The 61,736-nt window shown below is 42.7% G+C and overlaps 2 protein-coding genes across 2 annotated transcripts in view; one reads left to right on the top strand and one right to left on the bottom strand.

Annotated features, from left to right (window-relative positions):
* Nucleotides 1-17,252: 17,252 nt before the first annotated feature.
* On the bottom strand, nucleotides 17,253-30,536 carry MIS18A (MIS18 kinetochore protein A). The gene is made up of 5 exons (XM_055313314.1): nucleotides 30,191-30,536; nucleotides 26,285-26,351; nucleotides 21,429-21,551; nucleotides 18,772-18,868; nucleotides 17,253-18,222 (listed from the first exon to the last, which is right to left on the bottom strand). The coding sequence occupies exons 1-5, from the start codon at nucleotides 30,522-30,524 to the stop codon at nucleotides 18,142-18,144; spliced, it is 702 nt and encodes a 233-aa protein (XP_055169289.1). The 5' UTR covers nucleotides 30,525-30,536; the 3' UTR covers nucleotides 17,253-18,141.
* A 19,448-nt stretch (nucleotides 30,537-49,984) lies between these two features.
* Nucleotides 49,985-61,736, top strand: part of MRAP (melanocortin 2 receptor accessory protein) — a 25,823-nt gene continuing 14,071 nt past the window's right edge. The window contains exon 1 of the mRNA XM_055313375.1: nucleotides 49,985-50,139. Coding sequence (XP_055169350.1) covers nucleotides 50,034-50,139 — 106 coding nt within the window. The 5' untranslated portion in view covers nucleotides 49,985-50,033. The remainder of the gene's footprint in view (nucleotides 50,140-61,736) is intronic.

Genomic DNA, 61,736 nt, shown 5'->3' on the forward strand with positions numbered 1-61,736 from the left:
CCATTTTACACCTGAGGAACAGACTCAAAGATGACATCTCTTACCTACTTGGTGAGCCGTGGTACGGCCCAGATTGGGAACCTGAACCCAGAGTCCCAAGTCTCTTCCCATGGCTTGAGATTTCATGGCTCCCCTGGAGGAGGGTGAGCCCCCTGATAATAGAGACCTAGTGTTTTGCCTGGAGAACAGGAGTGGACCACCATCTTTTTAAAAAAATTTATTTTATTTATTGATTCATGAGAGACACAGAGAGAGGCAGACACATAGGCAGAGGCAGGCTTCCTACAGGGAACCCAATGCAGGACACGATCCCCGAACCCCAAGATCATGCCCTGAGTCGAAGGCAGATGCTCAACCACTAAGCCACCCAGGGGCCCCAGAAGTGGACCACTGTTTAAAAAGAGCCTACCATGTTCCCATCACTGGGGTAGGGACATTACTGAGAACATAATTTTAGGCACATCTCCCCAGCCCCCAGCAAGCCCCTTTGTTGTAGGGAACTGCTATGGGCTGAATCGTGCCTGGCAAAAAGTCCACACACTGAAATCCTAACCCCCAGTACCACAGAATGGGACTGTATTTGGACAAAGGGTCTTTAAAGGGGTCATTAAGTCAGAATGAGGTCATTATCATGGGCCCTTATCCAATATGACTGGTGTCCTTATCAGAGGAGATTAGGACACAGACAGGACAGAGAAAAGACCATGTAAAGACACAGGGAGAAGATGGCCAACTACAAGCCAAGTAGCAAGGCCTCAGAAAAAACCACATCTACCAACATCTTAATCTCAGGCCTCCAAAATTGTGCAAAAACATCAAGTCCTGTTGTTTACCCCCCCCAGTCTTTGGTATGCTATCATGACAGCAGTAGCAGACTAATACAGGCATCTGCTTCCTGGCCTGCCCGTGCTTCTAGACTGGGACCCTGCCCCTCTGGCTGTTACTGAGCCACACAGACTCTTTACATCAGAGTGTACACACCAAAGTGTAGGTGAGTTTGTGGCACGCACAAACAATTGGAGCCAAAGGGCAATAAAACCCATGCAAGAGTTGTGTTCATCTTTCTACCCTTCTCTGTTTAGATCGAATGAGGTTGGAGATTGTAAGCTAGGTTTTCAGTGGAGCTCTGGCTCACTCAGGGAGACCAAGACACAGTTTTGGCCCTACTGACCTCACAAGTCCTCCCTAACTCTTCCCCTGCGTGGAGCAGGGCAGCTACTCCAGCAGCAGCAGGACTTCATATTGTCTAGAAGAAATATTTGAACCCTGAGTCTCTCTTCCTTCCTCCCCCTCTCCCATTTGTCTCATAGCAAAAGGACACAAACCACCCTTTGTCCAGGACAGTAAACTTGCCTTTCATGGGGCTCGGGAAGTAAGAGGAATCAAGAAGCCAGGGGGAAAAAAATACATATATATGAAGAAAGGGCTTGGCTGGCAAGGGTTTCTGGGCATTTTTCTCATCTTTATAAAAATAAAATTACTTTCCCCCTCTTGCTTTGGAAAACCCCCAAAACAAACCCAAGATCACTTGTATAGCTGTCATTAAGCTTCCCCGGCTGACCAAGGCTCCAAAGTTTGCTGGCAGAGAGAATGATGGTGGATATGGCCTTGCCATCTTGTATTTCAACAGGGATGCCTGAAGTTTGGGAGGGGGGCCTCCTGGAGCCATGAGGGAGCAGTTCAGGATTCTCTGACATTTTGCAGACCGGGGGAGAAAGGCTGCGTGCGGAGGTCTTTTTTCCACTGCACAGCACTCTATCCCAGGCCCCCCAGACCCACTGCCTGGGCCTCCTGGTTGCCCGCACTCTAACACAGGCTCTCAGGGGGAAGAGGACGCCACAGAAATGCAGTACAATGTTGAGCAGAAGCTCACTGACTGAAATGTTTGTGTTTCCATCATCCAGAAGCCATAATTGAGTGTGTTGAGGTGAAGGCTAAGGGGAGGAACCATGGATAGTCCATTCTCGGCAGGGAAAAAACACACCAACGTGCTGCTCAGAGCTCCGCATTGATGTGGCAATTTGCAAAGCAGTATTTACAGAGAGTCTTCTTAGCCTCTCAAACCCTGTGCAAGGTGCCACATAGGCCTCTCAACAGCCCCGTTTCACAGAGGGGAACACTGAGGCTCAGAAGCCAGCTGCTGCCTGACAGAAAGGAGCAGGGGAGAAACAAACAAACAAAAAACCCCTGTCTTCCGACTTCAGACTCCTCTCTCCCTTGCCTTATGCCCAGGCTGTGAGCTGACCACCAGCATGGATCCCACCAGACCCCAATATCTGAACCTAATTAAGCCTCGATTCTTGCCCACAATTTTTTTTTTCCAAAATGAAAATATCTATACTCAGTTGTTTGGGGGTTTTTTTTGGGTTTTTTGTTTTGTTTTGTTTTGTTTTTTTAAGTAATTATATAATACACCCTTGTAAAAAAGTGTTTTTTGAATAACCAACTAAGCCTCCCCTGTCCTGACAGCAAGTCCATAAATCCACCCACATTAACAGGACCTCATGTCTCTTCTGTCCCCCAGTTACTTCTCGGAGCTCCCCAAAGACACACACAGTGCACACAGGCTACCCCCCAAGGCCTTTGGGGCAGCGCCCGTCCCTCCTTTCCCCTGCTGGTGTCCAGAGGAGACCTCAGAGCTTCCAGAAGGCAGGGTTGAGCTCTCAGAGGCTGACTGGACAGTGTACAGTCTTACCTTTCACTAGCCACTCTGGCACAGACCCTTGGGCAGCCTTCTTCCTTGCCCTTCTCTCTCAGTTGAGGAAGCCCCATAGAATTAAGAGCCCTGGGTGGGGCCAAGAAGGGCAAAGAAGGACTTTAAACAGCTTCCTCCAAGGCTGTCCCTTCAGAGGTGATGAAGAAGTATCAGTGAGCCTATTTCTCACTAGCATGCAAATAGCCTTGAGGGATAATTCTCTAGGAAAATTCTTGTGGCTCCTAAAGATGCTAGATCAATACAGAGTCTCCCTCGTCTCTCCCTCCCTCCCCCCTCCTCCTTTCCTGCCTCTCTCTCCCTACCCCCCTTTCTCCCTCCCTCCCTCCCCTTCCTTCTTTCTCCTTACCCACCTCTCTCCCTCCCCTCCTCTCTCTCTCCCCCTCCTCCTCCTTTCCTTTCTTCCATACTCCCTCTCTTCAAGTTGGCCTAACCCCAAACCCTTAGGTCACTAACCACCACCTCCCCTTGAGAAACCACTTCCCTTAAGCACCTGCTGCCCAGGTGGGAGGAAGCTCCAAACGTGACCTCTATCTAACCCACCTGGGGCTTCTGTATATCTCTTCTGAAACTCATCATTTAAGAGAAGAAACCCAAATAAAGTCTGTCCTTCCCCTTATGATTTGTCAGCAATTGAAAAAATGAAGTCATCAAACAGAAACAGGAACTGGATCTCTGAAGGCAACCCAAAAAAAGTTACCTACTTATTCCAAATGAAGGCTTTTCCCAAGCTCCGCTGAAGGCAAGAGACCATCTCTGTGCAGTGGGAATTAATCACTCCCAGAAGTGCCCGAGTTTTTCTGTTCGTGGTCTGTAGTAGAGACTCGCCTTTTCTATTTATCAGGTACTTCCAGCCTTTCTTTGCACTTAAATAGCAACTAAAATAAAAGTCGGTTGTACCAGTAGGGCTCCCCCTTCTTCCCTGTTCTCATCAGTACAATTTTAAAACCTGGGGAAATGTACTGCTACATTTACTTGGTCAGCGTTATATGTCGTATTTAAAATATCCAGGGGAACTTAAAATAATTGCAGTGGAGGTATCTACAGCCAGGCAAAGAAAGGGCTTCTAGAAGCCTGGCACTTGTCTGTCTCCGCTGGAGCAGAACCGGTGTACTCCCATCCCTCGGCCCCAGTACACCCGCTGGCAGAAATACCCTCCCCTGTCTGCTCCCTCTGTTGATTAAGTTGGCCTCCTACTACAATGAAACTCATGTTTTCGAGTCACCTCCAGGGAAGAAAAATGTTAGCTTTACAAAACACCTTGCAGTGAACTCGAAGATGTTGTCTTTACGGTTTGGGGTTTACCATTTCCTTCCAACGCGAGCCATCTTCCAATGTGGGTGGGAGAGAATGTTCTTTTCTTTAGGGACCCTGAGAATTAACAGTGGAATTCCTGCAAGTTACTTTGATGGCAGGCTGGGTGGGAGGTCCTCAGCCCCCTCTTTGTGGCTCCTACTGTTGGCTCACCCATTCAGGAAGCACAATGAGCATCTACTATCTGCTTCTTGCAAGATGAGAAGGTGCCCCCCCACCACCACCACCGGAGTTGTGCACTCATGGCCTGTGGGTGAGGGTCAGAGGGAGGGGAGTCTTTGGACCCCTTCCTGTGTGCTGAGCAGTATTTCATCCCCGCACCTCCACCCCACCGTGCCTTTCTGTCCCATGGGTGAATGGCGGGTATGTGGGAGGCATGCATGGTTTCCAGCCATGGGACTGTCGTCTTTGGGGTTAATTCAGGCTGCAAATTTCCATTCATGCTCCTGACTTGCCCCCTTGGGGCCCGCTCCAACTGGAGCTGAAATTCCCAGGATTCTTTATTAAAATATTTCCCCCAGACTTGCCTTCCAACAGCCGTTGTTATCTCTGACAGCAGGCTGGCCTCTGTCTCTCTCAGGCTGGACAGGATCAGCCCCAAATTACTCTCCTGTTTCAGAGCAGTGTCCTGGCTGATGGCTGAGGGTGAGGGAGTGAAGAGGGGGAACTACCCATGCCTCCTCCATACCCACCCACTCCCCCTCCCCCAACAATTTTACACCAAGGGTCACTTCCTTTGCAAAGCCTGTGCTCCCTCTGCCTTTGGTTTGTGATCATCATCTGGAATGCAGGCAGGCAGGTGTCTGATTAGCCTGAGTTTCTAGTAGCTTCTCCCTGGAAGCACTCACTCAGGTGCCACGACTTTCAAATTATGCAATGCTTGTTGGTTGGTTCATAAAAAGCAGTTTTCCTAGAGAATGTCAAAAAATTGGAAGAAGTTTTAGTCGATGTAATAGAATTTTTCAAAATAGCATTTGGGGCCTCTCGGTGGCTCAATAGGTTAAGCACCCGCCTTCGGCTCAAGTCACAATTCCAGGGTCCTGGGATGGAGCCCCACCTGCTTCTCCCTACCCCTCAGCACCTTCCCCTGCTCATTCTCTCTCTCTCTCTCTCTCTCTCTCTCTCTCTAATAAATAAATAAAATCTTTAAAAAAAAAAAAGAGGGACACCTGGGTGGCTCAGTGGTTGAGCATCTGCCTTCTGCCCAGGGCATGATCCTCCAGTCCCAGGATCGAGTCCCGCATCGGGCTCCCTGCATGGAGCCTGCTTCTCCCTCTGCCTATGTCTCTGCCTCTGTGTCTCTCATGAACAAATAAATAAAATCTTTTAAAAAAAATTTTTTAAATAAAATGAAATAGCATTTTGCAAAGAAAGTCATAAATCCCTATAAAGGTAAATTGCTTTATGACTTTATTTTTTTATTATTATTTTTTTTGCTTTATGACTTTAAATGGTTTTTCACACACTTGCCTTATTGGATCTTTACAATAATCCAGTTCAAGGAACAGCAGCATTGCTCATGGCTAATTTTTGTTCTGTTACAAATCAGAAAACCTAAACAGAGAGGTTAAGGTATACACTCGGGATTATGTGTCTGGGCCAGACCTAGAACCCATGTCCGGTCCTCCGTTTTTGTCATGTGTACATTCCACAATCAGATCATCAACAGACCCCAGAGTTAACGGGTCAGATGGCCCACTGAAGTCACACATTCCAGAGTCACTCATTATATACGCATAGAGATTCTACTAGATGTTAAATACCCTGTTGTTTGTAATACAGAAAATCTAGAAACAGTCTCGTACCTGATGCCAAGAATTTGGGTAAACGAACTACTCGCTACTGTGAAACATTACATAGTTATTAAAACAATGTTCTACAAGCACATTTGCTGATACGGAAAACTGTTCATAATATGATAATTATTATTACAGCTATCATTTTAATAATTATAGGTATAGGCATAAGTAAAATGCGTAAGAGAGGGTGTGCAAGGATCCATACTAAAATCTGAATAGTGCTTGGATTATAGATGATTTTACTGTCTTCATTTACCTGTATCTTCTCATTTTTCTATAGCAAAAGTACATTTTTTGAGTACTTTGCAATGGACCAAATATTGTGTTGTTCCCCAAATTCATGTTAAATACTACCCACAGGGACATCTGAGTGGCTCAGTGGTTGAGCATCTGCCTTTAGCTCAAGGTGTGATCCTGAGGTCCTGGGATCGAGTCCCACATCGGGCTCCCCTCAGGGAGCCTGCTTCTCCCTCTGCCTGTGTCTCTGCCTCTCTCTGTGTCTCTCATGAATAAATAAATAAAATATTAAGAAAAAAAAAAAGAAATCCTATCCCACAGTGTGGGCCTTCAGGAGGTGATTAGGTCATGAGAGTGGAGCCCTTGTGATTGGGGTCAGTGCCCTCTATAAAAGGAGCCCCAGAGAGGCCCCTTGTCTTCTCTCTACCACTTGGGGATATAGCAAGGAAACAGCCACCCACAGCCAGGAAGGGGGGCCCTCCAGAACCCGGCCATGCCAGCGCCTTGCTCTGGGACTTCACTTCCAGCCTGCAGAACTGAAACAAGTAGATTTCTGGTGTTCATAAGCCACCCAGTCCATGGCATTTTGTTAGAGCAGCCCAAACAGGCTAAAACATACCTTTGATTTTTATTTATTTTATTTATTTTTATTTTTTATTATTATTTTTTAAAGATTTATTTATTCATTCATGAGAGACTCAAAGAGAGCGGCAGAGACACAGGCAGAGGAAGAAGCAGGCTCCCTGCGGGGAGTCCGATGTGGGACTTGATCCCAGGACCCCGGGATCATGACCTGAGCCAAAGGCAGCTGCTCAACCACTGAGCCACCCAGGCACCCCTGTTCACTTCTCTTTGACACCCTGTCACATTTCCCCTAACTGCCATCCAAAGCCTCCCACGTTTCTTGGTTTCCCTCTTCTGTTCCCCCATGACCCCCTGACCGGTCTCATCAGAGGACCAGGAATCTTGATCACAGGAGCCTGGTGATTTTCCATCTCCATGGGCGGTGGGGAGGATCTTTGTTCCAAGGACTCCTTACTGTGCAACACAGAAGGCAGGGAGACGTGTGCTGGCCTGCCTCGGATGGTTTATGTCTGTCAGGCCGGCTTAATTGTTAAATCTTCCCCTCCCCCCCCCCCCCCCCGGCCCCTGTCTAAAGTGCCCTGGTTTAGGGGAGCCTGGGTGGCTCAGTGGTTGAGCATCTGCCTTCGGCTCAGGTCACGACTCCGGGGCCCTGGGATCAAGTCCCACCCACATCAGGCTCCACAGGGGGAGCCTGCTTCTCCCTCTGCCTGTGTCTCTGCCTCTCTCTGTGTGGGTCTCTCATGAATAAATAAATGTAATAAATAGAAGAAAGAGAAAGAAAGAAAGAAAGAAAGAAAGAAAGAAAGAAAGAAAGAAAGAAAGAAAGAAAGAAAGAAAGAAAGAAAGAGTGAGTCCTGGTTTGGACAATAAATTTTACAGTCTCAGCAACAATGAGAAAAACATTGTAAGACCAGAGCTGCCCTGGTTGGGGGCTATCCCTAGCCCCTTAATCCGCATCTTGGCTCCTGCTAATCCTCCCACCCCCACCCCCCATGTCGTGACAGAAATTATTTTTTTCCAGTGAGAATTCTGGCCCTATTACTTCTTCATCCTTGGAGGGTCACCCAGTGATTTCTCAGCCCAGTGATCTTCCGTGCCCACCACCCAACAGTTCCGCTTAAATTCAAATCCTCATCTCAGCACTGGGGCAGATAAACGTAGGACTTATCCTTTCAGAGAAAAATCGGAAACAGGCCTGGAACCAGAATCCTCACTCCCAGATTGTCTCGCTGGGTGCTGGTTCTCTTCAGAGCCACGTCAGGAGAGAGGCTCCCGGGCTCCCCCCTTCAGCCCAGGGAGGGAGATAGCAGGGGTTGCCTTGGAAACCACCGGGTGGGCTGGCATCACGGGGTTCTGCTGGGCCTGCTCTGTGGCTGACATCCAGCCCTAACTGCAGCTCTGGTTGCTCATGGCTTTGCCAAGGGGTTACAGTGACAGGAGCTGGAGGGGAGACCAGGCAAAAGTAAAATGACTACAGCAGGACGTACGTCTTTTTCACTGAACGTGCAGCTCATTGGGACCTGAGCCATAACAAGAGAGATCAACCAAAGTATTTTAATGATTCATATCCTCAGGGGGGCTGGGGGGCTCAGTCGGTTGAGCATCTGACTCTGGGTCTCTCAGCTCAGGTCTTGATCTCAGAGTTGGGAGTTCAAGCCCTGTGTTGAGCTCCACACTGGGTGGGGAGCCTGATAAAAAAGAAAAAAGAAAAAGAAAAAGAAAAGAAGAGAAAAAAGAGAAGAGAAAAGAAAAGAAAAGAAAGAAAAGAAAGAATTGATTAATCTTCTTAATGAAGAAGTGGTGGCCAGAGATGCTGTTAAATCAAGTGTTCACGTGCCCGCGTGTTAATTCTATTCAGAATTCCATGAGCTGATTCAAGAATATCTTCAAGACAGCCACCTGCCAGCCACCTACGTACGACCAAGCAGCAGCAGCAGCAAATGTGGGTGGCACTTCCATTCGAAGGCTCTTTTGTGGTCTTGGTTCTCCAAAAGGGAGAGTATTGTCAACGTCTATCTGATTCCAGATGCTTTGTGGGATCTATCAGCCACGGATCAAGTTTGCCACTTCAAGTCAATGCTTCATTAGAACAGCAAAAGACCTTCCGATTTACTAGGTTAATGAAAGGAGGAACCTTCTCAATCATTCTAGTCCAGCCTCTTCATCACAGAGATGGGAAAACCAAGGCTAAGTGACCAAGACTTGCTCTGCTAGTCCAAGCTTGGCAGGACCCAAACCCCCCGCCCCAGGCTCCGGGCTTCCCAGTCCAGTCTGAGGTCACAGCACCTCTTTGGCTGGCCCACCTTCTGTTGGGTAAAATAACTTAATGCTCGAGTATATACACACATACCTAAAGACTTCCAAGTCTGACTTCAAATGGGATTGTCCAAATTTACCTTAGGGTTTTGGAAAATGGATGAATCTGAATACAATGCTTTTGAGGCCTCATCCCAGAAAAAGATAATAGCATTATAGCATTCCTTCTCATTTCCAGAAGAACGGATGGCGTTAATACATACGCTAGGATTCCTGGGATCGGCCAGATGATCAGATCAGCCAGGTGATCAGAAATGTGTTTTTTCAGGCAGGCTGACACCTCTCACTTGGCAATTCCAAAGGGCTCTGGGAAACACCACACTCAGGACTGGGAAAGCATCAGGGGAGGGGGCTTAGTAAAGAACCTGAGTCATGGAAACTCCAGAAGTGACTGCAAGAGAAAACATGAATAACTTCTCAGTGTAAAACGTTAAGTCTCTTGGGGGAAATGCTCTGCTCCTGGGAGTGTAGGTGTAGAGAATTTCAGGAATGAATACCCAGCAACCCAAGCTGCCGGCAATCTGGTGGGGGGTGGTGGTTAGCAGGTTGGGGGGGTGGGGGGGGGAGGCCTTGAACGTGATTTTAATTAAGGAGCTCAGGTAAGGCTACCAGAGGGATAGATTCCAGGTCGAGATGAAGCACACCCCCCCACCCAGGGGAAGGGGCCTCCTGCTGCCACTGGGCCAGCCAGACACGATGAATATTTATGTGGTAAAATGCGGCCCCTTGTGGTCAGATTAAGGAAAAATATCCACCTAGGAGCAGGATGGTAATACTAAGCTACTTCAATAGGGGGGTTGCAGAGGGGGAGGTGGGTGGGGGGATGGGGTAACAGGTTGACGGGCATTAAAAAGGCATGTGATGGGGGTCCCTGGGTGGCTCAGCGGTTTAGTGCCTGCCTTCAGCCTGGGGCATGGTCCGGGAGTTCCGGGATCGAGTCCCGCATCAGGCTTCCTGCATGGGCCTGCTTCTCCCTCTGCCTCTCCTTCTCTCTCTCTCTCATGAATAAATAAAATCTTTAAAAAAAAAAAAAAGGCACGTGATGAGATGAGCCCTGAGTGTTATACTCTATGTTGGCAAATTGAATTCAAATAAAACTTTTTTAAAAATAGGGTGTCAAATGGAGGAACAGCAAAAATCACCAGGGTGCTCAGAGAACTTCATAATCGTGATAAAAACAGATGAGCATGAGCATGGTGACGAGGTGTCTTTCTCACCGTCCTCTAAACCAGAGCATCTCAGATCCCAGTGCGCGTGCGGACCACCTGGGGGGTCTTGCTGAACTCAGGTCCGGGTCAGAGCAGGCCAGAGAGTTCCCAGGAGATGCCCACCCTGTGAGTGTCCGGCGCCTGGACAGAAGGCCCCTGCCCTCGGGTGGACCCGGGCCGCACCATCAGATTCCTCGCTGCAGGGCCCCTGGAGAGCATCCCCAGAGGTCCCAGTTCCCAGACACCTGCAGGCATGGACAACCACTGTTCTCTTGCCTCCGCAAGCTCAAGGGCCTGTCCACCTCAGTTCCACGGTTTACCTTCTCTACCCTGATCCCACCCCCAGGAAAGAGTGTCCTGAGGCAGAGCCCACTCCCGGACACCTATCTTTCCGGCAAAAGCAACTATTTCGGGTTGCCATAGGGCTGTGCCTACTGGATTCCCAAGGAATTAAAAGCCACGGTTTCCTTTCCTGGCTTTCCTGATCACTGAACATCACTGGCAGGATGTTTCCAGGGCCACCGACTTCCAAACCTCCTTTGAAGGTGGCTAACGACGTCTATGGGCCGGGCTCTTGACCCACAAGCTGGGGCCTGAGGTCCACGCTGATCCATGTCTTGTTTCTAGCAGCAGGGCTGTCTTCACACACACACACACCCCATTCCAAGAATTCACTGCATTAGGTTAGGAAGAAAATGTTTGATACAAAGTATTTTTAACTTCCATGTAGGAGGAGAAAGAGGGACTAGATAAGACCAGAGAATGATCACAGGTGGGTAATTACACATGTAAATGAGTCCAATTTGATCATTTTTCCCTTGAATTCCTGTTTACGTGGTTAATGGTGAATTCTAACCCCACACCGCCACGGCGTTTTGGGGAGATTTCTTTTTATTTTTCTATGTCAATTCTGAAATATTGAAAGCAATTTGGAATGCTCTGGCATCAACACTTTTCTGAGCTCTGTGGGTTTTTTTTCCTTGCAGATTTTTCCATTTACCATCATAACTGTACAAAGTAGACAGGGAATGAAAATTTTTTCTGGGATCCCTGGGTGGCGCAGCAGTTTGGCGCCTGCCTTTGGCCCAGGGCGCGATCCTGGAGACCCGGATCGAATCCCACGTCGGGCTCCCGGTGCATGGAGCCTGCTTCTCCCTCTGCCTGTGTCTCTGCCTCTCTCTCTCTCTCTCTCTGTGACTATAATAAATAAATAAAAATAAAAATAAAAAAAAGATTTAAAAAAAAAGAAAATTTTTTCTTCATTTAACAAGTATTAACTGCCTCCAGCATACGAGGCCTCACAACATGTTGGGCCTCTGGAAAAACAAAACCAAACAAAACCTGTTAGTCTTGCCGGAAAGTTTCCCACATAACCGTAGTATGAAATCAAATGAGGCAAGAAAAACATCCTGAAGTAATTTAGGAACGATGAGGTGGGATAAATTACTTCTGAGAAATCGGCAAGGGCTTCTTGGAGGAAGTGGCATCCCAGCAAGGCCTTGAAGGACAAGTAAAAACTGTAAATATATATACATATATATTAAATATATATACATAGATGTAAATATATATATATATTTTTTTCTAATGGCATATGTGAGACACAGAGTGTTCTGGTTGGCAAAAGCTCAGAATCTCCGATAAGAAAAATGGGAGATAGAGCCAGGAAGCCATCTGGGGCCAGACTCAGAGGCTAGAGTCTCAGTTTAAGAGACTTACACCTGTATTCTGTGCGCCCTGGGGTAATGCCAAGGATGGGAAGACACCTTTGACAGCGGTGTGTTCCTTGGATCAGGGGTAGGGGATTAACAGCTCAAAGACCAACTAAACCGTAGTTCAACCAAGTGATAATGAAGCCTAAGGTGGAAATGGGCTGGTGGGGATGGGGATGGGGGGACAAATGGCTCTGGAAAAGGACAACAGACAGGACAGTGAGGTGGAGGTGGGGCAAGGAAGGAAGAGCTCGTGTGCCCAGGGTTTCAGGTCCAGGGCACAAGAGGGAGATGATGTCACATGGAGAGCACCTGGCGGCGTCTGCAGGTGGCTGGGAATTCAGAACCAGAGCCTGAGGGGTACAGTCAAGCCTGTGGGACTTAGAGACTCAGGATGGTCACTGAAGTCATGGCAGGGTGAGAGGTGTCTGAGACAGAGGAGGGGAGGCAGGAGGAGGGAGGGCAGGAGGGAAGGGGGGTAAGCAGGGAGGGTGGGAGGGGTCAGCTGTAAGGATGGAGCAGGACAGCACACAGGTGCCTGGGTTTGACCAGATACCTGAGCACGCTTGCAGGGCCCGAATGGGGTGTGCAGAGTGGACAGTGGCTGGGGTATGAGAAAAAGGGGACGCGATGCAGCAGTATTCCCTCCCCCCCTCCAAGATGTTCACTGAGCACTCGCTGTGGGGCTGCATCCCTTCGGGCACAGGCACAGGTCAGAGACCCGAGACCCCTGCCCGCCCAGGGTGGGGGGAGGGGGTAAAGGGGGGTGGGGAAGGTGGGGGAGTGGGGGGGTAACCCTACAACAGATGGCACAGGGAGGTGGTGCCAGGAGATCCAAGATGCAGCAAGAGGGAGAGCCTGCACCAGGCCAGGGGGGAATCTCAAGGGAGAGACAAAGGAAGTGGAGGGAAGTCTAGGCAAAGGGGCTCAATCAGCTCTGTTTTATAGAAAAGGGAGAGGTTTGTGGCTTCGAGGCCCTTCTAGACACTAAAGTTGCAAGCACTACAGGCAGTGACTCACCTTCCCTTACGTATTTGACAGCCCTGGGAATTTAGGCCTGAGTTAACGTCTCTGAGCCTCAGTTTCCGCATCTGTAAAATGGGAGGAAGGATTCCAGTGAAAGAGGGTTTTGTGAGAACCAGGTGAGCTCCCAGCTCCCAGCACGGTGCTTGGTACGTAGGGTATGATCACTAGGTGCTTGCTACCAAAGCGCAGAAGTCATCCCCCCGGGGAAGCAGCTGGGGGTAGGAAGCAGCTGTCTGGAAAAACCTTGGAAGGCTTCAGAACATTGCTCTCCAAAATGGTGACCTACTCTTATATTTGGTTTGGAAAACGTTGATCAAACATATACCCCCACTTTTCCAGAATCTCTGTTACTCTCAGGAAGCTTCCAGAATTCTAAGCCCGGGCTCCTGATAACGGTACAGGGGTCAGTGGGAGCCACGTGAAGATGACAGTGTGCATGGGGAAGAGAACTCAAGTCTGCAAAGTCAGCTCAGGGATTCAGGGACTCTCACCTCCCCCCCTTGAGTTATTTCTCATTTCCTTTTTCAGCTCACATAAGTTAAGAGGCTGAAAGGGCCCTTGAGGGGACCTTGTCCATCTCTTCGCCTTAAAGTCAGATGGAGGATATCTAAAACCCTGGTGGTAATTGTTTAGGGGGGGAAAGAGTTAGGGTTAATTTAATTTTGTCAAGCTAGCAGAAGTCGATAGGCTCTGCCTTGAATGAAATGAGGCTGGTTCTATTTCAAATCACATTTGGCCCAATAAAATTTGACGCCGGCACATCACTCCTCTGACCCCTCACTCCATGCTGCCGTCTAGTTATTATCACAATTTAGACAAGTGTACACATTCCGAAGAGACTACAGTTACATAGATTGACCTTGACGCGCATGCCACCGGGATCACCTGCCTAGATAAAACCCCTGCCAGACAGAGGGAACTCAGGTCTTATTAAACAAAATTAATGATCAGTCCCCAAAACAAGTCTGGGTTAGATCAAAGAATAAATTATCTTCCCTCAGTTCAAAGTAATTGCAAATGAGCTTTCTCTGCTGGTTCATAGGCATGCAACCGCCCACCTATTTATCTTATTGAGGAAGAACAAAAAATATATATACAACATTGACTATTGATACAAAATTTTTAGTCGTTAGCTTTCAGGTTATTTTTGCTTTTGCTCCAGAGACCGTGAAGAATGTGGCTGAAGTCTTAAGATGGTGTTTCATTTTAGGTTTATTAAATGAAAAGATGTTAGGATGGAGTCTTTCTGGGTGATGAAAAGAGAAATCCGTTTCTTTCTCTTAAACTTTAAGTCAAACAGTATGGAGATTTAAATAGACACAGTAATGTCCTGGGCAACCATCTGGTGGGGGTGGGGGCTGTTTTTCAGGTTCTTTAGCTCGGGCTGGTTTTTCTGGTGTAAATACTCCTAGCCATGGCCCACTCGAAGCTACCAACAGCTTAATAACCAGCTCACAAAATTCCTGACAATTTAACAGCTGCCTCTCAGCTCCTGCACAGCCTGGAGCTAGACAGAAGTAACCGGTCTAAGATTTCTCTCGCTCCTTACCTCTTATTTGACAAGCAAACTCAGCTGTTAAGCCACTAAAAAGTGTGCATTTCATACCATCTGATTACACTTAAACAGGTTTTAAAATAAACATTTCCTTAAAAATAGGTAGTCACTAAAAATCAGGTTGTAAAAGACTTAATGATGCAGAAACAGTTACAGTTTAAGTGAAAACAGTATGTTTGGTGTGGTTCCAAATTTGCAGATAAAAATGACTACGAAGATATACCCCAAAAAGTGATGAACTTTTTTAGTTGTGAGATTATGTGTCGGTTTTATTTCCTTCTTTGTGCCATTTTTTTTTTTCCTAAGATTTTTAAAATTTATTTGAGAGAGAGCATGAGCAGGGGAGGGAGCAGGAGGGCAGGGGGAGAGAATCCAGAGCAGACTCCTCGCCCCCGCCCCCAAGCAGACTCGGGGCTCGACCCCATGACTGCAAGATCATGACCTGAGCGGAAGCCAAGAGGTGTACATTCAACTGACTGAGCACCCCCCCCAGGCGCTTCATTTGTGCCATTCTATTTTTCAAAATTTCTACAATGTTCGTATGGTATATTTGCAGTTGGAGAAAAAAATAAATTCAATAAATGGTAACATATTTATTATGGTGTTCCAGATTTCTCCCTTTACATCCATAAAACCTTATGAGTATACTAGCTAGGAGAGTCAATCAGATCAACTCTATTTTAAATAAGGCTAAATTGTTGTCACTTGATTTTTGTGATGTGTTACTGTTTCCAAAGTACTCTCATAAGCATTATCTAATTTGATAACCTGTGATTCAAGGGAAGGTTATCATATCCTCATTTTACAGATGAGGAAACAGAGGCTCAAAATGATGAAATAATTTGCTTAAGTTCACATGGCTAAGAAAGCGGTTGAACTGGGATCCTGATCCAGGACTTCTGCTACCGGTAAGACCATCCCTCAAAAACAAGCTGAGGGAAGCCCCACTTGCAACTTCCTTGTTAAGAACTTCCCACTAAATGCCTAGACCCAATTCTGCAAGGAGACATTCTCCTGATTTTGCCCATTTTAAATGTCCAGAGCTTGACTAGAATCATCCAGGTAGAGTGCATTCTGTCCAAGCAGACATGCTACACAGAGCAATGACCTCAGTGGGCTTTCTGGCTTAGAAATCTACAAACACGATGGGACCATTTGCTGAGAACTACAGAACCCACACTCTGGGGTGAAACTCTATAATGTTCTGCACATAGAAGAGTCTAGAAAGGCCACCTACTAAGTTCTGGCAGCAGGTTCCGTAGCTTCTTACTAAAGAACTGGGGAGTGCCCTTTACAGGGAGGGCTTAAGAACAATTTCTGGATCCATCTACCTGAAGGCTCTTTGCCAGGTCTTCCGCAATTTGGACTGGAACATCTGTTTCTTGCTTCCGCACCCTCATTCCTGCTCATAAGCAGTGCTTTACTGGAACTTGGTAACCAGAAACGAAAGCAGTATTTTTCAGGTACAAGGTTCAGAAAGAAGAACCCATTGCCTCAAGTCTTGTAGATTTTAGGATGTGGATATACAGGATGAGTTTTAAAAGTAGCATTCTGATGAACCCTCATGCGAAGCCAGAAAAGCCAGGCTTGCCAAGCTTTGGGGAAACAGGTGGCCCCAGGAAAGGCTGGCCCAGAGTGGGGAGTCACCTCCTTCTCCAAGGTGTCATAGAGCAGCATGCAGGGAGGACAAAGCAGTCCCACTCAGAGTCCTCAGGGTGAACAGTTTGGGAACCTCAACATCTCTCTCCGCGGCAGTGGCAGGCAAACCCCTTGGTGACATCACGGGCAGAGGCCAAAGATGCAGACTCTGCCTTATGAAACCCAACCATCTCCTGGGGATTCCCATCAGATGCTTCTGTGAAGAGCATGTGGTACAAACATGTATGACCTTTTCATCTGTACCAGGAGTGGTCAGTTAACTTCATCTGTAGGATCCTAACAGGAAAGACAACAGTGGGGATGGCTAATCAAAGGCTCACACTAGAGGTAGCCGAAAGCACCTGAGCTAAGTTTATCTCCTGATCCACAAGAGAGGCTTAGTCAGCACTGTGGATATCAGAAATTATTTTTCATTGGTGAAGTGAGTAGTTTTCGAGATGCATGGATTGGCTAGATATCCTGCCCTAGTATGAGCAGGGTAAAAGGAATTAGGGAGCCAAACCACCTGTCCTTTGGAATAGCCCTGAAGTGACTGCTGGTGTATTGTGCCCTGCACAGCCAGGAAGTTACCATACTCTCCCATCTGTTCTGAATGAACTTTCAGGTAAGCTGCCCCTAAAGCACCTAAGGGGACAGACACTTGGGACTGCATCAAGCTTACTGAGGTAAGAGGACTGTCTTGTTCCTGGTAGGTACAAGTATGTGTGTTCTCTCCATCGTTTCCTACCTGGTCGCATGTCTGTGAGAGGAGACCTAGAGGGCTCACTCATTTCTCATTATCAGCTAATCTATCAAAAATAATTCAATAACTGTAAATGAGTCAGCTGATTTGACTTAAGACCTTTAATTAGGATACCTTTAAGAATTATCAGAAATAATTAGGGAGCTTCTGAGCAGAAACTGAGTTGTCACTCACACATACTGAGTACTAATCTGGTACTCAGATTAGTGGCCTCATCTGTACCACAAAACAGAAAGGGGCCTGGAGAAATCTGGGGTTACCTTTACACTCCTGAGCAGGCCTCCCACATCACCACAACCAGTAAATGTGCTGAAGTCATGGCATCAGGATTTCTGAATTCAGTTAAATATCACAACTCAGTTTTGTAAAAATCAATCTTAAAATACTTGGTTTTAATCTTTATTCTCCCACTTTTAAAAATAGCACATGTTGCATAAGTATCACATTATCAAAGATTGAAAATTCCACAGAATCCCACCCTCAGAGATGTATTATTCCAGGTTTTGGGGGCCATATAGTAGGAAACAAACAGACCAAGTGGAATTCTACTACCACTAGAATATATTCTATTCTCCTCTTGTGCAAGTTTTCAAACAGTTCTGACAAATAATTCAACTGACCAGTTTCTTCAGAGAGCTTTATGGATCTGTTTTCAGAGAGTCAATCACACAGTGGATGGAAAAACCTCTAAGATTTTCTTGCCATTTATTAAATACTTCCCAAGGTATTAGAGGTGAATGAAGTTTTTTTTTAAAAGATTTTATTTATTTATTCAAGAGAGACACAGAGAGAGAGGCAGAGACACAGGCAGAGGGAGAAGCAGGCTCCATGCAGGGAGCCCAACGTGGGACTTGATCCTAGGTCTCCAGGATCAGGCCCTTGGCTGAAGGCGGCGCTAAACTGCTGAGCCACCCGGGCTGCCCTGAAATTTTTTTTTAAAAGGAAATGAATTCAATAAAGAGAAATAAACACTTCAGAAAATCAGGGCAGTTTCTTATCAAAGCAAAAACTACTAAATTCCAGTTTCAGCCAGTATCATAAAATGACTTTAAAATTCAGCTTTGGGAAATAGCCATCCTTTTAACCATTTACTATATCCATAAAAGTAATTCTGAGATCCTTCTCACTTAGTCAACACAAGAGAACACCACATATACATACGGCCACTTAGGAATTCCTTCCATTCTAAGTGAAATCAAATGAGAACCAGAATTGCTGCATATGAAAGAAGTGTCCATCAGCAGGGAGTCCAGAGTGGGGGGCTTGGAAGAGATTTCAGTCTTTGCAACTGGTAAAGGACAATTTTGATTCAACCTCCCACAGCTTCATTTGTAACGCTTTCAAAACATCATCCATCTATTGAATTGAAAAAATATTTTCAGATACACATGATTAAAATCGTACATGATTAAATTATTAGCATATGTATTGCTAATGAAATTTATGAATGTTATGCATTACACATGAAATTATTTAGGCATAAACTAAATTTTATGTAAATAAGGCATAATTCTATTATCAGTAGTTCTCAACCTCTAACCTAGAACTCTTATACACTCATGGGTATCCTGCCTATCTGGCTGTGAGAAGATGTTAACATTCAAAACTCAGATTGTTTATACCATGAGAATTGAATCAAATGAAATATAGTTTACTAGTTTTAGAATATATACTGTCTTGATTGAGGCATGAAATGTCTTATAATTTTTTTGATTAAGCTTTAGCTTAGTTTATAGTTTGGCTAACTCCCAAAATCAACTTTTCTAACAACTGAAATAAAATAAGCACTCTCTTACCATGAAAGCACTAAGATCAAAACAGATGCCATTCTGAGGATTATTTGTGGAGGAGCTCACTAAAAGAAGTTGTTCACACAAAGATATAAAAAGTACAGAACGGAATTACCTGCTTCAGAGACTTTTCTATTTCAACTCTGCTTTCAAGATTAAAAAGTTCTTTATCTTCTGACACAATTTGCTTTTCCGAGGATCCTAAGATATAACTGAAGTATAGTGCAGTACAAAGTTAAAATATGAAAATGAGGCAAATATTAAATTCATGTTAATTGAATATTAAAACTCTTAAGTATGTTACACTACATATTTGTACTGAGTAAACACAAAATAACTACTTTTGTTAACAGCAACCTACATAGGAAGTTGTGCCACATAAAATGTTTTTCTCCATAACAGATTTGTCCAGGTATTCCTACATATTTTCCAATATTCTGAGCATTTCATTACTGGAACAAGTTTGCTCTTTTGTTAACTGAGTGGCAAAAGATTAACACTCATAGTTCAAAATTCTATGATTAAAAAGTTTAAAAAGATCCAGAAGAAGCCACTGCATTTCTACTTTCTATAACTTTTTGGGAACATGTGTACTTTCAAATTTGACTTTTAGTAAATAACGGATGGAGTCAACTCTTCGACTTTGATCTGGCAACTTCAACGGTTACCTTTAAACTTATGTTCTGCTCGGGTCCCTGGGTTAGGAGACACTCTGCTGTAGAAAATACGGGATAATAGAAATATGGCCTGCAAACGAGGAAAACAGGCCCACTGTTGCTAACCCAGTAAATCTAAACGGCAAACAAGAAGGTGCTAGATTTCTCCGAAGAAAACTTGATTAACTTGCATTTCTTTCTAAGTCTTTCATCACTTGTAGCAACTTCAATGTCACTTCTTTTGTCAAATAAGAACAAGCTTGCTTTGGACACCTCAGTGATTATATTTCTGAAAAACTGCATGGGAGGTGAAATTGCAGAAGCCAATTAACATCCAGTTTAGGAAGGAAGAATGAGATGAAGAAGGAAATGAAGGGGCAGTGAATCATTTACAAAACTGTAAATTGGGGCGCCTGGCTGGCTCAGTCCATAGAGCATGTGACTCTTGATCTTGGGGTCACGAGTTTGAGCGGAAATTGGGTACAGAGACTACTTAAAGTCTTAAACAAAAAAGTAAATAAACACTTCTAAAACCAGCCAGGTTCCTTGGCATTAAAACTCTGCCCTAAGAGGTAACTTTTACCTTAAACTTCAGCTGTTCAGGAAAAAACAACTTCAATACTATAATCTCGTGTGGCAAACAAAGTCTTCCAATGTTTTCTTTTATACAGAAATGCACCACTTTTGAAAGTTTTGTACTAACCCAACTGAATTTCATGCCTTTCATGAAATATTTTCCCTCACTTAATTTTCACACATCTTAGTAAAATTCCCATGGAGATTAAGGGAGCTTCTGTTTAGGCCTGGGTCTTCTATTTATATATTTAAGCCAAAATAGATCTCTCTTCAGATAGACATACATGCTTACAACAATGAGCAATACCTGTTCTATCATCCTTTTGTGTAAGGACTGTAAGAGGTTTATGAGTTTAAAATTTTGATCTACACCTACTTTCAAACAAGGTAGCATATTACAGTTATCAAAGAATAAGTAGCTGAGAAATCATAATTAGGAAAAAACAACACAGTCATATCTTTTCAGAAGAAAATCTAAGGAATTCAACGGGAGTGACAAAATACCTCAAGTAATGAAAAATATAGGCATTCTTTTCTTCTTAAATTGTTCTTTCCTGATATAGGAGGTTTTTAAGCATCTTTAAAGTCTTGAAGGTCACATCTTTTGTAGGATAAGTGAAAATACATTGGGGTCAAATGAGTTATTCAATTTTGTGTTTCTAACTGAAAAAGGCTAATGAATTTAGAAGGCCTTTAAGATATCTGAAACTCTTTAACTGACATCTGTCATCAGCCTCCTATTTACCTTGTTTCCGAACATGTACTTGTATAGAAATCTTGGAGAATGAAGGCACTTCCTCGCATACCTCAGAAAAAATAGGCGATTCCTTTTACTAGACCCATGAAAATAGCTGGACTTTGTATTTCTACTTTTTCCAGAATACCAAAGGGACTTCTCTCCTAACCAGTTTTTAAATTCTTAATTCTTAATGATATTTTAGGCAGCTAAAAACTGGGGGAGAAAAGAAAATGGACAACACGTATTGATCCACACAACTGCTTAAAAAAAAGTCCTATTGAATTAATTCAATTTTTAGGAAAAATTGAACATATTTTTTACTCTGGAAAATGTTCTCACTGTGCTTGCTCTTTATAATTTAGAATGTATGATTTTCAAATACCAAATACATCAGGTCAAAACAAAACAACAACAAAAAAATCACTGGCTTTATTGTCAGAAATTATTATTTGAAAATATATTTTAACCAAATAGTGTTGATTTAGTTTGGATGTGTTTTCATATTAATTTTTCTGCAAAAAAACTATCTGAGAAATCAGTTATGAGATATCCATTTGTTTATCAAGCTTACCTTTCTTTCTTTTTTTTTTAAGATTTTTATTTATTTATTGATAGAGACACAGAGAGAGAGAGAGAGAGAGAGAGAGAGAGAGAGAGAGAGAGGCAGAGACACAGGCAGAGGGAGAAGCAGGCTCCATGCAGGGAGCCTGACGTGGGACTCGATCCCGGGTCTCCAGGATCACGCCCTGGGCTGCAGGCAGTACTAAACCGCTGCGCCACCGGGGCTGCCCTCAAGCTTACCTTTCAATGGCTTCAACACTGAGGCAAAACAAGTCTCTCTTGTAATCTAGATTCTTGGGTGTGCATCTATATACGTAGCCAAGATTGAGTGAGCACCCTGTGCAGTACAAAGTCTCCAGAAGGCTGCAATGAAGAAGTGCCATTGTTTTAGCAAAGTAGCAACTCGTTGTAACAAAAATCCCATTGTTAAAAATCCATAAACATTTAACATTTAAGTTGCTAAAATATGTCAGTCCAACCTTACTAAGTCATGTATATAAAGAAGCGGGGGCGGGAAATGATAGTAAAATGTTTATATTAGAAATGTAGACAGTTAAGGGCAGCCCGGGTGGCTCAGCAGTTTAGCACTGCCTTCAGCCCAGGGTGTGATCCTGGAGACCCGGGATCAAGTCCCATGTCAGACTCCCTGCATGGAGCCTGCTTCTCCCTCAGCCTGTGTCTCTCTGCATCTCTCTCTCATTCTCTGTGTCTCTCGTGAATAAATAAAATCTTAATTAAAAAAAAAAAAAAGAAATGTAGATAGTCACCTCGAGGCTACAGTGCCTTAAGAAGCACTTAGTGACATACAGAAAAGTGACAAGAAAGAATACTGATGTGGTGTTTTTCTAGGATGTAAATGCCTCAATCTGGTTTTAAGAAGAAGTATCTAAAATTTGAAAATAAGGTAAGGATTCCACATGCCCTTTCAATGTCATATTGTCCAATATGACCATAGATAGATTTGTTCTATAATGATTCAGGGAACAAACATTTCAGGTTTGTAGGCCATGTGATATCTGTTGCAATGATTCGCCTCTACTATTGTAGCACAGAAGCAGCCACAGACAAGACATAACTGAATAGGCACTGTCCATGTTCCAATAAAAGTATATTTACAAAAAAAAGTGCCTGGCCCATGGGCCATACTTTGCTCTCCTGGAAGGTAACACTGGTTGTTCACTAGTTACTATTGATTAGGGCCCAGACTCTCTGAAGTTAGATGATAACTTATAGAAAGATTAGTAAAATTAATAATTTGTAAAATTATAAATAATTTTAGTCTAGTAAAGACACAAATGTTCTCTGCTAGTAGAAAAGGTAACTTCAAAGGCTGAGGCTCTATTGTCCTGTGGGACATTAACTAAATTTGTTCTACAGAGAGTATCCTCCTCTAAACCAGCTTTGCCATGTTGATTGCCTCAGTAAGGAGTTAAATAAATCTCTAACATGTTCATCTACCTGTTAGGGTTGCCTTTCTCTTTTTAATTATACTTTGACCTAACACTTTTCTTCCACTATGGATATGTTCCACATAGGCAACTCAAAAATATTTTACTTAATGATTCAAGTTCTCTACATAATTGTTCCTTCATTCTAGTTATTTCTCAGCTCAGGCTCTGCATATTTGAATATAATCTCCCCTACCAATGTTGATTCATGTCTTCTTTAAATCTTAGAATCCAGTCACCCAAATGCCTTGCCAAGCTGATCTATCCAAATTTGCCATTCTATAAATATCTATAATAAACCACAATCCCAACATATAGAAAATTGATGATAACTGAAGATTGAAATCTAGTGATCAGGGACACCTGGGTGGCTCAGCGGATTGATGCCTGCCTTCGGCTCAGGGCATGATTCTCGAGATCCAGGATCGAGTCCTGCATCGGGCTCCCTGCATGGAGCCTGCTTCTCCCTCTGCCTATGTCCCTGCCTATGTCTCTCATGAATAAATAAATAATATCTTTTAAAAATAAATAAATACATAAATCTAGTGATCATAATATACAACCCAAAAGATAGTTATTATTTCAAAAGAATTATATAATTCCTATTGATATTGAGCCACCTGTTATAACTAAATAGCTATTCCTGTTACCGAAAAAATGGAGCCAACCAAGACTCAAACAACATATTATAGACTGCATTATTGTTTACTTAAATATACCAAGAGACTTAACTACTGCATCTACATATGGAACAAAGAACAAAATGCCCAATAAATTTTAAGTTCTCACTAGTGATAAAATTAGCTAGATAGTATGACACTGATCATATATTAAGCTCCCACATGCTTTTATATTTTATATTTTTATGTATATTCTAAATATTTTAATATTTTATATATGTTTTTTATATTTTATATTTCTTAGTAAATAAAGCCTGGGAGGCAACCCTATCTATACTACGAAGAGTGTACAGGAAAATGTTCATACTACATCTCTAACCTCATAATCTTGAGGCTGCCATACACAATTACCAAGATTGTGAACTAACATATAAGGTAGGTGTAATCAGCCAAGAAAAGCTACTTAAATAAACCCAAAATACAAAACACACTGATCAACGTAGCATTGTTTTATCCCAAATTACCAAAATCAAAGTAAACACCAGTGAAGAATACACACAAACCCATTCATACTTCCAGAGTGATCTAAGGAATGATGACAATTATTGCAGTGTCTTTCTGCTTTCACCACTGGCAAGGGTTTGGCCAGAATTCACCATTAACGCTGAACAACAATACTGAGAAAGTAGTGCCAGAAATCATGGAGGATTTTCCGACAGAAATGAGTAAGGATGTGAGAACCTTAACAAATGACAGAACGAACCCAGGAAACAGCACGGCTACCTTTACAAAACATTTCTGAGCCCCAGAGGGCTCTTGCTGACCAGCTACAGGCAGCTCAGGCAACTATTCCATAGGACAGGCATCCTAAGGCAATATGGTTATCTCCTCAAGTGTAGAATATGGGACCTTAGTCAATGTCCTGAATTTGAATTTGTGTGGCATAAATGATGGGTTCAAGAGACACACATAAACAGGACTAAATAACACTGGCTCACAGAGTAAGAGTCAGTGCCCCCTTACAGTTCTTATCAATCTTAAGAAGTGCTAGGAAGTCTTTAACACAAACCTCACAGCTGCAAATCTTTTAACAGTGAGAAAACAGACCGTAGGCTCAGATCAGCCAGGCAATAGCATCTCTGCTAGAGTTTAATAACATCTGTTTTCATTGTGGTCCACTTCTAGTTAACAGCAAATGATATGGCAGTAATATTAGATTCCTTTTTAAATTTATTAAATAAAAATCCTGAGTCAATGTAATAAAAGCTATGAAGTACAAGATAGCAAATGTGATAGATGGATATGGCAAAAATGGTGAAATTGGCCTCAAAATGGCTAAAATTGGGAAGGAAAGAAGAAAAAACACTTTGCAAGAAGGAAGGAGAGATACAGGCATCATCCTAGCTCTAACTACTAAAAAGTCCTGTGGCTTTAGCAAACTTCTAATCTCCCTAAGGCCTTACTTTCTTCAAATGAAGAATATCTAAGGCTGGTTTTCCAAACTGAGGTCACCTGCAGCACATCTGTCACATCCACATACTACGTGTACTACTATTAATTTAATTCTCCTTAAACAGAGTTTTTTTTTTAAAGATTTTTTATTTATTTATTCATGAGACACAGAAAGAGGCAGAGACATAGGCAGAGGGAGAAACAGGCTCCATGCAGGGAGCCTGATGTGGGACTCGATCCCAGGACTCCCAGATCACGCCCTAGGCCGAAGGCAGGCACCCAACCGCTGAGCCACCTAGAGATCCCAGAGTAATTTTTTCATTGAAATAATACTTTAGGGGGATCCCTGGGTGGCTCAGCGGTTTAGTGCCTCCTTTCAGCTCAGGGCACGATCCTGGAGTCCCAGGATCAAATGTCACATTAGGCTCCCTGCATGGAACCTGCTTCTCCCTCTGCCTATGTCTCTGCCTGTGTGTCTCTCATGAATAAATAAATAAAATCTTAAAAGAAAAGAAAAGAAAAGAAAAGAAAAGAAAGAAAAGAAAGAAAAAAGAAAGAAAGAAAGAAAGAAAGAAAGAAAGAAAGAAAGAAAGAAAGAAAGAAAGAAAGAAAGAAAGAAAAAGAAAGACAGACTTTATTTGGATGGATACTCCAGTATTACTTTAAAATGAAAAACCGGGGGAAGCCCGGTGGCTCAGAGGTTTAGCGCCTTCAGCCTTCAGCCCAGGGTGTGATCTTGGAAACCTGGGGTGGAGTCTCATGTCGGGCTCCCTGCATGGAGCCTGCTTCTCCCTCTGCTTGTTTGTATCTGTGTGTGTGTGTGTGTGTGTGTGTGTGTGTGTATCTCATGAATAAATAAATAAAATCTTTAAAAATAAATAAACAAAATAAAATGAAATGAAAAACCAGTATTTTTAAATACACACTAGAAAAACATACATGATTATTAATTTGTTTGGTTGTTTGTATATCACCTAAAGTTACTTCATATATATTGGTTAAGACCCGTTTTGGGCAACAATTAGATAAGGGAGAGCCTCCCATTCAATTTATTGAGGATGCTACTTGTAGCAGTGGGTGGCAGATAATGCCAAGAGAGTGATCCCTTCGACCCTTGGAATGGCAGCACCGGGCCTGGGATCACTGAGCCCCTGTGCTGGTTGCTTCTGGCCTCATGCAGAGAGGCATGTACATGTGTATAAGTGTGATACTAGCATTTTCTATGGGTTACATGACATTAAAAAAAAATACTATTGATCTAAGGCACCTTTGAGATTTTTATGATACATTTTCTTTTTCTACTTTTATTTTCAGTTTGCTTTAGCACTAAGCCCAAAGACCAAAAAGACTGCAATATGTAACTTTATATATTTAGAAATTCTTCCAACACAATATCTAAAAAAGATGGCCATCACTCAAGAATTGATACATTAAAATGACTGATTCTATACTGATCACCATGAATAAAGTCTTATCCCAATAAATCTTACCGGTAATGATTTTATTAAAGATTTTTAGTTGAAAAGTAAACATTTTCTCTAATACACATATTCACACAGATAAAAGCCTTACTCACCAACCATTTTCGTTTTTACGTTTGGATAGTATCTGTTCTTTATCCACAGAAACATTACAGGAAACATCTGGAGCAAAGTAACAATAATTCATTAATGTGGTTTGCTATAATATACATGCAGATACTTAGAGAACCTCTAATTTTTTACTTTAGAACTCAGAGAACCAGGGGGTCCCTGGGTGGCTCAGCGGTTCTGCGAGTCCCAGGATCGAGTCCCACATCGGGCTCCCTGCATGGAGCCTGCTTCTCCCTCTGCCTGTGTCTCTGTCTCCTCTCTCTCTCTCTCTCTCTCTCTCTCTCTCTGTGTGTGTGTCTCTCATAAATATAAAATAAAATAAAGTAAATAAAAATAAAATAAAATAAAATAAAAAAATAAAATAAAATAACTCAAAGAACCAGAGAAAATAACAGCCCAAAGTCACACATACACAAGGGTGGTTCAAAATTAAATGTACAGAGGTCTTCTGGAAAAACGATGGCAGAATGAAAGTTATTTCCTTCTCTTCCTTGAAAACCACTGACATTAATAAAATGAGTAAAATTAAGCGGAAAAATTCCACTGCCAGTAAAGCTTGGAACAATTGGAACCTCAATCACAGACTACAAAGAATACCTATAAGGTATAATAAAATTGGGATAAAACCAAGAAAGATGCTAAAAGCCAATGTACACATCCCTAGATGTTAAGTGCGGAGATCTCCGGGACCTGTACAGAAATCTCTCCTTTAGACCATGACTTGAGAACAGGAAACATTTCCAGAGGGTCCAGGTCCAAGATACACTAAAGGAAGGGGCATGGAATGGAGGGAAATGAAGAAGGGACATCACTCCTAAAAATGTCCAAAGTGATTGATTTCACCTCCTACAGTCCCCCTGAACTGGGTGAATTCCACCTTCATCAACCCAGCTGCCCAAATCAGAAAGCAAGGCATCATCCTTTATTCTTCATCCCCTCCATCCTGATCCCCCATATTCCCCTCCACTGATAAGTCCTGTCAATTCCACCTCACACATTGCACTTCTGTTCCCAAGCCATCACTACCTCCTCTTGCCCAGACTATTGCACTAGCTCCTACTGACCTTCCACATCCATGCTTATTCTTCCCTTCAGTGCTTCCTCCAAAGAAACATCTGGGTCCTATCACCCCCTTGCTTAAACACCTCACTCAATAGAATAGATTCCAGTTCTGAAGAACGGCTTCCAAGGCCCTGAATTTGCTGGCCCCCTCCTTCCTCTCTTTTATTGCCTCCTTTCTCTTCATTCTGCTCTTCAGTCACACAAGCCTCGGGGCCTTTGAACTAGCTGCTCGGTGCCTGGAAAAAGCAAAGAGCATGATCCCAAAATTGTACATGTTGTCAAGTTGTCATTCATGTAAAAGACAACAGAAAGACATTTTCAACCACTCAAACTTGAAGTTTTCTTGGGAATTAGGGCAGAGGTTGGGAGGGTCTACTGATGACGATTAAAGAAATAAACAACTCAGGAATGAGAAAGCAATTAATAAGCTTTCTTGTATTAGTAAGAGTCCTGGAGTTGAAAAAAAAATCATGCAAATGTTACATTAAGGCTCAATGACCCTGCTATGGCTAGAGAACTGAACTTAAATGTTACAAACCTTGACCAAGTAAAAGTAATCAAACTAACTCAAACTGAGGCGGAGGGAATGGAAGTTAACCCAAGAGTTCATTTCTTTATCTTTCATGGCTGTAGTGGTGAATGGGAGGAGTAAATCGAATGGTCTAAAGCTGACAGTTTTTAAAATTTAAAAACTGATATAGAAAAAGTAAATAACATAAGTGTTTTTATATATAAAACAAAAAAGAAAACAGGCAAAAAAAGGAAAAAAAAGCATGTGACAAGATAGAAAAGAGGCAAGATAGAAAGTACAAGCAAAATGAAAGATTTAACACCAAACATACTATTTCTTGCCTACTAAAAAAGAGATGCTCCTACTGTATCAAAAATCTCAACCCAAGTGCATGCTGTTCTAATGGCAGCAAGTCTGAAAACAATCTAGACTTCTATCAACAGATACAGATCAAGAGGATTAACAGTCTCTCCGTTAGAAAAATCACTTAAGTGGCCCTTCCCAGACATTCTGAGCTCATGATACACAGTAACTCACTTAATCCTAACTACCCCATGTATGTACTATCCTCCTTTTACAGAGCACAAAACTGAAGCACAGAGAGGTTAACTAATCCGCCCAAGGATACACAGCTATTAAGTGGCAGGTCAGGATTCAAATATAAGCAAGTCCAGAACCTCCATTACCATGCAATCTTGCCTCTCAACAAGAGGACACCAGAAGTTCCTAAAAATGTAAGAAATATCATGTGGAAACATTCAATATATATACAATTTTTAAAAATAAGAATGCATAAATAGTATCTCAAGTGTGGTTTTTTTTTTAATTAAATTTGTTCATACATGCATGAAGGGTATCTGGAAGGATAAATGAAACTAAGGCATATGAGTGTCAGTGTTGGGGGAGAAGTCTTTTTTACTTGTATACCCTTCTGCACCTATTAAAGTGCAAAGAATCACTGAACTAGATCTGTGAAGACAGGGCCCAGAAATCTGTTTCAACCAGCTTGCAGGTGACTTTTAGGCACGCTAACATTTGAGGGGCTGTCGCCCGGAGGGTGGGGGAACGAAGCTGTAGAAAGCAGGTGTGTTCCTAAATCCTCTTCTCTGGGTGATGCGTGGGGCGGCGTGTTCATTTAGATAACTAGTAAAGGGGCTCCCCAAGCCTACTGGCCGCCAGATCTCCAGCAGCTCTAATCTCCTCCAGTATCCTTTAATAGGTGCAAAGAAATCCCAATGAATTACCACGGGAAATAGATGTTCTTAGGCTTATGTTTAACAATCGAAAGGGACCCAGCAGTTAATGTCAATGAGTGAATGCATTTTTTGGAAAACAGCAGGTCCCAAAAAGTTCCAGGTAACTGGCGGACGTGCTGTTCTTCTGTCTTCTCAATGTTCTATCCCAAAAGGGAAAACATTCCACATAGGTCAATAAATCCCTGGTGAATTTCTGCCACTAAAATATTTCTAGAATTCAGAGCGTAAACTTGATCTTGGTAACCACAAGTCCAAAAGGAACAGCCATTTTTACACCCATTCAGAAAAACACGTGAACTGCTCCCCTAAAGAAATACTACGCAATCAACAATATGAGAGAGTAGTGGGAAAACATACAGGTAACTGGCAGAGCTAGTGTTAGAAGCTAGAACTCAAGCTACCTTCTTGATTTTTTTTTTACTATTAACTCCTTCCTCCCCAATTCTGAAGGGATTATTGGTGCTTTTATTACAAGTTTCCTTTTTGAAAAAAATTTTTTTTTCTGATAGTAACGTGTTCTGGCAACTCTATGGTTGTTAACACTTCCGAGGGGGAAAGGCTTCCGCTAACACAACTAATAAGGTAAGAAAAATCAATCCTGACATCCCCCTGCAGGAATCAGGTAGCTGACAAGCTTAATTTCCCAAATAAGCCAATAATAATATTACTTACCAACTGGCAGCTAGCTAACTACCAATTAACAGCTAGCTAATACCCCAAATGCTTACGGTTTAGTTGGTCATTTTTTACTGAGCAATGCTCACAAAGATGCTGATTGAATCGCTGCTCTTCCGGGCTGGGGGGCTGGGGGGCTGGGGGGCGGGGAACCCCAGAAAAGGGACTCATCACTCGCGAGCCCAAGGTGCCAGGGTGACCATCCTCCTCCCCTTTTCCCGGGACAGCTCACCTTCCCAGATTTTCCTGCTTGTAAAAACCCCGGGCATTCTCGAAATAACCCCCACCCCTTCTCCTCCCCGGTCGTTCGGTTGCTGCACCCGGGAAAGAAGGCGGCCCCAGGTTCCTCCCCACCCCCCACTTCCACCCTCCGCGCGGCAACTGACAGCGCAGCAAGATGCAGTTGGCGTCCTCCTGGCTCGCCACCCAGCTCAGCGAGTCGCCCAGCGGCCGCCTGCAGCCAGAGCACAGAAACACCAGTGGCCTGTCCTCCTCCTCCTCCTCGGCCGGCTCCGCAGTCTCCTCGCGCCGCGTCCCCGCTGCACAGGCCACCGACGCGTCCCCGCTCACGTTGTTCCACATGCTTGTCCACTTCTGCAGCAGCTGGTGACGGCTCGAGTCTTCCGAGAGCCGCCTGCCCCACTTGTCCTTGTCGCCGCCACACGCACAGCTCGTAGAAGAGCATCCTTCGAGACAACCGGACGACTCGGCGCCCGCCATTCTTCCAAACCGCCCGCGCCGCGGAGCGTCACGGGAAATGCGCCGCTGCGCATGCGCGGGGCGGGGCAAGGAGGCGGAGGTCGGAAGGGGGCGTGGCCTGAGGGGGCGGAGCCTGAGGGAGATGAAACGGCGGACAACCCGCTAGTGCGCATGCTCCTTGTCCGGCTGAGCCCAACCGGGTGATCTCTGGGGCTGAGTCAGATTTTCCATCATTAGGAGGTTGGAGCTGCCGCAGATCTGGCGGCCAGTAGGCTTGGGGGGGCCGTGTTGAGCCCCTTTACTGATTATTAAAATGAATAGGCCGGGCAGCCCGGATGGCTCAGTGGTTGAGCATCTGCCTTTGGCCCAGGTCGTGACCCTAGAACGTGGGATCGAGTCCCACGTCGGGCTCCCTGCACGGAGCCTGCTTCTGTCTCTGCCTGTGTCTCTGCCTCTCTCTCTCTCTGTGTCTCTCATGATTAAATAAATAAAATCTTTAAAAAAAAAAATGAATAGGCCGCCCCACGCACCACCCAGAGAGGAGGATTTGGGAACACACCTGCTCTCTACAGCCTCGTTCCCCCAGCCTCCGGGCAACAGCTCCTCAATTGTGAGCGTGCCTGAGAGTCACCTGCAAGCTGGGTGAAACAGATTTCTGGGCCCTGCCTTCACAGATCTAGTTCAGTGGGTCGGGTGGGCTACAAAGCGCTGTGAAGCAAACTGGAAAGGCTATTTGCCTTCCCTGAGTTAAATGGGTCAGTACTGCGCCCGGATTGTCCGGAGGACCAAGTGGACAGAATGTGCTTGAAAATAGTTTAACTGTAATGTGCCGTGTCCGTGTTAATTAGCCTCCAATCCGAGGAGAATTGCCTTCCCTCCTACTTTTTTGGTGTTCAGGGAAGCCTGACCTCCCTGGACTGCTGTTCTCAAGCACAAGAGTATCTCTGTACAACCTTGATAGAACCCACATCTGTTCTTTGAGCAGGTGGGCAGTAACCTCTGAATTCAAAGGGGTGATCTCCTTGCCTCAGACTGCAGGTTCTTATCGTCAACACCTAAACTCTGTGGTGGGATATCACAGTAAAGAAGGAATGCAAAGGTGCTGCTTGATTAGTTTCTCACCCATGCACTTTTGCCTTGGTAGGTCCATTCCCCTATTAATAATAATAATTCTTATCATACGAATTACATTTTACAACTGTAATGCTATAAAGATGAATATATAGATATTGCATACTAAAACATTTTCTTGGGACACCTGGGTGGCTCAGCGAGCGGTTTAGCGCCACCTTCGGCCCAGGGCGTGATCCTGGAGACCAGGGATAGAGTCCCATGTCCAGCTCCCTGAATGGAGCCTGCTTCTCCCTATGCCTGTGTCTCTGCCTCTCTCTCTCTCTCTATGTCTCTCATGAATAAATAAAATCTTTTTAAAAATATATTAAAAAAAACATTTTCGTTGACCTTGAAGTTCCTTTTTTTTCCTTCTGATTTTAAAAGAAATTAAAACATCCTCATGGGGCTGTAAAAATAGCACAGGCCCGAGGCACTGTACCTAATGGAGGAGTCGGCCCCAATGCAAAATGAATCCCTCTGTAATGACAAGTATGTTTGTATTATGAATATAAAATATATAGATCCCCCACAAAACCATATTTTATGTGGGGACAAATGCTTGAGTAAGATGACCTTGGACTCAGTGGTGGCAGGTGCTTCCTGAACAACCATTCCAACCCCTTCCTCTTAGTTATACAGCTGAGAGATTTGCACAAGGTTGAGTTCAACCCTCATGTCTGCTAACATCACTCTCAATTCCAGAAATGGATCCCCAGAAGCTTAACCCAATTAGGTAACCCATCTCTCTTCCACTGTCACTGTGCAGTGATGGCCCCACCCAAGACTTGAGTCAATCAGCACACTGTGCTCTCTTGGTGATAAGAATTGGTCAGTTGAGGGCAGCCCCGGTGGTGCAGCAGTTTAGCGCCTGCCTTTGGCCCAGGGCGTGATCCTGGAGACTCTGGATTGAGTCCCACGTCAGGCGCCCTGCATGGGGCCTGCTTCTCCCTGTGCCTGTGTCTCTGCCTCTCTCTCTCTCTGTGTCTCTATGAACAAATAAATAAAATCTTAAAAAAAAAAAAAAGAATTGGTCGGTTGAACAACTGCACCTAAGTTGCCAGGTTTTGTCCAGTCAGAGCAAATCTCAGGACTCTTGTTCAGTGGTTGAAGGAAGAGATGTCCTCTTTGCTCCCTGGGTATGAACAAGGAAACACATGCCTAGATTGCTTCAAGCAGCCATCCTGAAAACCCGGGGAAAGGCTGAACGAAAGAATCACAGAGTAACTGAGCATCCAACCTCTGGACTCTTTCAGGTAGATGAGCCAACAAATCCTCTTTATTGTGAAAGAGAGTTTAGACTGCTTTGTATTATCTAGCAACTAAAAGTGTCTGTAATGGTCTGATACAGTATGTTAAGATTGAGATTTTGACTGGGACTCCAGGGTGAGGCAAAAATGACATACCACAATGTGCATGAGACAGATGGCCGCCCTCCCCTGGAGAGATCTCCAGAGTGGATGTTGGAGAATTAATTCCCTCCTGTCCTTAAACCTCCTCCCACACTTTGGCAATATGAAGGACTGGAAAAAATGGTGGCCAAGATGATTTCATAAGAGTCAGGTTGTTGAGCTGCTTTAGTAGCACAACAAAGATGAGCCAGATAGGAACTTTGCTGGTTCAACCTTCCCACCTAGAATCTTAAATTCTGCCCAAGGTAACCTGGAAGGGTGAAGACTCTCCAGCAGTGAGCATCCAAGTATGGAAAGGCCTCTGGAGAACCAACCCAAGGGGAGATCTTCCTGGGTCATGGGTGGGCAGCTGGGGGTGGGAGTGCAGGGAGTTTCTGAGGGGCCAGGGGAGAGTTGGCTCTAACCATGCCAGGCCAGAGAGTGCAAAACCAGGTTATGGTAGAACCAATTAAAGCAAAAACTGTTTAGTCCCCTTTGTTCCCCATTTCAGCCTAGGAATGGAAATAGCAAGGAACGGATAAAGTGAGAAAGAAAGTAGAGCCAACCACACACCCTTCCCGCACTAGAGGAAGGTGTCCACCTATGTGTTCCACCTGGGGAAGGAGGATTACAATTCTTATCCTGGAGAGAAGACTGAAGTGGTGATTAATATCTTGGACTGGATACTATCATTCTGCAACTGAAGTAGCTTCATAACTATTTACTCCCTAGAGAATACACTCAAATTGCAAGAATATAAGGAGGGTTTCTTTACAAAGTGTCAAACGAGAAAGGTATAGCCAGCATGTGGGAGAGATCCTCAAGGGATCGGGAACCCATGTTAACAGCCTTGACCCACAAGGACATGGGGAAGGCATTTTCCCAAAGCAAAGAGAGCTGTGAAGAGCTTACAACCTTGGGAGGATCACCTTTCCTTCAAGGGATGCAGGCACCTCACAAGGAGAGTGGCTCCTTGTTGACCTCACAAGGAGAGTGGCTGGAGATTAAATTCCTTGACCTTGTTCTCACCCTTTCTTCCAGTTTCCCGCTGGCCCATTGCCCAAGTTCAACCAGAATCCATAGGGCACATAGCATATTTATGTGGTCCATTACAAGTCTAGTTGGTGAGTGGACCTGGAAGGACAAATGGAGGGAACCCCACACACAGACTGCCCTTGTCGTCACCCAGGGGCAAAAGGAAGGCTATCCTAACCAAACGAGTGTTAAAGTCATAGAAGGAAGCAACATTAAAAATAAGATTCCATTTTGATTCCATCCTTCTATCCTTCTTGCTCAACATATCCGTCACTCAGACTACCTGATTCAACTCTCATTTCTGGCTGGGTTCAAAAGACTTCGTATGATTAACAAACAAATTCTAGTCTAATAAATATCTATGGCTAGCACCAGTAGAAAGAGAGACAAAGCAAGAAAATGTAACTAGGGGAGAGAAGGAACAAAAAAAAAAAAGGAGAAGAAACAAATGAGACCTTGATCATTTTGCTGAAGAATTTATGCCTTTTGAAAAGTGCACTGGCAATTGAGGAAAATCAGAAATTAATGGCTGCTGATTACAATCATGGACTAGATTTTAATTGCTACACTTCCTTACCCCTACACAAGAATGACAATGAGGAGTGATTGCAGGTCCCTGGAGTCAGTCAGCTAGCCCAGTTAGTATGTAGAGAGCTGGCTGCAGCTGCATTTGAGAACCACTTGGTCCAACTCTCACTGGGAGAGATACTGGGAGCCAAATGGCATCCATAGCTGCATTCCCTGACCAGCTGGCACCAAGAGAATGCCATGCTGGGCATTCAGCCCCCAGGGACCTTCTGGCACAATCAGAGCCCTCCTCGGGGATAAAATGTGCTTTGGGAAAAGTTTGGTTAGATATTTCTATGTGTGCTTCAGAGGTGAAGCTCCAGGAATATGTTTCACCTTCTTAAAAATCCTCACAGACAGGATGTTCTTTAAATAGTTCTGTTTCCCTCTCCTATTTAATGTGTGGAATCATGCTTTTCTGGTCTTTAACAGAGATATTTAATTCTCATGCAAGTTAAAAAAGAATAAGGAGAAAAACGTGATTTTCAGTAAATTCATAATATATTTGAGCTGGGAAAGAATCCCAGAGATGCTTAATCTACATGTCTCACTCCATGAATAGAAAAGCTGAGGTCCAGTGTGGTTCAGGAGTCATGGATCTAACTCACAGAGGATTAGTGGACATCTGGGCTATTATATGTGCAGCACCCTTCCTCTTCCTAGGAAAACCACTCCACCCCCTCCCTCATCCCAACAACGTGGCTGCAGTGGGGCTTCACATTATGAAGGTCTTACCTAAGGTGGGCCCCATCCCAGACCACCACCTTCCTGGCCACAGAGATTGGTTTTAGGTGAACAGGTGTCAGAACTAGAGCCAGTCTGAGTCCATCTCTGGAACTTTTCATGCCAAAGTTGGGAGGGAGAGTCTTCTGCTCACCCATTCCTCTTGAGTCATGATCCCAAAGTTGTCATCAACCATGCCTCCAGCTATGTGGAACATCCTGGCGTGACATGACCCTCAGTGAGAAACAAAATATGAGGTGCAGATTAAGAGTAACAGCAGCATCCCCATTCTCACCGGTCTCCATACAGTTCTGTGGTTATCCCTCATAGCATGTTCCCATTAAGACCTGCTGGTATTTAAGCTAGTTAGAATCGAGTTTCTGTCACTTACTACCAAGAGTCCTGACACACAGATTTCAGTCTAGAGCCTAGGTCTCTGGACCCCAAGTACAGTAGTCACACCACTACACCAAATTATTGAAATATAATACCATATATTTATGGGACTCCTAAGTGACTCAGTGGTGGAGTGTTTGCTTTTAGCTCAAGGTGTGATCCCCAGTCCTGGGATTGAGTCCCACATTGGCCTCCCTTCAGGGAGCCTGCTTCTCCCCCTGCCTATGTCTGCCTCTCTCCGTGTGTCTCTCATGAGTAAAAAAAAATAAAATCTTAAAAAAAAGAAATATAATACCATATATTTAATATTGCCTTGTAGTTTTCAAAATACAGTCTTTCAAGGGGCCTAATTCTGGAGAATTACAATATCATGTAAGAGAAGAATGCATTTCCAGTATAAAATTCTGAAGTCAGCCTTTCACATTCTTTCCAAGCATTCCTTTGTTTCCTCTGTTCTTTCCATTTTTAAAAATTATATAGCCAGAGGAAGGTCTCAGGGAATAAAAATCTTTAATGCCTATACTAAACACCCATAAATCTATCTTTTAACTAAGAGGAAGTTCTCTAAACTCAACACAGACTGATCAAAAAGTAAAGACTGTAGCTCCTGAATCTGGAATAATACTAAAGAGACCCTAAGTATCAAAGATGCAAATAATGTATCTTTAGAGAGATTTGAGACAATATCACATCCACAGTAGAAGAAGTGGAAGAAAAAATTTAAGAAAATTCACAGAGAGTAGAATAGAATAATTTGAGAATAAATATAAAAGATGGGGAAAAGATCAAACACATAAGCAATCAGTCCAGGAGGTCCAACATCTGACTAATAGCCAGATCAAGTACACAGGGCAGACAAAATAAAGAACAAATAATCAGGATGCCTGGGTGGCTCAGCGGTTGAGTGTCTGCCTTCGGCTCAGGGTGTGATCCTGGAGTCCCAGGATCAAGTCCCACATCGGGCTCTCTGCAAGGAGCCTGTCTCTCCCTCTGCCCGTGTCTCTGCCTCTCTCTCTCTCTCTCTCTCTCTCTCTCTCTCTCTGTGTGTCTCTCATGAATAAATAAATAAAATCATAAAAAAGAACAAATAATCAAACAAATAATATAATATCATTTATTAGAGTGAGGGCATGTGGGTGGCTCAGTCAGTTAAACATTTGACTCTATCTCAGCTTAGGTCTTGATTTCAGGGTCATGAGTTCAAGCCCCATGCTAGGGTGGAGCCTACTAAAATAAAATAAAATAAAATAAAATAGTAAAGTAAAATAAAATAAAATAAAATAACCAACTGCTCAGCCCAAAAAATGAAAAAATCTCACACCAAGACTTAGGATAGTAAAGTAAGAGAACTCCAACTCTCCAGAGAAGATTCCAAAGTTTCAAAAAGAGAAAAAAATTGCAAGAATCAGAATGACATTACATGTCTCATTAGAAACTCAACTTCAGAAGCTAGAAAGTTCACAGTTTAGAGGGCAAATAAGTTTCAGTCAAGAATTACATACCCATTCAAATCATGATCCAGCGACAGTCGACATTTTCAGATATAACTGAATGTAGAAAATACATCTTCACCATATCCTTTCTTATTAAAAAATGTGCTGCAACAAGAAATGTGAGATGTGAAGCCTCACTAAAAGATAAGCAAATATGAAAAGATTCTCTGCCACGTTTATTTTTAAACTACACTGAAAACCAATAGCTCCCTTACTGGTTTGATAAAATTTAGAAGTTTGACAACATAATTTCTTGTTTAGGACAGATAGTTTGATACATTGCTGGTAGAAATACAAGTTATTATAACCTCTATGGAAAGGAATTTGACCATATCTAACACAATTACATTAGTGTGTAGCCTTCAACAGTACTCTCACTTTCGGGAATAGATTCCAAGAATATGATAAAAACATGAACACAAGGCATTGCAGCACTATTTGCAATAGAAAAACTGAAAACAACCCAAACATCCACCAACTGGGACCTGGATGAATAAGCTGTACTATATCCATACAATAGCAGCATTAGGTATTTGTGGGAAAAAAAAAATCTCTCCATACCAGTGGGAGATCTCCAGAATAAGTTAAGTAAAAAAGCAAGATGTATTAAAAAAAAAAAAAGAAATGTGGTTATTTTACAACTAAAAATGGTGGAAGAGAAAGACTGAATACTTATATTTTAAAAATAGAAGGATAAACCAAAAACTTTTAGAAAGTGCTCACTTGGATGAAAGTCACAGGAAGGGAAGGCAGGAATAGAAGCTGGAGTTCTACAAATATACCTTATTTTGTGTATTTGACTTTGGAATCATGTGAATGTTTTACATAATTATGAAACTGAATTTTTAAAAAAGCAATCTCTAAAAATTGAAATATTCAATATATTTAGTGAATGGCAAACTGCATAGGGAAGAACTGTTTCAAGTGAGTTTAAAACGTGATTTTGACTATACATATTTGATAGGAGATACTCAAATAATGAAAAAATTGCCCCCTTCATAAAACGTCTCAAATTGTTTTCAGTAATCATGTTGTTCCTATTGTTGATACTGAAATTATGATAACAATCATAATCCTATTTATGTGTATATCGCATATTGAATAATTATGTTAGTATTGTTGGAATAGGATTTTAAGTTTTGAAGAAAAGGGATACAGCTAAGAAAAATAAGGTTAAGTGAAACTCTACGGTTGAAAAAAAAAAAGAAACTCTACGGTTGTAATTTTGAATTAGATTTATTTGTATGAACTCATCATGTTTTATCTTAAAAAATAAATATATCGTAGCTCCCTACATTGAATAGGCCCGAACATGTAACCAACCCAACAATAATAAGCACCCTTAGTACCCAGATTATGATAACTAAACACCGTTTCCCATTAAAAGAAAGCAGGAGTCCTTGGGAGAAATAGCTGAATTCATGGTCTGGGGTAAGAAATGTACAAAATGAGCCTGGACCATCTTGTCATTCCAGAAACCAAGGAAGTTATAAAAAAGGCAAAGCAAACTACTAATGTAACCAACATGAAGCAGCTCTCACTGTTCAAATAGGTAATTTGTGCATCACTAATGGTAATAACTATATGGATTGGAACACATCAAAAAGATTTAATTGCATGAGCTCATAATGACTTATAAAACAATCCTCTCACTGTTCACTGGGAGGAGCTAGAAAACCCAATCATTATTTTGAAAACTGGCAATTAAACAAACAAGTAAATCAAACATTTATCCCACCTTGGGACACCTGACGGTTCAGTCGGTTAAGTGTTGGACTCTTGATTTTGGCTCCAGTCATCATCTCAGGATTGTGAGATCGAGCCCCATGTGGGGCTCCATGTTGGGCATAGAGCCTGTGTAATATTCTCTCTCTCCCTCTGCCACTCCCCACCCTTCTAGTGGTCTCTCTCTCTTTCAAAAAACATACAATCAAACATTTATCCCACCTCGATATGAATTGTTCCTCAGACAACCAAATAGTTCATGAAGGAAGGTTTTCTTTTTTGTTTGTTTTTAAAGGACAGTAACTAATAATGAAGAAGGGATGATAGAAGAAGGGGATCACTATTTTTACAATGCTTAATGCATTAAAGAATTGCAGCAAGAAAGATCACTGGCTGGTAGTATCACAAAAAAAGAGACAACCAGACATTATATGTCTCTTGAGGGAAGGACACCACACCATCTATGAGGTACTCTTGCCAAAAAATCAAACCAAAGCCTCTAGATCTAATTTCACTTTCCAGGAAATACAGGGAATGAAGAACATGACTAACTCCACCATGGCATCCAACTGGCAAGGTCTTCAGGGCAAATAATCCATTTCCTCAACAAATAAATTGCAAGTTCAAAAAAAAGAGAGTGGGAGGAGGGAGAGAAAACTGTAAATTTAACTAGACTTCAGAGCCATAGCAACCAACTGCAACATATGCACCTTATTTATTTGCTCCTGATTTGGGCAAATTAAAGAAATTATGAGACAAACTGGGAAAATTTGAACGTCAACTGGATATTTGATGCACTTAGACAATTATTATTCAATTATAAGTTGGATAATAGTATTATGGTTTTATTTTTTTTAAAGAATCCTCTTTGAGAGATACAGATCAAAATATTTACAGATGAAATGATATATTTAGAATTTGCTTTGCAGTAGCCCAGAATAGAGGGGAATGGATGGGAGTACAGATAAAACTAAATTAGCTGCAACTTGATCATTGTTAAGGCTGAGTGACGGGTACATGAAGTTTCATTATGCTATTTTTGCTGCTTTTGCAAATGTTTGAAATTGCCTTTGATTAAAAAAATTTTTTTTCTAGTCATGCAAAGTTTGCGATTACTGCTATAGCCCAATGCTTGTTTCATATTAAAATGTTAACTCTTGGGGCAGCCCGGGTGGCTCAGCAGTTTAGTGCCTGCCTTCGGCCCGGGGCATGACCCTGGAGTCCCAGGATCGAGTCCCACATCGGGCTCCCTGCATGGAGCTTGCTTCTCCCTCTGCCTGTGTCTCTGCCTCTCTCCCCCTCGCTCTCTGTGTGTCTCTCATGAATAAATAAATAAAATATGTTTAAAAATAATAAAATAAAATAAAATGTTAACTTTACCCAAAATCATTGTTCTATTCCTATGCCTAAGTGTAACTGTTTACCAAAAATCTTTGAAGAAAATGGACACTCTACAGAAAAATTCTGTGTTTACTTTAAGGTTTTGTATGCCTACAACATAACATTGTCTGCTTACATGTGGAAGGCTGAATAATAGCTCCCCAAGATATCCATATCTTAATTCTGAAACCTGTGAATATTACTTTTCATGACAGAGGGGACTATACAGATATGACTAAATTAAGGACTTTTAGATGCGGAGATTATCCTGGACTATCTGGGTGGGCCAAATGTAATCCTAAATATCTTTCTAAGAAAGTGGAAGAGAGGGGGCACCTGGGTGGCTCAGTGGTTCAACATCTGCCTTTGGCTCAGGTCATGATCCCAGGGTCCTGGGATCGAGTCCTGTATTGGGTTCCCCATAGGGAGCCTGCTTCTCCCTCTGCTTATGTCTCTGCCTCTCTCTCTCTCTCTCTCTCTCTGTCTCTTATGAACAAATAAATAAAATCTTAAAAAAAAAAAGTTTATTCTCCCTTTCCAGGCATCTTCCTTTTTTACCTTCTCCCCTTCCCTTAACATGTAGTCACAATGACAGCTAACGAGCATGCACATTTCCTATAAAAGAAAACACCGTCAAAAAAACAACTTCACCTTCAAGCTTCAGGTTATAAATTAGAGCGAGAAGAAAAACAATGCCAACAGATAAGGTCTTTGAGGTATTTGCTAATAGAAATATGTTTTTACTATGTCAGAGAGTGACCTTGATGGGAGTGTTAGTTCTTACTAATGTCAAAGGGGGAAAACATTGTTTTATTCTGGTTTTCTCCCAGGGTACTTTCATGGGTATTTTAAAGTCAAGATTAATGCCAGACCAAGAAATTCATTTTAATAATCAGTATTTTGTCAGGGAAAAGTGAAAAGTCCAAACTAATGGGATTAAATTATGTTCAATTTCAAGAGGGAGGGAGGAAAGGAGGAAGGAAGGAAGGAAAGAAGGAAGGAAGGAAGGAAGGAAGGAAGGAAGGAAGGAAGGAAGGAAAGAAGAAAGGAAGGGAGGAAGAGAGGAAGGAAGGAAAGAGGGAAGGAAGGATGGGAGGAAGGAAGGTGTAAAGACTTATTTTATGTGTCTTCTTGACTGGATCACAGGAGGCCTAGATAACTGATTAAACACTATTTTTGGGTGTGTCTGTGTGCTTCCAGAAAAGATTAGCATTTGAATCAGTGGATTCAAATCCTACATAGGAGGATTGTATGTAGATGGTGGATGGTTTCAATCTACTGAGGGCCTGAGAGAACAAAAAGCTTGCATTCATTCATTCCCTATCCAGCCAGGGAACTGGGACATGGATCTCCTGCATGGCTCTCAGACCTTCAGTCTGACTCTAGAATCTATACCATCAGCTCACTGGCTCTCAGGCTTTTGAACAACACCACTGGCTTTTCCAGACCTCCAGTTTGCACACGATGATATATATTATTGGGATCTATCTATATGGGATCCATCTATCTATCCACCTATCTATCTCTCCTAAATCTCCATATATATCTCCTATTAGCTCTGTCTCTGTAGAGAATCCTGAAGGAAATAAATAATCCAGAAAGAAAGAAAGAAAAGAAAAAGGTACATTTTTTCTTGATTTGATTTTCCTTGATTTGAATTTCCTTGAATTGATTTTCCTAAAATCAATACCTTGATTTTAAAAAGGCTACATAAAGATGTGAAAATCCTCCCCTAAACCCCAACCAACCTCTTAATTTCAATCCATAGATATTCTTATACAAATCTGATGACTTTCCTAAAGGAAAGTCTATAAACTTCTGAAGGCCTTGTCCCAGCCTCACTTCCCAGGAGGTGGTGGACCCAGGGAAGAGACTAGGTTCCAGATCATCCAACAGGTGGGCTCAGCAGAGTTGTGGGGTACTGTCAAGCAGAACTCTGTAACACCTTACTGACAAACTGGACTCATGAAGAATTCCTTAAAATGGAAGTGTAAATTCTGATAGTTTACCGATATAATTCTTTAGAAATAGGCAATTGAATTAAGTACTTTTTGGTTTTGTTTTGGAAACAGCTGTTTTAAAACAGCATTTATTTTGTTTACAGATCAGATAAAATTTACATACCGTGAAAAGCACAAATCTTTTTGTTTGTTTTTGCCTTTTTTTTTAAAGAGAGAGAGCTGTGGGGGAGGAGCAGAAAGAGAAGGAGATAGAGAATCTTAAGCAGTGTCCATGCCCAGCACAGATCTGCATGCAAGGCTCCATCTCATGACCCCGAGATCATGACCTGACCCAAAACCATGACTGCTTAACTAACTGAGCCACCCAGCCACCCCTGGAAAGCACAAATCTTAAGTGTACAATTCAATGAATTTTGAAAAAGTGTACATATGTATGTAATTCACATCTGTGTTGAAAAATAAAACACCAAAAAAAAAAAAAAAAAAAAAAAAGAAAGAAAAGAAAGAAAGAAAAAGAAAACACCATTATCCCCAGAGAGTTCCCTTTGGTCTCTCCCCAGTATCTCCACAACTGCCACACCCAGAGGCAACCAATTAAAAAAATGTTTTTTGCATGGTTTTGCCCTTTCCAGCATCACACCTATGGAATAGTACTCTATCAGGCTGTATGTGCCCAGTGTCTTTTCAAAGTATTTGTACCATCTTGCATCCCCAGGAGCAATGTTTGAGATTTCCAGTTGTTCTAACTTACCACTGTCTGTATTTTTTTTTTTTTAAGATTCATTCATTTATTTGATCAAGAGAAAGAGTGGGGGACAGGCGAGGGAGAGAATCTCAAGCAGAGTCCTTGATGAGCACAGAGAGAGCCTGAGGGGGCTCAACCCTGAGATCATGACCTGAGCCGAAATCATGAGTTGGGTATCCAACCAACTGAGCCACCCAGGCACCCCAGCACTGTCTTTTTTTTTTTTTTTAATTTTACCATTCTGTTTTATAGAGAGATATCTCCTGGTTTTATTTGCATTTCCCTGATGACTAATGATGTTAAACATTTTTAAAAATGTGTATATTAGCTACTTTGTGTACCTTTCTTTGCGAAGTATCTGTTCAAGTCTATTGCCATCTTTTAAATTGGGTTGGCTTGGGATCCCTGGGTGGCACAACGGTTTGGCGCCTGCCTTTGGCCCAGGGAGCGATCCTGGAGACCTGGGATCGAATCCCACATCAGGCTCCTGGTGCATGGAGCCTGCTTCTCCCTCTGCCTATGTCTCTGCCTCTCTCTCTCTCTCTCTCTCTCTCTCTCTCTCTCTCTCAGTGACTATCATAAATAAAAAAAAAAGAATTAAAAAAAATAAAAATAAATTGGGTTGGCTTTTTTATTATTGGGTTATATATTCTGTATAAAAATTCTTTATTGGGTCCATAATTTGTGTTTTCTTACAGTACCTGGCTTGCCGATTTGTTTTCTTAATGGTTTCTTCTGTTAAGCAGAATTTTAAGATTTTAGTAAAACACTATGTATCATTATGCCCATTTCTATTTTTTTTTAAAGTTGCTGAGATTCTAATTGGGATTGCATCGAATCTATAAATCAATCTGGGATCAACTGATATCTTAATAATACTGAATTTGTATTGTTTCACCCATAAGCATGATTTTTCTCCCTAAGTTTTAGGTCTTATTTAATTTCTCTCAGTAATATTTTGCATTTTTTAGTCTTGCACAGCTTTTGCTAATTTTATCCCTATGTCTTTATGAGCCTTTTTTTTTTTACACTGGCAGTAAACATTTTTAATAGTATCTAAAAGTATAAATTATATTTGAAAGATGTGTATTCTGCAGCTGTTGGGTGTAGTGTTCTATGCAGTTAGGTTGAGACGATTGATAATTATATTAGTTTGCTGGGGTTGTCATAACAAAATACCAAAACATGGGTAGGTTAAGGAAGGGAAATTAATTTTCTCCCAATGGTGGAGGCTTGAAGTCTGAGATCAAGATGTCAGCAGGGTTGGTTTCATTCTGAGCCCCCTCTCCTTGGCTTGGAGATAGCCACCTTTCACTGTATGTTCACATGGCCTTCCCTCTGTGTGTGTCCATGTCCTTATCTCCCCTTTTCAGTAGAGCATGCCACTCCTGACCTTGGGGTTGTGAGTTCAAGCCCCACATTAGGGGCAGAGCTTATTTAAAAAACAAAACAAAACGAAAAATGAATTTAAAATACTATTAAAAGAAGGTCCGTGGCATGCAGCACCCAAATATGGGCCTTCTGCCAAAGAAGTAAGTGGGAGAAATTTAGGAGTTGAGGAATGAAGATTAAAGAGTATGAGGAAGTACCTCCCCCCTTACAAAATAAGGACACCAGCATATTGGATTAGGGCATGCCCTCACAGCCTTATCTTAATTTAAGTACCACTTGAAAGACCCTATCCCCCAATAGAGTCACATTCTGAGGTACTGGAGGTTAGGACCTCAACGTATAAATGGGGAGGGTACACAAATGAGCCCGTAGCAATAGTGTTCTTTATGTATTCTACATCCTTTTGGGTTTTTTGTCTAGTTATTCTTTTTTTTTTTTTTAAGATTGTATTTATTTATTCATGAGAGACACAGAGAGGCAGAGACATAGGCAGGGGGAGAAGTAGGCTCCCTGCGGGGAGCCCGATCTGGGACCCGATCCTGGGATCATGAGCTGAGCCAAAGGCAGACATCAACCACTGAGCTACCCAGGCATCCCTTGTCTAATTATTCTATCAAAGATTGACCTCGCAGTGTTTATTTATTTTTTTAAAAGATTTTATTTATTTATTTATGATAGAGAGAGAGAGAAAGAGAGGCAGAGACACAGGAGCAGGCTCCATGCCAGGAGCCCGATGTGGGACTCCATCCTGGGACTCCAGGATGGCGCCCTGGGCCAAAGGCAGGCGCCAAACCACTGAGCCATCCAGGGATTCCCCCCCTCGCAGTGTTTAAAAACCAGCTTTGCAGATTTTCCTCTCTCCTGTTAATACCTTAAGTTTTTGTCTCATGTATTTTGTGCTCTCTCATTAAACACATGCAGATTTTTCACCTTTATGCTGTCTTTGAGTTAAATTTTATCCCTGCCTAGTAGGATATGCTTAGATGTGATTTTCATCCTATTTATTCCCTTTGGGGTTTGCCAAGCATCTTAGATCCCCAAATTTATGTTTTTCACCCAATTTAGGGAATGTTCAGCCATTATTCCTTAAAAAAATTTTTTTCTACCCCATCCTCTCTTTCCTGCCCTTTGGAATATCACTTATACATATGCAAGGCTGCTTTATCTGTTCCATATATCACAGAATCTGTCCATTTTCTAAATCTTTCTCATGGTTTCTTAGATTGAATAAGTTCCTTTTTATTTTTTTTAAGATTTTATTTATTTATTTATTTATTTATTTATTTATTTATTTATTTATTTGAGATACGGAGAGAGAGGCAGAGACACAGGCAGAGGGAGAAGCAGGCTCCCTGTGAGGAGCCCGATTTGGGTCTTGATCCCAGGATCCTGGGGGGGATCACGACCTGAGCCAAAGGTAGACACTCAACCAGTGAGCCACCCAGGTGTCCCTGGATAAGTTCTAATTATTGCTCCTCATGTTCCCCAACCATACCTACTATCATCTTCATTACTGTGTTAAGCCCATCCCGTGAAGTTTTCATTATAGACTCTATACTTTTCGAGTCTGGATTTTCCTCTTTTTTTTTGATCATTGTTTTTAGGTTTCCTTTCTTTGCTCAGATTCCCCCATTTGTTCATTAACTCTGGTCATGTTTCCTGTTTAGGTCTTTGGTGGACGTATTTATAATAGTTGCTTTAAGGTCCTTGTCTGCTAATTCCAATATCTAGACGACCTTGGAGTTGGTTTCAATTGACTTCATTTTCTCCACACCAGAAGTCACAGCTTTCCTGTGTCTTTGTCATTCCAGGGGGTTGTTTTGTTTTGTTTACGATATTCTGAACACTGTGGATGACGAATCTTTTCCAGATTTTGTCATTGTTATCTGTGGGCCAGTTAGTGTGATGCATGCCACTCCACAATTACTAAGAACCATTTGAATGGGCTCTGATTTCATAATTTTTAGGCCAAGGACCCGGATTCATTGACAATTACATTATTCTTTGCAGCCTTAAGTTTTCCGGTTTTTAGAAATAAGCTTGGCTTGTCTCACCTATTAGTATGATTGGTGCTGTCAACAAATACTGATATTACAGCTACTGTGTAAAGTGTGGTCTTCATCTTCAAAAACTTTTAAGAGTAGCAAGGGAAGTTAGGACGTGTACACAAGTGAATGTTAAAATGCGGTAGACATTACTAGAATAGCTAAGCATGACAGAGATTGACAATAACAAAGGTTGGTGAAGAGATAGAGCAACTGAAACATTCATATTTTATCAATGACATTTTTCTGTGGAACAAGTCACTCCAAAATTAGTGCTTTAGAGGAAAAAGAATTCATGTAGCTCAAAAATCTCACAATTCTGAAAATCAGTTCAGTAAAGTGAAAATAAGATTTTTGCTACGCTCACTCATGGGTCTCCAGTTAGCAGCCAGCCAGCTAGGGTGCTCTGCTCCAAGGGGGGATAGTTGGCTGTTGACTGGGCAAGAGGTCTCTGATTATCCAGATTGCTCTGGGTACTCTTGCTTGCTTTTATTCACACAGGGACTGGGCAGGGGTACAGGAGCACGGACACATGGAAAGGTTTGGCTAGTACCTTTTTTATTTTTATTTATTTTTTATTCTTTATTTTTTTTTAAGATTTTATTTATTTATTCATGAGAGACACAGAGAGAGAGAGACAGAGAGACAGAGAGACAGAGGCAGAAGCAGGCTCCATGCAGGGAGCCTGACATGGGACTTGATCCCAGGTCTCCAGGATCACGCCCTGGGCCAAAGGCAGGCGCTTAACTGCTGAGCCACCCAGGGATTCCCTATTTTTATTTTTTTTAAGTAGGTTCCATGAACAGTGTGGAGTCCAAAGCGGGGCTTGAACTCATGACCCTGAGATCAAGACTGATCTGCAGCACAGCAGAGACATGTGCTTTTCCTGTGTATACACGGAAAAGAACTGTAGCCATTCTTGCAATATGCCATACATATAGTACTTTGTGGGAGTGTAAATTGGCACTGATGCTTTTGAAGACGATTTAGTTGTACCTAGTAAAGCTATCTATCAATTCTATTGCTGATATATACTCAAGAGAAATTAGTGCTTATGTCTACCAAATACATGGAAAAAAGTGTTCAGGAGCACCTGGGAGGCTCAGTCGTTTGGGCAGCTGCCTTTGGCTCAGGTCATGATCCTGGAGTCCTGGGATCAAGCCCTGCATCAGGTTCCCTACTTCTCCTTCTCCCTCTGCCTGCTGCTCTGTCTGCTTACTTTCTCTCTGTCAAATCAATAGATAAAATCTTTAATATAAAAAAGAAGAAAGAGAAAGAAAGAAAGAAAGAAAGAAAGAAAGAAAGAAAGAAAATGTCCATAACCCATTTATTCATAATTACCAAACCCAGAAAATAATGCAAATGTTCATCAATAGAAAAATGGAGAAATGCATTATGGAACATTCATATAATGGAACACCATATGGAAAATAAAAGAACAAAGACTGGTACATGCAGCAATCTGGTGAATAAAGAACCAGACACAAAAGGATACATATTGTGTTGTATGATTAGATTAGATTAGATTAGATTAGATTAGTTGAGGTTTGAAACTGAGCAAAACTGATCTGTGATGATAGAAGCCGAAATAGTGGTTTCCTTGCTGTGTGTGTTGGGGGTGGGGGGAGGGTGGAGGTGGTTACCTGACAGGAAGGAATGTGTTCTCTATCTTGATGTGAGTGATCGTTGTGTGTGAGTATGTGTGTGAGGGTGTGTATGTGATAGTCATCAAGCTATATCTGTAAAATTTAGACATTTAATCTACTGTCAATTATACCTCCATTTTAAAATACTTTTTAAAAAGATTTTATTTTTTAAAAGCCATCTCTACACCCAACGTGGGGCTTAAACTCACGACCCTGAGATCAAGAGTCATGTGTTCCTCCTACTGAGCCAGTCAGGCTCCCTTAAAAGAATTTTTTTAAGGGGTGATGGTGATGACAAATACATGTAATTGGAGCAAAGAGGAGAGGAGGGCACTGGGGCCTGGCAGGACTAGAAGTTGTTTTGGGCTAACGGGAACTTCATCTTGAAGGAGCCAAGAAGGAGGAGGGTTTGGGGATTGGTAGAGAGATAGGCAAGCTCTCCAACCTGACTCGACTACTCTCACACCCTGCGTCCACTCCACCTGCCAGTCTTGCACATCCTCTCGACCCCAATGTTCCAACTTTCTAAGTTTAGAATGAGGAAAGGAAAAATTATAGTGACAGGAACAGATAATACATTAAATTGCTTAAAAGTATCAAAACATGGGGACACCTGGGTGGCTCAGTGGTTGAGCATCTGTCTTCGGCTCAGGTCATGATCCCAGGGTTCTGGGATCGAGTCCTGTATCGGGCTCCCTGCAGGGAGCCTGCTTCTCCCTCTGCCTCTGTCTGTGTGTCTCTCATGAATAAATAAAATCTTTTTAAATAAAAAGCTCAAAACACGTACAACCCAAATTAAGGAAGATCTAGTAGAACAATTGTTTCTGTTCAACCCGTCCTTCAAAGTAAGACATGTCAAACCTAACTGTCCCAGCAAAAGCTTTAGTATCGTGCTGGGGACACAGGAAGTCCTCAGCAAATGCGGATGGGGACGTGCACCCTATCAATGCCCGGCTTTACTCTGCAGTGTAGACGTGAGTTAACATTACCAGTTGGTATATTGGAGGGAAAGGCCCCACCATTCTGGGAATTTTGACTTCCTTACTGATGATTCTCAGAGGCTAAATCCTAGGGCTCCTCTCACATTGAGTCCTGCTCATTCCAAATATTTGGAATATTTCTCTTGATTGCACCCAAGGCTCTTAAAAAAAAAAAATGAATGGATAACTTAGAGTCATTCCCTACTGAAACCTCAAAGAAGCCTTGTCACACGTGTTATTGGCCAAAGGCTGGGTGAACTCTCAGCCCTATTGCCTAAGAGCCGGATCTGTGTGGGATTCCGGCCCAGGCAAACAGCCTTTTCACTAGGGACAAAATGCAGCTGATTGCTTCGTTCCTGGGGGGCTTAGATAAAAGCCGGGAGGTGTTCTCAGTTGGGCCAAGTGGGTACTCTTGGTTTAATTAACTGGCTATGTGTACATGAGAGAGGCTAAGTTCAGGGCTGACATCACTCAATTTCTGTGCTCAGATATTAAATCTAAGGCAGTGATTCGCTGGTTGCTCAATAGCCCCAAGAACCGCCTTCATGTAAGTCAAGGGCACTGCCAGCCTTTTGCTGTGGTTTTATTAATTTTTTAAATCATAAAGCAAGCAGCGAGTGTCCTTCCAGTCCTATTAGGCATCTTGTTTTTCAAGGGGTCCAGGTACCCTTTTTCAGGGCAACCCAGAGCTTTTGCTGGTAACCTCAGTCTCCTGCCTTGTAGCTCTGTTTATTTTGGACTTCTATCAAGGAGGGACAGGGTGGAAAGTTCTACGTGGGGGCTGAGATGTCAGGCACAGCCCCCTGGCCTTTCTCCCAGCCAAACAGCTCGGAGAAGTGGGCAGGCCTTGAGCCCGGAGACCCACAGACACACTTGGATGACTTTACAGAAATCCTGTTGGCCAAGCTCTCCCAGGGCTCCGACCAGCTCCGGATGCAGACATGGCCAACGAGACCAACGCCTCCACCCTGTACGACAGCTACGAGTACTACCTGGACTACTTGGACCTCATTCCCGTGGATGAGAGGAAGCTGAAAGCCAACAAATGTGAGTTCTGAACTGGGGAGGCCAGCCAGGCAGAGGCTGGGGGTTGGCCCAAAAGACTTTCTCCACTCACCTCCAACAGATGTCAAAGAGGAGCCCAAACATGACCCTCTACTTGGAGATAGAAGTCAACAACCCAGTGGTATCTGGTATTAGGCTTGAATTAGGCTTGAATCTAACCCCCTAAGACCCTCAGCCACTTGGGGAGCAGAAATGCCTTTAAGACAGATTTCTTTGATTGCATTTGATTTGTCTGGGGTTCCAATAAGCAAGGTGAATTTCTTCGAATGATCGATTTTGCATTCTCTCTTGCTCTGTGCAGATTCAGGAGAGGTCATCGTGTCCACCCCTAAGATAAATGACTTACTAATTTCTGTTAAAATACCAGCCTATTTAATTTTTTTTGTATTTTTTTGTTGGAGTTCGATTTGCCTACCTATAGTATAACACCCAATGCTCATCCCGTCAAATGCCCCCCTCAGTCACCCAGTCACCCCATCCCCCCGCCCACCTCCCCTTCCACTACCCTTGTTCTTTTCCCAGAGTTAAGTGTCTCTCATATTTTGTCACCCTGATTTTTCCCACTCATTTTCTCTCCTTTCCCCTATAGTCCCTTTCACTATTTTTTATATTCCCCATATGAGTGAAACCATATAATGTTTGTCCTTCTCTGATTGACTTACTTCACTCAGCATAATACCCTCCAATTCCGTCCACGATGAAGCAAATTGTGGGTATTCTTCGTTTCTAATGGCTGAGGAATATTCCATTGTATATAGACACCACAGCTTCTTGATCCATTCATCTGTCAGTGGACACCGAGGCTCCTTCCACAGTTTGGCTATTGTGGACATTGCTGCTATAAACATGGGGGTGCAGGTGTCCTGCTGTTTCACTGCATCGGTATCTTTGGGGTAAATCCCCTGCAGTGCAATTGCTGGGTCGTAGGGTAGCTCTATTTTTAACTCTTTGAGGAATCTCCACACCGTTTTCCAGAGTGGCTGCACCAGTTCACATTCCCACCAACAGTGTAAGAGGGTTCCCCTTTCTCCACATCCTCTCCAACATTTGTTGTTTCTTGCCTTGTTAATTTTCCCCATTCTCACTGGTGTGAGGTGGTATCTCATTGTGGTTTTGATTTGTATTTCCCTGATGGCAAGTGATGCAGAGCATTTTCTCATGTACTTGTTGGCCATGTGTAGGTCTTCTTTGGTGAAATTTGCTGTTCATGTCTTTTGCCCATTTCATGATTGGATTGTTGGTTTCTTTGCTGTTGAGTTTAATAAGCTCTTTATAGATCTTGGATACTAGCCCTTTATCTGATATGTCATTTGCAAATATCTTCTCCCATTCTGTAGGTTGTCTTTTAGTCTTGTTGACTGTTTCCTTTGCTGTATTGAAGCTTTTTATCTTGATGAAGTCCTAGTTCGTTTTTGCTTTTGTTTCCCTTGTCTTCATAGTTGTATCTTGTAAGTTGCTGTGGCTAAGTTCAAAAAGGGTGTTTGCTGTGTTCTCCTCTAGGATTTTGATGGATTCTTGTCTCACATTTAGGTCTTTCATCCATTTTGTGTCTGGTGAAAGAGAATGGTCTAGTTCATTCTTCTGCACATGGCTGTCCAATTTTCCCAGCACCATTTATTGAAGAGACTGTCCTTTTTCCAGTGGATAGCCTTTCCTGCTTTGTCAAATATTAGTTGGCCATAGATTTGAGGGCCCATTTCTGGGTTCTCTATTCTGTTCCATTGATCTATGTGTCTGTTTTTGTGCCAGTACCACACTGTCTTGATGACCACAGTTTTATAGTACAGCTTGAAATCCATCATTATGATGCCCCCGGCTTTGGTTTTCTTTTTCAGAGAAAGAGAACTCTGGCTCTTCCACCCCTGGATATTCAGGGTCTCTTCTGATTCCACACAAATCTTAAGATGATTTGTTCCAACTCCCTGAAGAAAGTCCATGGTATTTTGATAAGGATTGCATTAAATGTGTAAATTGTCCTGGGTAGCACTGACATTTTCACAGTATTAATTCTTCCAATCCATAAGCATGGAATATTTTTCCATCTCTTTGTGTCTTCCTCAATTTCTTTCAGACGTGTTCTGTAGTTTTTAGGGTATAGATCCTTTACGTCTTTGGTTAGGTTTATTCCTAGGTATCTTATGCTTTTGGGTGCAATTGTAAGTGGGATTGACTCTTTAATTTCTCTTTCTTCAGTATCATTGTTAGTGTATAGAAATGCCACTGATTTCTGGCATTGGTTTTGTATCCTGCCACACTGCCAAATTGCTGTATGAATTCTAGCAATCTTGGGGTGGAGTCTTTTGGGTTTTCTAAGTACAGTATCATGTCATCTGTGAAGAGGGAGACTTTGACTTCTTCTTTGCCAATTTGAATGCCTTTTATTTCTTTTTTTTAATATTTTATTTATTTATTCATGAGACACACACAGAGAGAGAGAGAGAGAGAGGTAGAGACACAGGCAGAGGGAGAAGCAGGCTCCATGCAGGGAGCCAGATGTGGGACTCGATCCTGGGTCTCCAGGATCATACCCTGGACTGAAGGCAGTGCTAAACCGCTGAGCCACCCAGGCTGCCTGCCTTTATTTCTTTTTGTTGCCTGATTGCTGAGGCTAGGACTTCTAGTACTATGTTGAATAGCAGTGGTGAGAGTGGACATCCCTGTCGTGTTCCTGATCTTAGGGGAAAGGCTCCCAGTGTTTCCCCATTGAGAATGATATTTGCTGTGGGCTTTTCATAGATGGCTTTTAAGATGCTGAGGAATGTTCCCTCTATCCCTACACTCTGAAGAGTTTTAATCAGGAATGGATGCTGCATTTTGTCAAATGCTTTCTCTGCATCTATTGAGAGGATCATATGGTTCTTGTCTTTTCTCTTGTTGATGTGATCTATCATGTTGATTGTTTTACGAGTGTTGAACCAACCTTGCATCCCAGGGATAAATCCCACTTGATCATGGTGAATAATCTTCTTAATGTACTGCTGGATCCTATTGGCTAGTATCTGGTTGAGAATTTTTGCATCTGTGTTCATCATGGATATTGGTCAGTAATTCTCCTTTTTGGTGGGGTCTTTGTCTGGTTTTGGAATTAAGGTGATTCCAGCCTCGTAAAAGGAGTTTGGAAGTATTCCATCCCTTTCTATCTTTCGGAACAGCTTTAGAAGAATAGGTATTGTTTCTTCTTTAAACGTTTCATAGAATTCCCCTGGGAAGCCATCAGTTCCTGAACTTTTTTGTCTTGGGAGGTGTTTGATGACTGCTTCAATTTCCTCCCTGGTTATTGGCCTGTTCATGTTTTCTATTTCTTCCCATTCCAGTTTTGGTATTGTGGTTTTCCAGAAATGCATCCATTTCTTCTAGATTGCCTATTTATTGGCATATAGATGCTCATAATACGTTTTTAAAATCGTTTGTATTCCTTGGTATTGGTTGTGATCTCTCCTTTTTCACTCGTGATTTTATTAATTTTAGTTTTTTCTCTTTTGTTTTTAATAAGGCTGGCTAATGGTTTATCTATCTTATTAGTTCTTTCAAAGAACCAACTCCTGGTTGTGTTGATCTGTTCTACAGTTCTTCTGGCCTCTATTTCATTGAGGTCTGCTCGAATCTTTATTAACTCTCTTCTTCTGCTTGGTGTAGTTTTATTTGCTGTTCTTTCTCCAGTTCCTTTAGGTGCAAGGTTATCTTGTGTATTTAGGTTTTTTCCAATTTTTTGAGGGATGCTTGTATTGTGATGTATTTCCCTCTTAGGACAGCTTTTGCTGTATCCCAAAGATTTTGAATGGTTGTACCTTCATTAGTTTCCATGAATCTTTTTAATTCTTCTCTAATTTCCTAGTTGACCCTTTCATGTTTTAGCAGGATGTTCTTTAACCTCCATGTGTTTGAGTTTCTTTCAAATTTCTTCTTGCAATTGAGTTCAAGTTTCAAAGCATTATGATCTGGAAATATGCAGGGGACAATCCCAATCTTTTGGTATCAGTTGAGACCCGATTTGTGACCCAGTATGTGGTCTATTCTGGAGAAAGTTCCATGTGCACTTGAGAAGAACATGTATTCAGTTGTGTTCAGATGTAAAGTACGTATCTGTGAAATCCATCTGGTCCAGTGTATCATTTAAAGTTCTTGTTTCTTTGGAGATATTGTGCTTAGAATATCTGTCATTTGCAGAAAGCACCCAGTATTAGTGTATTATTATTTAAGTATGTCTTTACTTTGGTTATTAATTGATTGCTGTACTTGGCAACTCCCACATTAGGGGCATAAATATTCATGATTGTTAGGTCCTTCTGTTCAATAGCTCCTTTAAGTATGATATACTGTCCCACTTCATCTCTTACTACAGTCTTTGGGATAAATTTTAATTTATCTGATATGAGGATTGCTACCCCAGCTTTCTTTTGAGGACCATTTGAATGGTAAATGGTTCTCCAACCTTTCATTTTCAGGCTGCAGGTGTCCTTAGGTCTAAAATGAGTCTCTTGTAGACAGCAAATATATGGGTCTTGCTTTTTTATCCATTCTTTTCAGTTTTATACCTTTATTCTACTTTTTTTTAATTTACCTTTAATCAGTGATTAGTTCTCATCCACATTAACAGTCTGTAGATTTTTTTAAGTGGTGACAGGTACATAGGTAACCAGCGTGTAGAACTTGTTTGGTGAATCTTCATCCTTGTTACATTTTCTGGACTACCACACATGAATACAGTATGGAACATTCCTTTTTCCTTTGGCCCAGAGCTTTGTTGAGCCTGGTGTCAATGCGCACCTCTGGAGTTCCCATCTCCTTCATGGAAAATTTCTGGATTTCTTTGAGTGCCCGAGGGGCACACTTCTTGAAACCCACTCCATGGATACGTTTGTGAAGGTTGATGGTGTATTCTCTGGTCACTACCTCACTGATGGCAGAATGGCCCTTCTTCTTCTTGCCACCCTTCTTTGCCAGGCCCTAGTTGGAAAAGAAGGGTGTGAGGTATTGTGGGAGAGGGAAAGCAGCATCCTACCAGCCTATTTTAATCTTCCTGGTCCCAGGAAGGACCAGCAGAACAAACCAACATCCTTGTGCTCATCTCTCTCTCTGAGTCTTTCTTTCTCTGGTTAAGTTGGTGCTCTGTGAACAATCTTCTCTGATTATCCCAGCTCCTCCATCAGGATAACAAGTTAGCTGAGGAAATTAGTTTGAAAAACAAAATAGAAGAAAAACAAAGTCCCCAGTACAGGGGATGCATCCTCTGCCAGCCCCACGTCTCCTTGGGGATTTCATGCCTTTCAATCACAAAATCTGTCAAAAAGTAAGTGTGGTCACTAAAAGAAAAAGGATGCTTTCTATAGGAAAAGCAAGAGAACCTGTTTACACACCAGCTCAAAACTGAAATCTAGGGACACCTGGATGGTTTAGTGGTTGAGTGTCTGCCTTCAGCTCAGGTCGTGATCCCAGGGTCCTGGGATTGAATTCCGTATTGGGCTTCCTGCGGGGAGCCTGCTTCTCCCTCTGCCTGTGTCTCTGCCTCTCTCTGTGTGTCCCTCATGAATAAATAAATAAAATCTTAAAAAGGAAAAAACGAGAAACCTGAAATCTATTTGGATGTTATTGCTAATAAAATGCTGATCCCTGGCAGAGCCTTGGAGGAAGTCATCTAGAATGTCCTGTGAAAAAGTGTTCCTATTTCCAGTTTCCCTTACGACCTCCAGAAGCCTAGGTACCCATCCATGTTTGCTGAGGACTTACTGTGTCCCCAGCATAACCCTGAAGCTTTTGGGGGGAATGATAGATTTGGTGTGTGTTTTCCAATGCAAGGTATATACTCATGAAATTAAAATGCAGATTTTGGCACATACATCTCACAATAAGGAGGACATATAGTGATAGGGAGAAAGTGGCAGGGCTGAAATAAAAGCCCACTCATATGTATCAACAGAAGTTCAGAACTTCAGGATACATTTTCATCTGGAAAAAAATATAGATTTGGTTTTTTCCTTTTTTTCCCATTGTTTTGTTTTCAAAATGTAGATTTGTATTCAGGAAAATCTTTTTTTTTTTTGTAAAGATTTTGTTTATTTATTCATGAGGTCAAATATTTATTTGATTTTATTTATGTATTTGACAAATGAGGTTAAATAAGAAACTCCTCCTCAAACTCCCGAATGCAATATAGACCATCTCCATGAGGAAATGGTTTCAGGGGAAGCCCAGTTGCTGGATTTCCCCTGCCACCCTAGATATCAGGAGTCTTTGACACCCCCAGAGAGAGGTACTCCTTCTGGCTTTCTTTATTCCTGTTCTATCTCAGTCTTTATGTTTATCTGAATTTAATTTCCATTTTTTTCTAAAAAAGAAGTTTGGGGCCAGAAAAAAATGCTCTCCCAGGCTGTTTATGTCCTGGATGGGTCATTGCCTAGCTTGTTCTAGGCGATCAGCTGGGAGGCAGTGGCACACAGATGGAAGGAGCCTTCCAAGCAGCAGAACACCAAGGACAAAGGCTCTGAGGCAGGGGAATGAATGCCCACTGTATCCCAGGGATGAAAAGAGAGTGCAGTGACTAGTTCCTTGCATTTTGGAAACTACCTTGGAAACATCTTTTTTCCCCCTTGAAATGGAAACCACTTCATTATTTCATAAGTCAGTGCAATCCCTCAACCAACAAGAAAAATGATCAGTAGAAATATGAACAAATGATACAAAAAGACAGTCACAGAAAAAGAAATTCAAATAGCCAATGAATAGGAGAAAATGCTCAACTCCACGAGTACTCAGGGAAGTGCACTGGGGAAGGACACGGAGATACCATTTCACACTCATTCGATCGGCAGATACTAGAACATTGATATTCAGAGTGTCCAGGTAGGAAGCAGAGAAATTAGTATTGCCTTATGCTGCTGAAGGAAAGCATCCAAGGAAGATGCCATGAAAGCTTACGTCAACAAAGTAGAAGATCTAAAGAAAAAATATGGAATATAACGGCTGGATTTGGCTGCCAGCAGTGCATTTCATCTAAACTGATCTAATGCCTTGTTTTTCTAATACTGTGGATGACATGAAATCATGCAAATAGCCCGTTAACCCAGGTCATGAAGACCATGCAGGACATGGCTCCAACAGAGTAGGGGCTGCCATGGTTACTGACCTGCACTGAGTAGTTTTTATCCAGAAGTCAATTAAAGTTGCCATTTGTTACTTAAAAAAAAATGAATGAATGAAAACCCAATGAAAATTGGGTTCACCATTTTGGAGATGGAATTGCCAAGGACCAGAAAAGTCAAAGATAGGGGCATCTGGGTGATTCAGTGGTTGAGTATTTGCCTTCAGCTAAGGTCGTGATCCCAGGGTCCCAGGATCGAGTCCCACATTGGGCTCCCTGCATGGAACCTGCTTCTCCCTCTGCCTATGTCTCTGCCTCTCTCTGTGTGTCTCTCATGAATAAAAGACTTAAATCTTAAAAAAAAAAGAAAGAAAAGAAAATAAAAAAGAAAAGAAAAGAAAAGAAAAGAAAAGAAAAGAAAAGTAAAGTTGAAGATGCTCACAAGGCATAAACCAGGTATCCCTGTCCCAGGCGCCCTGAGGGAACACTTGTATGCAGCCACAAGGATACATGTACTTCTGTGTTCACTGCAGCACTGTTTGTGATAGTTAGAAATTGGAAATGACATCGTATCCATCAACAGGAGGAGGGATAAATAAATTTTGATCACATTACTATCACCGGCAATATAGAAGTGGTATAATGCATGAGCCAGATTTGCATGTGCCAATATGAGCAGATTGCTTAAGTATCATGAAGGTAAAAAGCCATGGGCAAAATGATACATCCTACAGAATTAACTTATGTTAATTATTAATGATCCTATTGATTATAATGACATCTCCTTAAATTAAAATGACTTTGTTATAATTAATCGTGTAATTAATTTATATTAGTTTGTAAACACAAAAATACACATGTTCTTTGCTATGGGGGTGCATACTCCTAGGAAGACGTAATTGCATTACATCAATTTTAGGATTGTGGTTTCCCCTGAAGGGGAAGGGCAGTGGCCTGGGGGGGAGGGGGGTTCCAACCTTATCTGTAATCATTGAATATCCTTTTTTATTTTTATTTTTTTAAAAGATTTTATTTATTTATTCATGAGAGACACAGAGACAGAGAGAGGCAGAGACACAGGCAGAGGGAGAAGCAGGCTCCGTGCAGGGAGCCCAACGTGGGACTCGATTCTGGGTCTCCAGGATCACACCCTGGGCTAAAGGCGGCACTAAACCACTAAGCCACCCAGGGATCCCTAATATCCTTTTTTTTTAATTTTTATTTATTTTTTTTAAGATTTTATTTATTTATTCATGATAGACATAGGGGGAGAAACAGGCTCCATGCAGGGAGCCTGATGTGGGACTCAATCCCAGGACTCCAGGATCGCGCCCTGGGCCAAAGGCAGGCGCTAAACCACTGAGCCACCCAGGGATCCCCCCTAATATCCTTTTTTTAAAAAAGGATCTAAAGCAAGTATTTGGTGCATAGATACTCTGTATTTTTCTATATATTTGGAACACTTTATACTTCAGATTTAAAACACATATGTATTTATTTTAGAGATACAGCACATGTGTGAATTGAGAGAGGGGCAGAGGGAGAGGAGAGAGAGAGAGAGAGAACCTCAAGCAGACTCTCCCCCCGACCCCCCCGCCCCAGCGCAGAACCCAACAAGGGGCTCAATCCCAGGACCCTCAGATCATGACCTGAGCCAAAGCCAGAGTCAGCCGCTTAACCGACTGAGCCACCCAGGTGCCCTTAAAATGTATATTTTTAAAGGTTAACATGCTTTTAGTAAAAGATTCAGACAGTAAATTACTTCACTCTACTGTTCAGAAAAAAATCAGTGTTAGCATTTTGATGCCTGGCCCACCAGGGTTTCTCTGCGTCTTACACCCCTATGCACACGGGCACACACCGCTGTATACACAAATTTGTATACACGAATGGACTCCTACTCTTCACGCTGTCTGTAATAACTCCTGAGGGGAAACTGAGAATTCCCTTGTGTTACCTCCCTCCTCCTTGGCCCCGTCTGTGACCGTGTCAGGCAGGGCCCAGCTGGTGGCAAAGTGGCCATTCTCTCTAGTGGATGGACGAGCTCAGCTTGGGGGTGGGGTGAGGATCCTGAGCCTGCTGGAGGTTGGTGACAATAACTCCATGCTCTGGGCAGTCTGGCAGGATTGTAAACAGTTACTTCATTTTGACAAGGACCTTTTTTTTAATTTTTTTTGGACCTTTTTTTTTTTAATCGTGAGAAATGTATATATTTTGTTACATCAGCCTGAACTAAGACAGCACCTCACATAAGTGGAATCATACGGTATTTGTCCTCTTGTGACTAACTTATTTCACTTAGTCTTCAATGCAACAAGGACCCTCTAGGCCATTTCACCCATTCACAGAGTCGTGTGGCAGGAAGAGATACATGGCAGGTAGACTTGACAACAAAAATGACCTTGAGGTTGATCATCTCCTGACACCAGAAACATAGACACTCCTGGTATGGTGATCCTATCAGAGTTCTCCAGAAAAACAGAACCAGTAGGATGTATGTCGATATGGACAAGAGGAGGCTGATTACAGGGGTTGGTTCACGCAGTGATGGAGGCTCACCAGTCCCCCCATCTGCTTCTGAAAGTGGGGAAATCCAGAAAGTTGGTGGTAACTCAGTCCACGTCCAAAGGCCTTAGAACCACGGAAGCCGATGGTTTAAATGCCAGGGTCCAAAGGCCCAAGAACCAGTGTCCAAATGCAAGAGAAAATAGATGCCCCCTTTCAAGGAGTGAGTGCAAAATTTGCCCTTGTTTTGCCTTTTTTTTATTTTAAGATTTTATTTATTTGAAAGAGAGAGAGAGAAAATGAGTGATGAGGAGGGAGAGAGAGAGAGAGAGAAGCAAACACCCAGACACCCCGCTGAGCAGGAAGCCCAATGTAGGACTCGATCCCAAGACCCTGAGATCATGACCTGAGCCAAAGGCAGACGCTTGACCACCTGAGCCCCCCAGGCACTCCTTCCTTTGCATTTTTGTTCCATCGAGCCCCCAGCGGATTGGCCGATGATGCCCACCCACACCGGTGAGGGCAGATCTCCTGACTCAGTCTACTGCATCAGCGCTGGTCTTTTCCAGAAACACCCTCACAGTCACATCCCAGAACCATGTTTTACCAGCTGTCGGGGGCATCCCTCAGTCTAGTCAACCTGACACATAAAACTAACCATCCGAGGGTGTGAACCGAGCTGGTCATCAGATGAGGCCACTTAGTGGTGGAGGGAACAGGAGCCACAGCAGGATGTCCAGAGACCCGGTCACAAGCGTGATGGTGGATGGACACAGGTGACCTGGCAGCGGAGCCCCGTGTGGGGCGTCCACTTGTTATCTTGCCAAAATGCCAGCATGTCTCCTTGTCACTCATCAGGTCAGTCTGGGGAAATCCCTTCTCCACCAGACCTCCCCCTCCCCTCCGGCTCCCTCCCTTGTGTCTCTCTCTCTCTCTCTCTCTCTCTCTCTCTCACACACACACACACACACACACACACACACACAGGTCTGCATCGCTGCTGCCATCCTGGACCACCAGCCAAAGTCTCTCCCACCTCTAGTTGCCAGACTCCTCGGAGTCACGACCACTGTCCCCTTCTCTGGTCCCCTGCTTCCAAATCATCTGAAACTGCCCCTTCGGAAAATCAGCCTGCAGGCTCGCCTCCTTCTTCCCCTTGGTTCCTATGTCTCTCTTCTCTTCCATCTCTCTCAACCTCTTTCTTCTTTCCCTGGTTGCACTCTCCTTGGCTGACCAACACCCTAGGTTGGCCCAGGACCATCACATGGATGCCTCTTGGGGAACTGAGGCACATCAGATGGCCATCTTAACTCCCCTCTTCTCCCTGCAGCCCCACAAACATAGGAATAAAGCTGCCACTATCCAGACCACAGAAATCAGAAAAAGGCTCCTACTCTGGGAACACAGTCAATCGCAACCCATCCAAGGGGAACTCCTTGAGCAGTGCGCAACCCGTGTAACCCTTCATGGTGCCACGGCGTAGGAGGGACTCCAGGTGTAACCTGTCGTGCTGCTCCCTGCCCCTGCTGCCTCCAATAAGTCTCAGCTCCCCTTTTCCTCTTGGTAGTCCCTCTGAAGTTTGGTGCTATCAATTTTGTTTTTCCTTCTTTTTTTTTTTTTTTAAAGATGTTATTTATTTATTCACCAGAGACACAGGCAGAGGGAGAAGCAGGCTCCCTGCAGGGAGCCCGATGTGGGACTCGATCCCAGGACCCCGGGATTGTGACCTGAGCCGAAAGCAGACATTCAACCACTGAGCCACCCAAGCATCCCTCAATTTTGATTTTCATTCGTCTCAACAAGGCCCACTTCTGCACCATTCCAGAAACACACCAGACCTGTCCTACCTTCTTGCTTTTTGCTCATGATTCATTCAACAATCAAAATTCTGTAACTATCCATGATAGGCCAGGCAGCTAGAAGGAGGCACCAATGCAAAAAGGCTAAATCCCTGCCCCTGATTTTTCTCAAGAATGATTTTATTACCATTATTACC

The sequence above is a fragment of the Nyctereutes procyonoides genome, unplaced genomic scaffold (assembly GCF_905146905.1).
Source record: "Nyctereutes procyonoides isolate TBG_1078 unplaced genomic scaffold, NYPRO_anot_genome, whole genome shotgun sequence".
Lineage (NCBI taxonomy): Eukaryota > Metazoa > Chordata > Mammalia > Carnivora > Canidae > Nyctereutes > Nyctereutes procyonoides.

Coding starts and splice junctions, on each gene's coding strand:
- MIS18A (XM_055313314.1), bottom strand. CDS start 30,524: ATGGCGGGCGCCGAGTCGTCCGGTTGTCTCGAAGGATGCTCTTCTACG. Junction 18,869..21,428: donor AGTGTTGAAGCCATTGAAAG/GTAAGCTTGAGG, acceptor ACTATACTTCAG/TTATATCTTAGGATCCTCGG. Junction 18,223..18,771: donor TAGAAAAGTCTCTGAAGCAG/GTAATTCCGTTC, acceptor TCAATTCAATAG/ATGGATGATGTTTTGAAAGC.